General features: G+C 29.1%; 8 protein-coding genes across 11 annotated transcripts; 6 read left to right on the forward strand and 2 right to left on the reverse strand.

The window, feature by feature from the left end:
- Nucleotides 1–11,565: 11,565 nt before the first annotated feature.
- Nucleotides 11,566–14,059, forward strand: LOC101495062 (transcription factor bHLH87-like). 2 transcript variants are annotated; one of them, XM_027336541.2, is made up of 3 exons: nucleotides 11,566–12,002; nucleotides 12,236–12,299; nucleotides 12,553–14,059. In XM_027336541.2, the coding sequence occupies exon 3, from the start codon at nucleotides 12,606–12,608 to the stop codon at nucleotides 13,893–13,895; it is 1,290 nt and encodes a 429-aa protein (XP_027192342.1). In that variant the 5' UTR covers nucleotides 11,566–12,002; nucleotides 12,236–12,299; nucleotides 12,553–12,605; the 3' UTR covers nucleotides 13,896–14,059. The 2 variants fall into 2 exon arrangements, with proteins under 2 accessions (XP_027192342.1, XP_004510332.2); XM_004510275.4 differs by lacking the exon at nucleotides 12,236–12,299.
- A 3,878-nt stretch (nucleotides 14,060–17,937) lies between these two features.
- LOC101494417 (vacuolar protein sorting-associated protein 26B) lies at nucleotides 17,938–26,179 on the forward strand. Of its 2 annotated transcripts, XM_004510273.4 has the most exons (12): nucleotides 17,939–18,184; nucleotides 18,397–18,456; nucleotides 18,583–18,657; nucleotides 21,512–21,586; nucleotides 21,781–21,853; nucleotides 22,466–22,510; nucleotides 22,623–22,734; nucleotides 22,882–22,948; nucleotides 24,245–24,289; nucleotides 24,613–24,668; nucleotides 25,013–25,188; nucleotides 25,505–26,179. In XM_004510273.4, exons 2-12 carry the CDS (start codon nucleotides 18,454–18,456, stop codon nucleotides 25,681–25,683), a joined length of 906 nt encoding a protein of 301 aa, XP_004510330.1. In that variant the 5' UTR covers nucleotides 17,939–18,184; nucleotides 18,397–18,453; the 3' UTR covers nucleotides 25,684–26,179. The 2 variants fall into 2 exon arrangements, with proteins under 2 accessions (XP_027192509.1, XP_004510330.1); XM_027336708.2 differs by lacking the exon at nucleotides 24,245–24,289 and having other exon boundaries at nucleotides 17,938–18,184.
- A 1,252-nt stretch (nucleotides 26,180–27,431) lies between these two features.
- Nucleotides 27,432–33,069, forward strand: LOC101494735 (glucose-6-phosphate 1-dehydrogenase, chloroplastic). Its single transcript, XM_004510274.4, has 10 exons — nucleotides 27,432–27,743; nucleotides 28,541–28,731; nucleotides 28,859–28,953; nucleotides 29,234–29,348; nucleotides 30,882–31,087; nucleotides 31,186–31,335; nucleotides 31,435–31,555; nucleotides 31,869–32,098; nucleotides 32,206–32,406; nucleotides 32,594–33,069. The coding sequence occupies exons 1-10, from the start codon at nucleotides 27,545–27,547 to the stop codon at nucleotides 32,841–32,843; spliced, it is 1,758 nt and encodes a 585-aa protein (XP_004510331.1). The 5' UTR covers nucleotides 27,432–27,544; the 3' UTR covers nucleotides 32,844–33,069.
- Nucleotides 33,070–33,248: 179 nt separating this feature from the next.
- On the reverse strand, nucleotides 33,249–34,918 carry LOC101493587 (uncharacterized). The gene has a single exon (XM_004510270.4). The coding sequence runs from the start codon at nucleotides 34,916–34,918 to the stop codon at nucleotides 33,371–33,373; it is 1,548 nt and encodes a 515-aa protein (XP_004510327.1). The 3' UTR covers nucleotides 33,249–33,370.
- A 209-nt stretch (nucleotides 34,919–35,127) lies between these two features.
- On the forward strand, nucleotides 35,128–37,742 carry LOC101493904 (mediator of RNA polymerase II transcription subunit 6). Of its 2 annotated transcripts, none has more exons than XM_004510271.4 (5): nucleotides 35,128–35,357; nucleotides 35,445–35,619; nucleotides 36,179–36,248; nucleotides 36,895–37,016; nucleotides 37,298–37,742. In XM_004510271.4, exons 1-5 carry the CDS (start codon nucleotides 35,128–35,130, stop codon nucleotides 37,457–37,459), a joined length of 759 nt encoding a protein of 252 aa, XP_004510328.1. In that variant the 3' UTR covers nucleotides 37,460–37,742. The 2 variants fall into 2 exon arrangements, with proteins under 2 accessions (XP_004510328.1, XP_004510329.1); XM_004510272.4 differs by having other exon boundaries at nucleotides 36,904–37,016.
- Nucleotides 37,743–44,326: 6,584 nt separating this feature from the next.
- Nucleotides 44,327–48,585, forward strand: LOC101493267 (inositol oxygenase 1-like). The gene is made up of 11 exons (XM_004510269.4): nucleotides 44,327–44,594; nucleotides 45,199–45,301; nucleotides 46,014–46,095; nucleotides 46,289–46,493; nucleotides 46,693–46,752; nucleotides 47,239–47,291; nucleotides 47,389–47,511; nucleotides 47,611–47,680; nucleotides 47,794–47,872; nucleotides 47,982–48,063; nucleotides 48,379–48,585. The coding sequence occupies exons 1-11, from the start codon at nucleotides 44,561–44,563 to the stop codon at nucleotides 48,403–48,405; spliced, it is 918 nt and encodes a 305-aa protein (XP_004510326.1). The 5' UTR covers nucleotides 44,327–44,560; the 3' UTR covers nucleotides 48,406–48,585.
- Nucleotides 48,586–58,338: 9,753 nt separating this feature from the next.
- Nucleotides 58,339–61,813, forward strand: LOC101492933 (GDSL esterase/lipase APG). The gene is made up of 5 exons (XM_004510268.3): nucleotides 58,339–58,896; nucleotides 59,496–59,626; nucleotides 59,747–59,980; nucleotides 60,722–60,977; nucleotides 61,416–61,813. Exons 1-5 carry the CDS (start codon nucleotides 58,644–58,646, stop codon nucleotides 61,610–61,612), a joined length of 1,071 nt encoding a protein of 356 aa, XP_004510325.1. The 5' UTR covers nucleotides 58,339–58,643; the 3' UTR covers nucleotides 61,613–61,813.
- A 744-nt stretch (nucleotides 61,814–62,557) lies between these two features.
- LOC101492384 (uncharacterized) lies at nucleotides 62,558–65,902 on the reverse strand. Its single transcript, XM_027336548.2, has 4 exons — nucleotides 65,582–65,902; nucleotides 65,228–65,298; nucleotides 63,856–64,632; nucleotides 62,558–63,561 (listed from the first exon to the last, which is right to left on the reverse strand). The coding sequence occupies exons 1-4, from the start codon at nucleotides 65,763–65,765 to the stop codon at nucleotides 62,683–62,685; spliced, it is 1,911 nt and encodes a 636-aa protein (XP_027192349.1). The 5' UTR covers nucleotides 65,766–65,902; the 3' UTR covers nucleotides 62,558–62,682.
- Between the last annotated feature and the right edge of the window lie 5,578 nt (nucleotides 65,903–71,480).

Here is a 71,480-nt window from a genome sequence, read left to right on the forward strand (position 1 = left end):
ATACTTTATACTCCTACTCCACAACTTAATCAAACTATCAAACTACCATTTTATCTTACTCATAAAAAGTTAAAAAAGAAAAGAAAAAAATATATTGAAATCTTTGTTTTCAACCAATTTTTTACGGAACACATCATGGGAAAAAAATCGCAATTTATAGAATTTTTGCAAAATAGATTTCTTGAACAGAAAATATATTTCTAAATTGCAATAATTTCAAATTGAATTTATTTTTTACCATGAATCAACAAAAAAGATTTAGAGAAAATATAAATTTCTTAAAATAGAACTAAAATTAAAATCATAGTATTTTTTGTTGTTAATACAAAAAAATTTAGATAGAACTGTCAAAACGGATTATCTAATCTAACTAGGGTTGATTCTAATAGACTCCATACTTTATGAGACACATATTTTCGAGTTAGCCTACTATATAATTATTTTTTATTTAAATTTTGAATTATTAAATATTTTAATTTTAATTTTAATTTTTAAAATTATGTAACTTTTTATATCATATAAACACATTAACATTTTTTTTATTTCTTATTGGGTTGTTGTTACTAGACATATTACATATTTTCTTTCAAAATAATATTTTTTTTTGTGAATTTCAAAATAGTGTGTGTGGTGTGCAGGTAGCCCTAAGCTTGACCGAACTAGTCAGTACGAGTACAAACTTTTTAGGGACGAACTAAAAAGCCTATTGAAATTTGGGTTTAAAATTTAGAACTCAATCTCTATGTTTTATCTGACATGTTGAGCTATTACTTACGATTAGTCTATTTTAAGGACTCTATTTCAAATTATTTCTTACCAAAATTTTTGTGTAACTTCATTTTGATTTGAAATTAATTGAATTTCAAAATTTTTATTTTTAAAATTCCAATTACTTATTGAAATTTCAAAAATTATTTTGACTTATTTAATTTTGACTTTGAAATTAAAAGAGTTTCAAAATTATAATTTTTGAAATTTTAGGTACATATTTTATATTTCAATAATTATTTTTGATATTTTGTGGAGGTGAGAAAGTTTACTAAATTGCAAAAAAAAAATAGATTTTTAAAAGTAACATGAGTGAAATTTGGTTTAAGTATGATGGCAACACACTTGGTCGGTTTAGATTTTAAAAGACTTAATCTGACTTATTTTTAAAATATTAGATTTAAATATAATCTATTATTTATCAGAGACTATTTTTTAGATATGACTTAATTATTTTCTTGTACATCTAAATGTTATTCTACACTCTAAAATAGATAGAGATAGAAAAGAAGTGGTGAATGTGATAGGCACATCATGGAGAGAGACAGAGAAAATGAGTTTAGATGAATCTTGATCCTCTCCATCAAATTCATTTCTAAGTCATTTTTAAGTCTTAGATACAGAAAATGAGTTTACGCTTAAAAATTTATAGTTAATTTTTTATTTATTAAAAATTTTAAATTTTTTTGGTTAAGTTTTATAGTATTTTAAACATATTAGTAAAAGAATTATTTAAAACTTTGAATTATACACAATAATTATATTAAAATAAAAAATTATAAATAAAAAAGAATAAATTTTAAGAGATTAAAACTTAACAAAAGTTTTAAAAAAAAAAAAAAAAAAAAAAAAATTAAAAAAATACGGAGTTTAGATGAATCTTGATCCTCTCCATCAAATTCATTTCTAAGTCATTTTTAAGTCTTAGATACAGAAAATGAGTTTACGCTTAAAAATTTATAGTTAATTTTTTATTTATTAAAAATTTTAAATTTTTTTGGTTAAGTTTTATAGTATTTTAAACATATTAGTAAAAGAATTATTTAAAACTTTGAATTATACACAATAATTATATTAAAATAAAAAATTATAAATAAAAAAGAATAAATTTTAAGAGATTAAAACTTAACAAAAGTTTTAAAAAAAAAAAAAAAAAAAATAGAATTGAATAAATACGGTACCTCGATATGAGAGGAATGACAACTTGATTATTTTTTTATTATATGAAATAGAAATATCGTATATATATGTATAGCTTGGCATGTGGTATGTCCATCATGTGTAGATATTCTTAAACTTAGTTAGATATAATTTAGGGTTATTAGAAATTAGTTGTTATTAAATAGAACGTAGTTATGTAAATTATTTTAGGGACATTATATAAAGATGTATTTATATTAATTTTATTTTAATTTTTTATACAATTGTTTAAAGTTTTATATTTATTTTTAATTATTATCTTCTTTTTTAGGTTAAATCATGATTCATCATATTTTTTTTGAAAAAAATTTCAATAACCTCTTCTACATCTTGCACAATGTCAAAAGAGAAATCTTCTTATTCATGGAAGTAGTGATGTTTTTCATTATTACAATATTTGAAGATCAAGTTTAGAAAAGAATTTAAATAGTTTGTTGTGTCACTTTTAAGATTTGAGATTTTTTGTGGCAATTAGTTAAATCTCATTTGATTACTCACTAGATGTTTATGTTTTGTATTTGGTTGACATTGAAGATTTTTATCCTTCGGTATATTATTAGTATAGTGTTTAAGAACACGAGTTATTTTCAAATGGCGTAAGATATCACATATTATTTAAAATTATGCACCCAAAATTTGATAGTATGTTTTTTGATTTTTAGTCATTATTACCTTTCTTATATGTGTCTACCATAAAGAACTCAAAATATTTTATCTTTCTCTATAGGTTTACTTAACCATTTTTAATTCTTTGTACTTCTACCTATGATAATAAAGTAATGATACTATCTTTGATCTTCTATCATAAGGTAGTTATACACTTCTCTTAGTGTTTCCATCTTAAGTGGTTAAGCTTGTTAGCTAAATTTGATATTTTAAGATAAAATATTATGATTCTTGAGTTTATATTAGAATGAGTGACGCGAAGACATCGAAAGATTTTTAAGTTAGTTAAAGTAAACAAAATATTTGGACAAAAGTTATGCACATCAACTACTACCACTTTTTAGGTCAATTTTCTTGTTTAGCACATATGATTACGCTTTATACCTTTTTCTCTTGTAATTTTCTTTCATTAGTTACAATGCATTTTCTTTTTTCCTTTTCAATTTGCATGACTCATTATTAGATTTAGTTAGATATCATTTAATGTAGTTACAATTGAATAGAAAATAATTATGTAAACTACCTTATGAACACTTTATAAAGGTATATTGTACTAAATGTATCCCAATTAGTCACACTATAATTTTAAGTTTTATATTTGTCTTTCTTTGGTTTAATCAAGATTTTCAACATCATTAATGTAATAAAGTTTTTGTAGATAAATTTTGACACAAAATTCGATAATAACATTATTTTTAATTATATTTTTCATCGAAAGTTTTTTCTTTCACATCGAGTTCAACATCCTTATCTATTGGTTTACCGTATTGAAAAGAACATAGATGATTATGTGGGCCTCGTGTCGTGTGCACGTGGGGGTCAACATCATTCACGTTCCCTTGAGTTTTGGTGATGGGCAAAGGTGTAAAACCATGCTTCTTTGTATTTTCTTTTTGAAAATTTATCAATAAACACTCATGCACATCATTTATATCTATGAGATATAGAAATAGAAAAAGCGGTGTTTTATATTAGTAATGTGATAGAAAAAAATAGATAAAAAAAATGAATTGTTAAATAAATGTAAAAAAAATTAAAAGTGTACAAATGTAATTACTCTTTCTTTTTTGAAAATGTGATTATAGAGACTTAATTGGCTTTCCAAGATTATTTTGTTTAGCTGATGACCCAAAACCATTGAATATGGCGAACCTATACATTCATTCATATAAACAAAAGAAATAAAAAACACACATTTATTTAAAATTGGATAATTACTAATCATAGTTAATGCAAATGTTTTGTCAATCATATTAATGATTATTGGTCACACTCGTAACCAATTTGAATTTGAGTTAATTAGATGAAAAAGTAGATTTTGAATAAAATTATTTATAAATACAATATTTTAAAATTTTGAATGAAAATGTAATGTTCAAATTATTGTTTTTGTTGCTTTCACTCCTATATATTATTAGGAGTTAGTTATAAGTAGTTATTGGTTACAACTGACTATAAATTAACTAAAATTAATTAGTTTGATTATGATCATTATATACAAAGTGTAATATATATTCAATATAATTAACTTTTCTCATTAATCCAATGCTAGATAATTTAATTTTTTATTTACTTTTTGTTTTGTCGAATTTTCTCAATATCATATCAGAGCCATAACATTTACCATGTAGAGCGAGTCCAAATCTAAAGAAAGTGAGACGAAAGTTATTGGCCTCATTTTTATTGACCTCTAAAGTTGACCTCCAAATTATGTTTAACGAAATATTTTAGTTTCAAATAAATTGGCCAAATTCCACTATTATCTATACACAACAAAAATTTACATTAACTATAAAAGTTATATTTTTAAAATATTAAATATTAATATTTTAATAAAATTATTAATATTATTCAACATCTACTGATATATTTGATTTTAAATTAATAATAAAATAAAATTAAAAAATAAATTAAAAAGTTTCTTTCATTTATATAATTATAATAACTATATTATTTATTAAGAATGTCTGCAAAATAAAATTTAATTTTTTTTATAATATTGAATATTAAGTATTTTTACAATTAAATATCAAAACTTAATATAATATTTATAAACAACATATTTTTTTTATAAAATATTCTAAAAATATATAAACAACAACAAATAATTATTTGATTCTACTATTATCTAAAGTGGCACTAAATTTGGCCATTATGGATATATGATGAGATTACATGGCATGGTCGAGGATATGCTACTCAAATAAGTTTGTATGTCAGTGTGTAGTTATTTAAAAATTTAGTTTTTGATGAGTTCATCGTTGTAGTTGTGTCAAACTATCATCACAGTAATCTCAAAAAAAGGAACGATACTTTCATAATTTAATAATAATAAAATTATAATTGTTACCTTTTTTTATTAATAATAATAAATTTATGATATGTTGGTGGATCCTATTTAATGAATTTCATATTGAATTCACCATCGGAGATGCTATAATAATTCATAGTCGCAACTGCGCACATGTGTTCTCTTATTTGTTCTTTGTTATTATCCCTTCCTTGTTAGAAACAACTTTTAAACATATTTTATAAAAGAAAGAATAGAAAAGAAAAAAAAATACATGATATTAGATAATGGAAAATTTTACAATATATCTTATATTTATATTTCTATATTTTAACAAAAATTTAATTTTACTTTAAAAAAAAATAAACTTTATGTTATGAGATATTTTTGTGTTTTGAAAATTTAAAAAAGAAAAATCGGAATACAAATGAATTTTAAAAATTTTAAAAATATTTTTCAAAATACAAAGTTTGAGTTTTCTAAAAAAATTTGTGGTTCAAAAAATTTGAATATAATTTTTCTGTACATAAAATTAATTCAAATTTTTCTAAAACACATTTATATTCCACAAACTTTTTTAAAAGTTTTTCAAAATATAAATGTATTCTAGAAAACTTTAAAAAAAAAGTTGGGGTACACAAAATTCAAAATCTTTAATAAGTATTCATGTTTCATAAACATTTCTTTTCAATTTTTTAGAATTCAAGTTGACTTTAGTAGAGTAAAAAAGATTATTTTTAAAATTATTTTAATAAAAAAATTAGATAATTAGCATAAAATATAGAATAAGAGTATAACCATAAAATATAGGGTATAATATCTCAAATATTTTTAAATTCTACAATCTAAATTACAATATTACCCTTATTTGAATATTTAGTGACTTTAGAGTTTAGACAAGTATCACTAACACCGAATTCCATTTTCTTTTTCCAATTTATTCCCGGGTTAGCAGCCTCCACCTAAATTAGAATTCTCCACCAAATTATCACTATTTTTTTTTGTTACAAAAATATCACCAATTAATTAATTTAAATAATTGGATGAGTGAGATTATAAACTTAAACTGAGTACATAAGTAATCCGTTAGGTCATGCATATACGTCAAATCAATAGTATATATAAATATATATTCAATCAATGCTTTGAATTTTTAGTCATTCAATCATTGAGATAGTTTTTCACAAAAATTAACACGATATTATAATTTATAGTTGATATATATGATTCACACATGATCTTAACACACTTATATTATCTCATGATGATATCATTTCTTATGTGCATGATTACATATATAAAATGATATATCCATCGCCAAATAAGTTTGATTTTTCTTACAAGACATATAAGTTGATGACAACCAACAATAGAGATATAACACGTTTATTAGTAATCAATTAGTATAAGTTGAAAGATATAACACGTTTATTAGTAATCAATTAGTGTCAACAAAATTAGTAATCAATTAGTATTCCCTGATTTATATATATCAATTTATTTTAACTAATTTTTATTTATATTTTAGAATATAGAGAAAATAATTTTATAGATGAATAATGTAATGTATAGAAATATATCTTTGCACAAAATCAATAACGGAGCCATGCACATCTCTACGGTGATCTTGTAGATTAGTTATAAGACTCTAATTTACACTTACTAAAAATGACTATATGATTTGTTAATGAAAATGCTAGAGAAAAAATGACTTTAATTTAGAAAAAACAAGCATCATTATAGAATAACGAACTTATTTAAATTGAAATGCAATAGCTTAAAAGTTTCAATTAGTAATAACCACATTTTAAATGTCTATCCATTTTTAAGAATTACTTTTTAAACTACAATTATATTCGGTTATGAACAATGAGAATATAATTTTTAAGTATATTATTTAACTATTTTGGCCCTCTCAAAAAAAGCTAACTAGGTTTGTTGTGGCGCATTTCCTCTTGAAGTTAATTTGTATTTAGGAGATGTGTTTGTGAGGAATCCTCTTGACACTTATTTAGAGTGTTAGATATTTGGGGTGTGTAGCTTGGTCTTGCAATAGTTTGGCATTCCTATTACATTACCAAATCAAGTTCAACAATATGCTTTGTTCTATTTTGGATTATTATGGGAGGAAAGATGGTGTGTGAGAGGTTTTTGGTTGTTTGGATGTTGTGTGTATGGTTAATTTGGCAAACTAGAATTTTCTTAATTTTTAAATAGCACGATTTTGACTTCAGCTTAGTGGTTGACCATATCAAACTCTTATTTAGGTGGTGGTTAAAAGTTAATGTCAAATGATTTAGTGTTGAGTTAAATCAATAATGGAGTTGTTTGAATTTTATTGTGCAAGGGTTTAGGTACTGTAAGAATCACGTTGAGTTGGAATACATGGTAATTCAATTATATAATACAGTTTTTTACTATGTATTCAAACTTAAAATATGATTCTTATGATAGTACTATGGGCAAACTTAAACTAACATCAATTATACATTAGATATTTTATTGGCTAAATTGCATTTGCGATCTCTTAAATTAATTTCAATTAACCGTTTTAGTTATTTATCTTTTTTTTTTTTTTTTCTGAGTTAGTCCTTTATTTTAATTTTAAGTGACAATTTGATATTTTATGTTTAAAATGTCAACAATGTTGTCCTATTTTTTTTACAAAAATTCAAAAAAAAAAATCATCAAATTTTTTAAACAAAACCCATAAAATTCATTACCATCTTCAATAAAATATAAATTCAATCAAATTCATAATTTAAATCTTTAAATAAACTCATATTTTCATTCTTTATTTGATGTTGTTGGAGATGAAAATATAAATTTATTTGAATATTTGAGTTATGCATTTGATGAAATTTGCATTATATTGAAGATGATTATTAATTTTATGGGTTTTATTTGAAAATTTTGTAAAAAAAGGATAATATTGTTGACATTTTAAAACATAAAATATCAAATTGTCACTTAAAATTAAAATAAATGACCAATTCAGAAAGAAAAAAAAAGATAAATGACTAAAATGTTAACTAAAATTAAGTTAAAGGATCAGATGTACAATTTAGTCTATTTTATTTGTAATATTCTATTTATTACAAATATAATATGACTAATAATAAGGGACGAAGGTGAATAAGAGTCGAATTGGAAAGTGTTGTATATAACTCTAATTTGTTCATATATTTTGATCAAATCAACTCTTTAGACTCTAATTAACTCATCCCTAGACCCAAAGAAATTAGGTGATTTGCAAGTTAAATGAGATGTAGACAAGACCGTTAGAAAGACATATATAGAGAAAATATGAAATACAATTAAATATAATAATATAATGTGAAAATTCTAAAACTGAAGAAGAAAATACCATAATCGTTGTTTAATGGCAATTAGAAAATAGTACTATGTCGAAATTTTTACAACATATATTTTTTTCAAGCACCCCACATCTCTCAGTGTACATGCACTCTTCAGAGCAAATATTTGAACTATGTATCACAACACTCTAAGACAAAAATATAAGAGAGAACAAAAAAAGAAAATTAGATACAAATTTTAAAGCGTTTATGACCGACGCATCTTGTAACGAATAACTACAACCCATATATATATAGTCTTAATCTCCCTCTTCCTCTATGATACTAGGCAACATAAGACTTTTTCAAGATCCTTCAATTTCAACCAACTTCAACGATCTGCACTTCGATTGAAATTGATACATCTCATATTTTAATTGTCTATACCAACAATCATATATTATTCAAAAGAACTATCATATTCTACCATAAAAAATAAATTTAACTTAAAAATTAAACTAATACAATAATTTTTACTTGAGATTGACTTTTTTTGTGTTATCCTTTTCTTTATCTTTCAATTATCCCTTTTTTTATTCACAATTATATCTTTTTTCAATTATACCTTAACTGTAGAAAAAACGAGAAAGTTACAATGCAATTAATAACATAAGTATTTAGGAATTACATAAAAATATTTCAATTCAATTATATTTAAATTTTGATATATTGTTAGTTTTTTAATTTGGTTGCACAAACCTTAAACTCGTGAGTTAAGAAATAAAGAGGCCATTGAAGTATGCGTATTGTAATTTCTTTGAAAAATCAGTTCTTAAAAGAAGAAAAATGTTTGATATATACTTTATGAGGTGTATATATCTTGAGAAAGATAAAATAAAAAATATTAATATTAATATAAAAAGAGAGAGATAAAAAATAAAATGAAACATTAAATAAACGTTGAAGAATATTAATATAAAATGCAAGTATATATCATTGTTGTTAAAAGATAGTGAATCAAAAGGGACAAGATTGTTGATGAACCTAATCTTGATTCACATTCAAGAATGGATGAGCATATGAGATGGTCCATGTTATGTAATGTATTGATTTTTCTGTCACGTGGGAAAAGCCTATCTCACTATGGTTATATCCAATGAATGGTCTCCACGTATTAATAGGAGTGTTCACTTCACGTGTGAGTCGTTTATGAGTGGACCAGGTGAGCCGAGCCGATAGAGTCATTTTAAGCCGACAGCTCACGTTTTGTTTGTCAGAAGAATGCGGCTTTATAGCTAAGCATTAATTGAGAATTTGACATTCATATCGCAGACGAAATACTAGTAGGCCCAATTTTAGGGCCCATTTAAATAGCCTAATAAAATAACTATGGAGGTTTCAAGATTCATACATACATACATTTATTTATTTATTTACACCGCATTTCAGGAAGAAAAAAAAAATTATTTAAAAAAAAAAATGTATTAGGTAAATGACATTTTTTTTTGGAGGTAAATGATTGCTTGGATACAATTTTCAACTAAACTTTAAAATATTGGATTGTTCTATTTGAAAATTATATTTACATTTTCATTCATTACAATCCTTTAAAACATTCCTTCCAATAGCTATCTCTAGGTCAATCATAAAATTGATACTTCCTCTATTTTAAAATATAAGTAATTTTATATTAAAAAAATTGATATATGTATTTTAGAATTTAAATTAAATATATTCATTTTTTTTTATATTTTGGGACAAATTCATAATTTATTGCAAATTTTGGCTTAAAATATTATGTTAAAGTATATCTAGTAAAATAATATAAGTTACTTCAAATTCCATCAAAGAAATGTATATAGTCACTAAATGAATTTTACAAACACAAAGAAATCCATATTTTTTCTAAAAGTTATTTTAAACACACAAATTTTATTTAGTAATAAATTAAGCTAATTTATAGTCAAAAAGCTGAGTTGTCCGTTATACTTTAAATAACTATTACCAAAAAAGTTATGATTAAATAACTAATTAATAGCGTACTTTGAAAAAAAAAGTTGTAACTAATAACTTATAACCAAAAAATCAGCTCATCAAATGAAAGTGTTTGATTAATTGACAAATTTATCGAACAACTTTGTTTTTGACTCAATTTTATCAAAGAAGTTGAATAGTGCTAAAATGTGTGTGTCTAACATATTTGACTAAGACATATGGAAACATTATTAGTGGGTGTGAAAAGCCAGAACGTAAACAAGAATATTGCTAAGAAGTTTATATCATGTTTGACTAACAGAAAACAATTTTCTTTTTAAGATAAGTCTAGGAACATTTATTGTTGAGTTGAATAGGAAAAAAATACTAGATTTCTACGTGTTAGAGAGTGACAGATTTTATCATTTGGATGTGCTTAATCTTTTATCATTCGTATCAATCCAAAATACAGTATTGCAGATTATATTATTTTTATAGTATTTTATTTTTTTATAATATTTAAAAAGAAAATAAAGTTTCAAATAACGTTTTAGTTTAAATAGTTTATTTTAAAATATTATTTTATCTATTTTTACAATTTTTTTTATAAAATGAATTTTTGAAAAATAATTAAAATAAAAAGTTATTTTCGTATAGTTATATTTGAAAGATACCTTTAAAAAAAATAATTTTGTTCGTATTAAAATCTTTAGTAATAAATATTTAAATTATTAAATATTAAAATTATTATTTTTTGATTAATAATAAATAAATCTAAAAATAAATTCTATTATTTTTAATTAAATTATAATAAAAATCATTTTAAAAATATATAATCAAAATTACATTTTAAAAATCTTAAACAAACTTGTTCAATATTTCATACTTTTGAAAAATTATGTAGAAATATTATACTGTTTTTTGATACATGTTTGAAATGACATAAAATTGACTGTCTACAGCTTAAATTTGAAAATTTGTTAATTACATATATTTAATAATGTAACAAAAGGAGTGTGATTCCTTACACTGTGATGGTAGATTTGTCTCGTTCTTAACAAAATCCATTTTCTGAAATGATTTCATTGAAGAAAATAGTAGTTGACAATTCACAAGCGTGACTACATTGATCCATGTTGAACAATTTTAACTATGTATATTAATAACAAGTAGTGTGGTAGAAAGTGAAAACATAACATAACATAACAGGCTATGATTAAAATCATGATTAACAGAAAAGTTTTGTTGTAAAGATGAGATTACAGAGCAGTTTTCACTAAGCAACTAAAAAGAGGTAACAGCTTTCTCAACTTAAAAAGAATACAAAAATCAGAAGATAAAATATCCAATCAGTTGAGAATTTTAGAATATACATATATGCTCTGCAAAAATAGCTTTACAGACCCACCAAGCTAGCTGATCAAAAAGCTTTATCCTTTTTCAAAAACCACTATACTGCTATCTAAACTATTAAAGAATATTTTAATAGTCTCTCATTTTTTTTTTTACTTAGACTTAAATTATTGACTATGTTAAATTTAAAATTTAAAATAAAATTAATGAATTGGTTGGTTTTAATTGATAGTTTGAAAGGAAACCAATAGAATTTACATTGTTATATAAGTATATATATTGATGTTCACAAGTGCTTATTTATTATACAATTTAATGATGTAATTGCACAAGTACCAATGTTTGTTTTTATTATAAAAGCATGTACCTTTTGTTCTTCCTAACAATACAAAGGTTCATCACATCAAACACACACGGCATCTGTATAACTAGTCAGTCTTCAATGGCAGCTCAAGGTACAACCTTATTCTCTCTCTCTCTATAGTTTGTTTGTTACATGTATTATTATGTATTCAATAAAGTATACACAAAATTCAGTTGCCTAATTTGACATATTTAATTAAACTAATTTGGTTCTTTTCTTTCACTTCTTCACACTTTTCACCATACTCAATAAACAAGTTAGTTAATGCTAAGAATCTTGTTATAAAGTTGCATTCACACCTTTGTTCTGTTGTTTACATTGAAGACTCAAACAAGGTTTCTCATCCTTTTGCCTCTTGGAATTGTGTTCTAGTAGTACAAAAATACTGGTGAGATCTTTAGGTTTATTTTTATACTTAATATCATAGTTTTAAATTGCGTCCGCAACTGTAATTACAGTCGCAATATAAAAGTTTTTGATGTCTATGCAACGGCGTCTCAACTGCATCGACCATATTTTTCTAAAATTTTGACGATTATAAGTTTTGCAGCATAACTCCAACAACTACCGAAATTTAAATGATGCTAGATATAGTTGTGCTATTTATTTGATTTGATATATTATTGTGTTTAACATGATAGGTAACATTTACAAGGATCAAAGTTTCATTTCATCACAAAAATTACAATCATCTATGGAAGGTCTAAATTGGAATGGTTCAGAAATTTTAGAGAGCACACCAATCTTGTGGAGTACTCATCATCAAGAACAAAACATGGAAGGAGACTACTCCTCCATATCAAAATCTCATATTCATCAAATACAAGAGATGGATCAGAAAGTTCAAACAAGTCACACAGTGATGATGCCAAACACAAATTTTTCACAGCATGCAGCAGCAGCAGCATTAACAACCATGACAGTGAAATCAGGTGAAGCTGCTGTATCCAGCTGGAAAAAAGAACCTTTAATACTTCAATCATTTCAGTCATCTTCAGTCAATAAACCTTACAACAGTAGTACTATTACTACTACTAGTACCAACTACATGCCAGATTTCAACATGGCCCACCAACAACAAAAACAACTCATCAAAAGTGGTTGTTCTTTTGATTGTTTAATTTCAGCTAGTACTAATAGCAACACAGACACTACTTCTATTGAAGATGATGATGGAATTTCAAACATATTTTCTGACTGCAGAAGAAGAAATTTATGGAACTTTAGTTATGCCACTACTGCTTCTAATTCATCTGCTGAAACTGATCATAGTAATGTTTCAAATGGTACTAATTACAAAAACAAAGACATGCAGTGTAATAAACTCAATGAACTTGATGAAACAATGTCTCAAACTTCATCAGATCAATTACAGTCCAAGGCAAGTGATCATCATTTTTTCAGTACTGTACAAAATTCTGTTTCTGTTGAAAATGGTTTTGGAATTTTCTCTGATAAACCACCAAAATGTAAGAAACCAAGATGGGAAAAGGGTCCATTTTCATCAAATATAAATTTCCAACAACCAAAATCATCAACAACATGTTGTTCTTCTTCATCAAATGAAGAGACTGATCCAGAAGCAGTAGCAGCAATGAAGGAAATGATGTATAGAGCAGCAGCATTTAGGCCAGTGAATTTTGGAATGGAAAATGATGTGATTGAAAAGCCTAAAAGAAAAAATGTTAAGATATCAAATGATCCACAAACAGTGGCTGCAAGGCATAGAAGGGAGAGAATAAGTGAGAAGATTAGAGTTTTGCAAAAGATTGTTCCTGGTGGAAGTAAAATGGACACTGCTTCAATGCTTGATGAGGCTGCAAATTATCTTAAGTTTCTTAGATCACAAGTTAAGGCACTTGAAAGTTTAGGGAACAAAGTTAATGCAATGGATTGTCCTTCAACTAGTATTGCATTCTCTTTTAACCCTTCTTTTCACATGCAAATTCATCCTAGTGATCATAACAATCATGATTATTATTAATATTATTATCATATAGACAATGATTAACATGTCTGATCTTCATTTTCTAGCCAATTATGCAGGAAAATGGTACTGTAATTGTTGCAACTTTATTTCTCAGTATAATCATCAGTACTGACTTTGTTTAAAATTATGATTAATGATGATGTTTCTTGGTCTTGTCATATGATTTATCAGGTGCATACCAGAACCATCATGTATGATTAAAATAGTTTTATTATTTTGGGGACAGTGATATTCGTTGTCATTTGCATTTTTTACTTGAGAGTTAAAAGTCATTTGTAGAAATATAAAATTGCTTTTGTCTTTAAAGTTAATTTTAATTAGGACCGGTTTAATATAAACGGACATCTAAAATGAATTTTAATATAAAGTTTAAAACAAATTTTTAAAATTTTAATATAATATTACTAAATAAATATAATTAATGTTATGTAATATTTCTTTTTTAATTTATTAATATTATTGAGATAATATTAAATTTAAAAATTATTTATAAGTTTTAATATTAAAATATGATATATTTTTATTAAGTAAATTTTTTTTCAGACTTTTTGATTTGATAAAGTAAAATTTTTATTTTTCATAAAAGCTTAAAACGATTGTTTTCCTGACTTTACACTTGGACCGACATTGTTTTAACTTAAAATTAAGTTTAATGCTTCGATATTTATAACACATGTGTATAAAATAAATGTATGTACAAAATTAGTTATATTTTTTAGCTGAGAGTATCTTGGCCAACAAACTTAAATAAACATCTCAAATTCAATTTTAATATTATCAATCTTATAACTGACAATAAATATAATTCAAAATGATACATTTAAGAAAGGTTTATCATATGATGCCAAGTTGTCATTGATTATGACAAACTAGTGAAAATAATGGAAATGGGGGATTAAACAACAGAAAGGCCTAGCAATTAAAACAAAGGGATAGAAAGTGTTTGTCACTTTAAAAATATTATAATTTTAAGTTGCATTTTTGTTGGAGAAGCTTAATTAACGAGTTAATTTTTTAATTACTAGTAATATGATTTGTTAGGTAACCAATGCTAGAGACATTCTCTTTAAGATTAGTGAGCAGGGTCAGTGGTTCTGTCTCCTTAATTCAATCCAACGCGTGCCATTGAAAATCACTCCTTAACACATTGCTAGGCACGTGCTTGCATATTCTTCTTTTTTGGCACGAGCAACGTTGTAGTACTATATAAAATCTCCTTGTGTCTTGTCTAAATGTATCGAATTTCTCAAATATTAATGTAACTAATCATATTGTTAATCATAACGACGGCTACAACAAAACATCATTAATTTTATTTTAATATCGTTATTATGCATGTCTATGTGCTATATTAGTATATTTTACTATATTAGTAAATATTTGAATGTGACATTTTCGATTTAAAATAAAGTTTCACTCTATCCTTTCCTCTTTACGGTAGTGTCTAAAGTTTTGAAGCTTTATATTATAGAAATTGATTCTTAATTTGTAAGTTCTTAAATATAGGCATCTCTTTATTAAATTACGGAAATTAAAAAAATTGATAGGAGTAAAATGCTTATGAATAATTTCTCAAGTCAATTTGTGTACTATTAATCTATTATATGGGTCTTGCTTCTACTTGGACCGGTGATTGGTTGTTTTGTTCTTCAATTTGTAATTGAAGGTTGAGACTTTGGGAAAATATTAATCAAAATTGGCTATAAAGAGGCCACAGTATGCTAGTTGTGTTCCTTGCTAAATTTAGAAAGTCTGTTATATGAAGAAATCGACCAGATCTTTTGTTTGGTTTGTCTCCTTTGATTTCTTAATATTTTTGTAAGCTCATTCTTTTTGTAAGCTAGTTTGTTTGGCTTGGCTTTGTTTAACTCACAGTTGTCTAAAAGAATAATCCTTGTTCTAAATAGTATCAGTTGAAAGTAAAATAAATTTAGCTAAAAGATATGTAAAAGAATTTGTCGTCCTTTTCAAATGAAGAGTGATTAGATTATATTGATCAAATATTTAGACGTTGCTATATTATTTTTAAATATTAATCAAACAACAATAAAGTCAATATGTTTTGAAGAATTCATGGAACTTACATAGAATTCCAGATAATTTGCAAATTGAATGAAAAATTGAAAGTGAAAAAGAATAAAGAAATATTTAAAAAGTGTAATTAAAATTTTCATAAAAATTGTGGGGTTATAGGAAGAAACCTGTCTTTGTACTTTCTCATGTGCATGTACTTGGTGTCTTTGATTTGGTTCATTGCTGTTTAATGAGTTGGCCCAATTTGTGGCCTTAGTTTGTAAGTATTGTTGGGCCTATGATTTTATTAACAAGTTAGACAAAAATAAGTCTTCCTTAATTCGCGTCGTAAATTCTTAATCTACTCAAAATTTGATCTTATATACTCAAAAGTCAAACTCAAATCTTTTTTCGACCCAATTTCTTTAGTTTTTAATATTAAAAAGAAAAAGACAAAATAAACTTCATCATTAAACAAAAACTCTCAATAGGATCTTCGAACAAAATTAAAAATCACGAATGACCAACATTAATTAGAAGTTTATGATATATATATTCCACGGACATACACTAATTTTGAAAAGCATATAATAATAGCATGAAGATGAAATTGAAGATCCCCTTCGATCCTAATAAATTTTCAATTTATTTTCATAATCCATCAAAAGATTGAGAGCATTTTCTATAATCTTATCACATAATCTATTTCTTTTACCAATATTCCAAACATATATCCACCGATTTTGATTATAACCAACAAAAAATAATTGATGGTTATTAATAATAGTAGATAATTTCATTTAACTTTCTTGATGTAATACAGAAAATTAAATTGCATCATCCAAAATTTAAAACTTGTTTTATAGAAATAAAATATGTTATTAAAAAAATTAAATTCTTAAATGATATTTTAGTAATAATATTATTAAATAAAGTATAACTAATTAAGGATTATTTGTTTTTATATCATGAATTTTGAAATTGTTAGTTGCTTATATTAAAAAATAAATAAAATACTTTCATGTTTAGTAATGCTAATTTTTAATTTTTAATATTAGGTTGTTTTATTATATAATATAAAATAGGTGGGTTAATTTACATCAACATATATTTTATGAAGGTGTACGTTAGCAATCAACACCTTTTAACTTTGAATAAAAAGATTGTTTTTACTATTTTGACTAAGTAAAATGAAAAATAGTTTTATAATTTTTTTTAATTATTATTAATTAAAAAATGTGTAGGTTAGTAGTCTAAGTCTTCTAATTATAATTTTTTAGGTGTAGATGAACTATCTAAACCTTTTTAATTAACAATTTTTTAATATAAAACTTAAAATTTATTTCTCTCTTGATAATCAATGTTTTCCCCTCGTTAAAAATATTAGAAAAAGATTATTAGATGTAATACTACTTTATGTGTTAAATTAAAGTACTTCATAAAAAAATTTATTTAGTGAATGTTACGTACTGTAATTGATTTTAAAAATAGAAATATTAATTGTGAGAAAATTAAGAGAAAAACAAATATTAATTGCTAAAAGATAATAATAATTTAGAAAATCTGTTGAGAAGAAAAAACACTAAATTAGAAAATCTAATTTATAAAATGTAAATTACATAAATATCTACTTTATTAAGCAGATTTTTGAAAAAAAATGATTTTATTTATAATCTAAAACTAGAATGTGTAAACTATTAACTTACACCTTCATAAAACTAAGTGTAATTTTATTTTATTGGTGATTATATATAATTTTATAAGTAAAAATTGAACTACCCAATTCAATTTAAATAATATATGTAATCACAACATAATCTTGTAAGTAAGAAATCAATTGAAAAAAGTAACAAAACAATACAAACAAAATACAAAATCAATTAAATAAGAAAAACAAAATTCGAACAATAGTTAAGTACTAATAAATTGAGTAATTCAGTAAGTTTTTTGTTTCTAATTTAATTTTTTTTTTTTATTTCCTAAAAAAAAAAGTAAGTAATTTAGTTAGTAAGAAAAGCACTCCACACATCCGTTAAACGACAAGGCGTTTAAGCATTGGAAATTCAGGAGAAAGAGAAGAAGCGACAGCTACTCCTTCTTCCTCCGACGTGTTACTGAGTTGTTAGGGCTAACTGAGCTTTAGATTCATTTCAAATTATGCGTTTCATCCATCCATTTTTCATCACATCAAACGAGGTCGCTAAACATCTCAATCCCTCTACTCTTTCCTTTCATTGATCACCATTATCGGCGTGATCGCGCGTCACACGGTATCGCTCTCATTTCGTTTCGATTTTTTCTTTCTAGGGTTTGGGAGGGGATAATCATTATCTTTTATAGTTTAGAGAAATTAGGATATTAGAAGTGATCTTGATTTGTATATTTTGGGATTCAACTGTTTAAGATCTGTGGATTTAGGATTTTTAGTATGATATTAGAAACCTGAATGCTATTTATATTGAGAAATTTGTGTCTTCAACAGGTGATTGCGTGTGTTCTGAGGTAGATAGTAGAATTAGAAGACTGAATTGTAAACAGCATGGTGAGTTTTGTTTAATTGAGTTTTCTTGGTTTGGTTCTGTACTTTTTTGTCATCGATTTTAACCTTGATTCACTTGATTTGGTTGTGGTTCTGACATTTTACCTTTTTTGGGAACCGAAAACATAGAATTATCTTCTTGGAGCTTTCAAGCCTGCATGTAATGTTCTGATCACATTTAACGATGGAAAAAACCGTAAGCAGGTGAGTCACCTTTTATTTTTGTTTCAATCATGAAATTGTAGTGTAGATCAAATTGTGGCAATTGAGTTTTGTATTGTTGTTGAGGTTGATGTCAGTGAGAGTTTACGGAGTATTGGAAATGGCATATAATATATTAATGTCCGTGTTCCACTTTTGAAGCAGAATTGGAATTCATCGTATCATTGATTTCATTACATATTCAGATTCATTTATCTTTGTAAATTACAATTGCTATAATTTCTCTTTCTAAATTGTACTCATTTTGTATTTTGTATAAATTATAAAATATCTGCTGTGTTCTTTACTCTAGCAACATGGGTTTGATCCCGCTCTCGTTTGAAGCTTCCATTGCATAATACAGTCTTTGTTGAACTTAGTTCTGAATTTTGTTTTGTCACGGTAAGTCTTGTCTCTCCGGCTGCAATCAGTTCTTTTTACGGTCACAGTCTGCCGCTGACAAGTATTTTATTTTATTTTTGTTCGAAAAGCCCTATCAAGTGCGCCTCTCCTTCTCCAGCTGTTTCCCAAAGTTTCGTGACTAGAGATCTTGCCTGCGCCTCTACATGTCAATTGTTTTCTGTCTAAACCTGCTTGTGAAAGCCACACGCTGCCCTCCCAATGTCAGAATATTCATCAATATCTCGTGTGCCTAATTTTGGTCTCGTATCAAATTTTCTCCCTAGTTTGAGCAATCAGTCTAAGTGCCTAGACTCCACTGTAGTTTGCTCTTAAAAGTATACTGTTTCAGTCTTCATTTCTACTTTACGGCATCATTTGAAAGATCTGATAAGAATCAGAAAGGTCCCATTTCATTTGCCTTTTCAGTGACTCCATCTATTACCTCTGAAAAATTTAATGACAAAAATTACCTTCACTGGTGCTTTCCTGTTGAAATATGGTTTCGTGATCAGGGGCATTATGATCATTTAACAACCAAAGTTGAGAGAGTAGATGATTAATTAAAGGATGAATGGGAAAATACTGATTGTCAATTAGCATCCTTGCTTCGGCAATCAATTGACCCATCGCTTCTAGTTCACTTTCACTCCTATATGTCTTGTTATGAGATTTGAAAGAAGGTTAAGAGTGTTTATGTTAATGACATTCAGAATCTCTATGATTGTGTCCACAATTTGGCAACTCTTGGAATGGGAGATCATGATTTAATTTCCTATTTGAACAAAGCTGAGTCAACTATTCCACAAATGAAGATGATTCTAATGGATAGTGATCCTCAAAAGGTGATAGATTAGATAGATCAAATGTACATGGTTTTTGTTCTTCATAGTCTATATCAGAAATTTGAAAACCTCAGAAATGAAGTTCTAACCAATCTCAACATTCCTACTACGGAGGAACTAATTAACCATTTACTTTGAATTTCTTGGACTGATGAACCTCCCAAGTCTAATTCTGAAGTAGACTCCACTACTTCCTTAACAAAATTTTGTCATCAAGAAAGGAGACATGGAACGGGTGGTCATGGTACTTCTTGCAGGGTTTTCCAAGAAAGTATTCATACATGTCATAACTTTCTTTGTTGGCTTCTTAAGATGTACTTGGATTTACTAATGAAAGATTGGTTTGAATTGTTGGATTTTTTGTTTTGAATTTATACCGAGAAATTGTTACTCAATTTGGTTGCTCAATTAACATTTTAAGAAGTAATAATGCCAAGGAGTATTTTCTTGCCTTATTCAAGTCTTTTATGGTCTCCAAAGGGATGATTCATCAGTCTTGTTGTCCATACACACAACAATAGAATGATATTGTACAAAGCAAACATTACCATCTTAATTCTATCCATATCTTAAGGTATGTTTAGTTTCAAAAAAACTTTCTGTTTTGATGGAATCTGATGGAAAGCGTAGTAAATAGTAGGAGTTACTACTTTTTGGTAATTATGGTTAGGAAATAATTAGTGACAGTGGCATTTGTTAGGAAGTGACAATTATGAGGTAGTCAGGATAAGAAAATAACTTTTGCAGTTATTTATTAATATAAGGAAAAATTTCTCCGGCAGTCCTTTAAGTTATTTTACTATGCCGGAATAATCCTTTATGTTTTTTTCAAGTTGGTCATTTAACTTTCATAGCATACAATCCGATGACCTTTAAATTAAAAAAAAAACAGTTTAACAAAACAAGGTAATCAATCAACTTTGTTACTTCCTAAATTTTTGAAAACGAATAATAGTTTCAAAACACAGTAATCAAACAAGTCCTAATAATCTTTGGGACAACAACTGTGTTACTGTGTTACTGTATTTTCTGTAATTTGGTGTGATTTAATCTTATTTTCTTCTATTTAAGTTTTATGTTCTATCATTATTCAAACCTGTTTCCTTCTATTTTGATCAGTGTTCTATCATGTTCTCGTTTTCTATTTTTTCTTTAATTAAAAAACTGTTTGTTTTAATTGTTTTCTGTACAAATATTTGATACTTGGAAACAGAGTGTAAACAAGGGTAAAATATTGTATTAAATGTGAAGATAAGAAATAAAAACATAAAATGTTTTCTCAGACCAAACAGGCCCTTATTATTTCAAGCTAATGTCACTTAGAGATTGGTTGCACCTTTAGAAAATTATGACTACTGCAATTTCTCTTCTTGTTACATTGTATTCATCTTGTATATAAAATATAAATATCATATTGCTTACAATCTTCTTCACTTAATATTGTTGAATTTCTTTTTTCATTTTGTCCTCGCTTTTAACTCGCAAGTGAGGGAAATTTTAACATAGTTTGCTATTTATCTTTGCACTATTAATATTTGGAATCTTTCACTAGCAATAATTTTAGTGACATGTATATGACCGTTTTGGTTGACATCCTTTTTGTCGTTTTCAAGGTTCCATTCAAAAAAGAAAATGGTCAAACAGTTACAGTCCCACTTTTTCACAGTCAAGAAAACATTGCTGGAAAGGTATTTAGTTGTCTAATATTTTATTGAGTTTATCTTGGTGCATGTTTGGATTAGGGGTTAGTTTGGCAAAATCACGGTGCCACCGATATTTTGTCAAACTCACCGTGATTCCAAACATACGCTTAAACTCATTTGATATATGGTCTAGTGAGCCTTCCTGCGCTGACTATTTTTGTATTTGCTGCCATCTTTAGATTACAATAGAACCAATGCAAGGGAAGAAGATTGATCACAATGGCATAAAAGTTGAGCTCCTTGGACAGATAGGTTTGTACTTGAGTAATCCTTCCACTTTTCAATTTGTTCTGTGTCTTTGCATTGAGTGTAAATGCTGCTTCAAGCTATTTATTCATAGTTCTTTTTTTTTTTTTTTTTTTAAATTATATTTAGGCAAGATATTCCAACTTGATTCTCTACTTTTATATATTTGTCAAGTGTGATGGTGATGGTCAGCTGGATTATTGCTTTTCTGCTTAGTTCATTTGACTCAGGATAAAACATAAAATGATCCACATCTCTGGAAAACATCATCAAATTAGTATTCTAAAAGCTTGCAGTCCTAATTACGAATTACTTTGTATGGATACGAGAAAGATAGTTCCCTACTGTGACTTCCATTTCAGTTTTGTCAAAACAGTATAAGAAAATGTTTTCTTTGACTCCCCCACCCCCTCTCTTCCTTGATGATCTGTATCTGAATTGTTAAATTATTCCTTTTGGTAACAACCCTGAAAGTAAATAGATTTTCCATTCATCACTTGTATTAAATATGCAGTTGTCATCCCACTTTTGCTTTGAATTTTTCTTGTTCATGATTTTCGTCACTTCTTACTGTATTACTGATATATAGTTCATTTTGAATTTCGTTTCACTGTGCAGAGATGTATTTTGACAGAGGGAATTTTTACGACTTTACTTCCCTTGGTAATTGAGTATTCTGTCACTTCCATATTCTACACAGTTGTAGTTAGCCTTTCATTTAATGGTGAATTACTTACAGCTGAGAGCTACGCTATCATTTTGCTGTCTTTTGCAGTAAGAGAACTAGATGTTCCTGGAGAAATCTATGAAAGGAAAACATATCCATTTGAATTCTCTACTGTTGAAATGCCATATGAGACATACAATGGGGTGAATGTGAGGCTTAGGTATCAAATCTTGGAAGAAGCATGTGTCTCAGTTAAAGTTTCTTCATGTGCTTTTGTAGTCTTCATTTATTATTTGTTGTGCAAATAATAGGATGAGGAACTTGAATATGATATAATGTAATGTTTCTGTGCATTTGCAATTTCCAGGTATGTCTTGAAAGTGACCATTAATCGTGGTTATGCAGGAAGCATAGTGGAGTACCAGGATTTTGTGGTATGTTCTTTATCAGTCAAGTAAAATTTGTGATTTATGGTCTGAGATATCAAGTGGAACGTTATTTTTATCTAATTATTGCATTTTGGGGATAATGTTATGTTGATGTAGCTGTGAAAATTGAAGAATACTTTTACATGAGTGTTGTGTCCCGGTACATACACCCAAAAAGTGTATATGGTCATGTTACACCTATAATATTTTTCCAATTGATACTCCTATACTTTCACCCATGATTGTTAAACTGTCTAGTTAACTCGAGGACCGATACAAGTTTATAAATCAAAATTGAGTTAACTCACTTACAATGTCATTCCTGTGTAAACTCAGGTAGACTCGTATAGAGTTGAGTTTGTAGTCAGTTGAATGTGTCTCGAACATAATGGGTATTTCCACAAAACATATTGATAAGAGGAGGGCTAGCAACACACTCGTTAACACACTTTCTAACGCACTCTATTTGATTGGTTAAAATTTATATAGGTCTGACTAAAACATACGGGTCCCACATAAATTTAGTGGAATCCATGTGTATTTTAACCAATCAAAGAGAGTGTTAAAAAGTGTGTGTTGTTAGCATTATTCTTTTGATAATGACAATAATTTGGTGTATTAAAAAAAAAACTCTAAATGCATCAGCTCATTGATACAGGCTTAATAGTGCACAAAGCCTTAACTTCCAGGGCACAAACCATAGATGCATCTAATCTCCCAACGTGAACCCATCATCTGCAATGGAGCTGAAGGATACAAGATCGGGTCTCAATCCCATAGCTCCCAACATAATTGAATTCACAAACTCTCACAAGTCTCAAGTTTACAACAAACCCAACAGGCCAACGAAATAATTGAACCCGACTTTATAAGCTGAAACCTATCTCAATCTAGCTTAATCCAGCTCCAAAGCGTGTAGCCCAGCCCATCATCCTTTTGAACTTTGTGATTTGTTAATTTTTCCATCGATTTTGAACTTGTTATGTTCTTTGTGGTCCGATCTAGTCATCTAACTACATACTATTAAATTATGTGTCATGTCATTCATTCATCTTAGTACACATGATTAAGTCATGTTTTATCCATCTCAACACGTGGTATTAAATTATGTATCGTTCATCTTACTACGTACATGGTTATTAAGTTATGTGTAGATTAGTACTAAATAAACTCTTATGAGTGTACAAGTAAACTCTGGCGGGTCTGAGTCTACGAAAATACTTGTATATATTAATTACATGATAGGGTTTTTTATTCTATTTCATCACTTAGATATAAATTTTATTTTTATCCGTTGGTCAGGTTCGCAACTATTCTCCACTTCCGCAGATTAATAACAGCATTAAGGTGAGCTTAATAACAAGTTAATGGAGTTTCAATGCTGTGTAGCAAAAATTCATTTCCATCATGCCATGATAGTAATAACGATACGTGCTACTAATTTCCATCAATTAAAAACACGATAATGGCCCTGGAGCAATGAAATGGTAAAATTGTGTCATCAACCATTTCCTGTCAATTACTCATTGAAAAAGCATCTACAGGCACATGTTATTTTCCTTGTGCTTTTCTTCATATCTTTGTTTTCTTTTTTACGAATTCATATCTTTGTTATTAGCTGCTTTTAATTCTTCATTTATGTATTTAGCAATATGTTATACCATTCACAGATGGAGGTTGGAATAGAAGATTGTCTGCACATTGAATTTGAATACAACAAAAGCAAGTAAGTTGAACATTGACCATTTTTGACTGGAGTTTTGTCTTCTTTTTATTCTCTTTTATTATTACTATCAACTTGATCTTATGGTATTTCTGTTTACAGCTTGAAATATGACATTTACTTATTGCTTTATCTTGTTTAGTTATATTGGCCTGTAACTTAACTATAACCAAGTAATGATCCTAGGTAATAATTAGGCAGGTATGTGCACCAAATATATTTTTGTCAAACTCTAATGCTGTACAGGCCTTATATTTGAAGAGAATATTGTTCCTCATCAACTTATTTATTTATATGTGAAAGGACAGGAGACTTGTAAATACTTATCGGGAATTTCAACTTTTTAGGTATCATCTGAAAGATGTTATCATTGGCAAGATATACTTTTTACTTGTCAGAATCAAGATAAAAAACATGGATCTTGAGATTAGACGCCGAGAGTCAACAGGATCAGGGACCAACACCCATGTTGAGACGGAAACATTGGCTAAATTTGAGTTGATGGATGGTGCTCCAGTCAGAGGTAGGTTAACCTTGAAATCAGATGAGTAAACAAAGTAAGATGAAAAGTTGTGTAACAACTCAAGTTTGCAAATAACAAAGCAAAATTAGTCAAGGCTAAAATTATTTGCCACATATAGTTGGTCCCAGGCTAGATAAAAAAGGAAGGTAGTTTTGGGTGATTGGTAGATAACTAAAAAATTTGGTCAAATTTTTTATTACATGGATCAAACATAAAATATGTTCTGCATATATTGTTTTGCAATTAGCAAACCAATTTCTCAAAGACAACATTTGTGCCCATAAATTCAATGAGTAATGCGTGATTGCTTTTACAGGTGAGTCAATCCCAATCAGACTGTTCCTCAGCCCTTATGAGCTGACACCGACTCATCACAACATTAATAACAAATTCAGTGTGAAGTACTTTTTGAATCTTGTGTTGGTCGATGAAGAGGATAGGCGATATTTCAAGCAGCAGGAAATCACAATGTACAGGCTGCAAGAATCTTCGTGAAAAATTATCATACAGAGAATGAGTATTAGGTTTGTTGATGATAGTAATAAAGAAGATTCTGATGAACATGGAAGAGCTCTCAAGTCCGGGAATCAGTCAGTGAATCCTGTTTTTTCATGGGGTAAAATGGTTTGGCATTCTAACATGCTTGAAATTCAACATATGCAATGATGTACATTGACTGATCTGTTATACGATATTGAAGAAAGCACCTCTTATCTGTGCTGGATTGTTGATATCCATGAGAATGTGTTATATGTGGTTGAATATTTGTTGTGATATCTTTAAGACTCTGGTTTTCCTGTTATCTACATTGCACTACCTCATGAAACAATGATGTCCGTTTTTCAATTATTTTGTACAAACAGAATCTGTTGTTGGATACCAATTTGTTTTGTTTGTTTCTGCATTGACACATTTTTCTTTTCTTCTTTTTGATATTGGATTTGTGTAATGAAGATTAAAGTTCGGAATTAATTTATTTTGTCAATGGTTATCCAAGCTGAAACTAATGAGATATACGCAAAAGCAATAATTATGAATCGATGAACCATTGTCGTAACAAATCTAATATCAAATACTCTTGTTAGGGTCAGTTCTGCCATGACGCTGATTTTGTGTCTGTGTAACTGAATTGTGGAAATACAATTGCATTGACAATAATTTGCTTAGTAAATAAAGCTTTGTCAAAAGATGAACACATGTGGAAAACTACAGAAGTTCAATTCAATGTTATAAGGTAAAAAAGATAATTGCGAATCAAAGTTTATGCTTTATATGAAGCAAAAACTTCAATTAACAATTTCTTCATGGTTCAGAATTTGCTCGCTAGTTGGATTTTCACCACTTTCTGTCTTTGGTAGTTCCTGCTAAATGAAAATAAAAGAAACAAAGATATTGAGTAGTGCAACAAAATACTTCACACTCTGTTGCACCAAAAGAGAGTAAGAAAATTATAAGAGGAGTTAATATTCGAGAAACTAGTGCATCAAATCTACAAAGTGCAGGCAAGAATTGAAGATGCAATAAAGGCTCTTTCTGACTTTCATAACAGTTTGAATTCTCTATTCTATTCTTTCTATAACTAAAAGAAAAATATTATTGTCATCCATCCAGTTTGATTAATAGTTATTTTTAACTTTGATTAATTTTCACCGGACTGGAATCGTGATAAATTTTAAACTTGATAATTTTTTAAAAACTTTTCTATGATCACTTGCAATTGCCATTCTTATCTTTCACCTTGAAGTCATAACTATTACATTGATTAGAACTTGCATTTTTTATTTTATTTTGGGTTTTTAGAAAATGCCCCCGCCAAGTCAGCAAAAAATCATATTTGTGGAAATCCACAACCATCTTGAAGTAATATATAGTAGGGATTTATTGTTACTGGTAAATCAAGTTATAAAAATGATTGTCTTAATGTCTTAATTTTACTCAATGAATAATGGTGAATTCTAAATAAGAGTCATACATACCTCATATCAAATTATGACTGATTAGAGTCAACTCTATTATTTTTTACACTTTTTGTCAAAAAAGAAAATGCAGAAGAAATATATCAAAGAAAAAACACGGGCCTCTCATTCAAGATAATTTGTCATGTGTTTTCAAATTACAAATTAACCCCTTCGTTTGTTTTCATTTGATTTGAACGTTTATCTAACTCAAAGGGCAATTTTGGTATAGTGTCACCTTCATAAAAACATTTATCCATTTTTTATAAATATTTTTTTCAATGATTAACTATATAAACTAAATTCCTAAACTGTTGTTTCTGGTCTTAGATTTTTAGTACTTTGTTGTTCCTCAATCAAGTTCACATGGTTCTGTTGTGAATTCTTCAGACAGAATTTGCATGGCAAGTGTTCTAGGTTCTTATTCAACCATTGTCACATCCTATGCATTTAAGAATGAACCACAACTTTGCACTAAATTCACTTGCTCCACTTTATGGCTTTCTTGCATTAGTCACCATGGAAACAAGGGTAGAAGAAAACATTTTCAGCTCAAATCCTCAAATGGGCATCCCCTAAATGCTGTTTCTTCTGATGATGGTGTGTCTTCTATTTCTCTATACATTATATTATATATTTCTTTATATGATTTTCTCTCTTTTTTTTTTCTTTTGTATGTTGTTGTTGATATTGTGAAGGTTAAATTTATCTTGATTAAAATGATTGTGTTGTGTGCATACCTTGTTACTTGATGTGGCAATGGATGCTCCCCTATTGCCCTTGATTTACTCTTTTCAATGCATTGGCTTTGTGGTGAGTGTGATCTTAGCTTTTATTATTATATATATGCCTTCAACAGTCAACTTGTCTGGGACTATGGTTTTAAATTGCGGTTCTGATCGTGTTGCAATTGTAGTTGCGATGTGGTAATAGAGATCTCAACAACCTTTATGTTGTGAGTGAAAGGGGATCATGAGCTTGTGATCTTAGGTTTGATCTCAGATTCATCACATATTAAAAGAATTAATATTGGAGGAGATCTTGGATTTGGATGCTTGATAGTACCCAAAAAAATGTTGTGGCAATTTGGTTGCAACTTGTTAGTAGAGTTAGAATTAGTGGCTTCTTAGGGTTCTTTTATCTTTGTCAATTAGCCACTTTAAATGGTAGATCATATTCACCTTGTATAAAAAACTAACAACGTTATGTTTCTAGTTGATATCACATTGTCCCTATAGTGTCAGTTAAGTGGTAAGAGTTTGACATTATAACCTCAGGAGATGAAGTTCAAATCACGTACTAGACAGTTGTAAAATGGTCTGAAATTGTGTAGTTTCAGCAAAACAATAAAATGTTTAGCTAAAGTCATATATCATATAACTCACATATTTATGCAGGTTTTGCTGGAAGTTCATTGGCCAAAGAAGATGGCCAACCTCAACAAGTTGAAGGATCATTTTCCTTGTCAGATCCTGAATGCAAAGGATCCAACCTTAGTATAACTGTTGTTGGAGCTTCTGGAGACCTTGCCAAAAAAAAGATTTTTCCAGCACTCTTTGCTCTTTTTTATGAAGATTGGTTACCTGAGGTCTGTATTAATTTAGTATATAGTTTTTCATTCAGAAGCTTGAACATTAGCTAAATGAGTTGTTTGTAGATGATTTAAATGTTTGGAACATTATGTTTGAGGTTCTATAGTTGTTATCTTTATGCAGAATTTTATTGTGTTTGGATATGCTCGGAGCAAAATGACCGATGAAGAGTTAAGGAACATGATTAGCCGGACTTTAACATGCAGAATTGACAAGAGGTAAATTTTATAGTAGCAATGATATTTGGTATGCAAGTATTTGTACAAAACTTGCTAAAAATGTCTTATAACTATTCATGGTTGTAGAGAGAAAAAAGTATGAGGTTTGAAAAATAAATAGGTAACTGGCAAATATTTAAGAAACTTCTTTCACCTTTTTCTTAAGTCATCACTAAGACTCATTGGTATCAATTTTCATTTTTCATGTTATTGTGACAGCATAATGTAAAACCTTCTTACTTACTTTTCCCTTATACCGATGAGTTTTTTTGAATTGTAGGGCAAACTGTGAAGATAAAATGGATCAATTCTTGAAAAGATGCTTTTACCATTCTGGTCTGTACAATTCTGAGGACAACTTTCGAGATTTGGATTGCAAGCTGAAAGAGAAAGAGGTAATGGTAGAAAAAAACCATATCTGATCTTATACGCTATTTATTTCACAAATTTGACACTAAACAATAATTGCTTTCTCAGAGTAGTCCCTGGATTTAATATTCCTTCAAAAAGTGCTGGAATATGTAGATCTTTCAGAATAAGGTGAAAAGCCTGTAGAACATGTAAGTACAGAAGTGCCCTAAGAGTGAGGGTGTTTAGAAATTTTCTTGTTTTTAGAGATTTAGTGTTTGATTTTTCTGATTTAAGATAGTGTATGGAAAAGATAAATGGCAGAAAAATAAAGAACACAGATATTATCCTGGTTCCCCTTATCACCAAGGGTACATCCAGTCCTCTTGCACACCACAAGAGATTTTCCACTATTGTTAGAATAAGTACAAGTCCCACCCTAGGACCTTTCTTACAAACTCCTAACAATCACCCTAAGATAGCACACCACTATCTTAGTTTACAAAACTTGAAGAAGAACACCACTTTCCTCAATTTACAACACTTGAAGAAAGTACACCACTTTCTTCAATTTACAATACTTGAATGGTTTAGCAATATGGATTTTGACTTAGATCAATATGATATAATAGGTGATGTACAATGATAACAATCCAATATAATTTCAAGTACACTAGAGAACTTTTCCCAATGATATGAAAATGTAAAATCTGTACTTGAAATATAAAAGTGAAACTTTGAAAAACTCAAATCATTTTAGAAAGTTTGTTCAAGGTTTGGTTGTAGGATTGATTGATGTTTGATCTGAAGTTGTGGAGTATTTATACTCCATAAACATCTCTTTAGATTCGTGGCCATTGATCCAAGAGGTTTGATGAAAGAATACAATGATTTGGAGCCATTCCAGATCTGAAAAATTGTATTGCTTCCAGTTGTATTCGAATACAGGATGTGTGTATTCGAATGCACCTCTTTGTAACGTTCAAAAATATTCAAAAATTACACCTTGTATTCGAATACACATGTGTGTAGTCGAATACAGATTAGTGAAAATTTGCCACTGACTTTTATTCGACTACACATAGTCGTAGTCGAATACAACTTTGAGATTTTTGCTTCTGACTTGCTTTGTATTCGAATACAGGATGTTGTATTCGAATACATTTATGTATTTTGCCAAAAATATTATTTTCAAACATTATTTATATATTTTTACTTTTTGAAAATCCTTTTGATGCATATGCTAAAATGAAAGGTTCTCATGTGCATTTGAAATATACGAATATTAGATTGCATCATGTACCTTTACATTATAAAACTTCTAGCATATTTGACCATAGTTGTCTTTGATGTTTGACTTCTTTTTGAGCTTGCAACTTGATCACTTTCCTTGGTCTTTGTCTTCATCAAAAACATGTATTTTACAGAACAAATGATAATATGTAAATCAAAACTTGCTGTTACAAAAAAGGGTTCTATAATCAACCAAAGAAAGGCATTTTTTTTAATCATGGCAGGTGTATTCCTTAGCATTGATCTTGATACATATTTTGTTACATTTTGGTAATGGTCTCTTCTAGGGTGGAAGACTTTCAAACAGGTTGTTTTATTTGTCAATACCTCCAAACATATTTGTGGATGTGGTGAGATGTGCTAGCCTCAAAGCTTCTTCAAAAAATGGCTGGACAAGAGTTATTGTCGAAAAGCCATTCGGCCGTGATTCGGAATCATCTAGTGAGCTAACAAGATGTTTGAAGCAGTACCTCACTGAAGAACAAATATTCAGGTTCATTTATTTGTTTTTTTTTCTTTTTTTCATTTTGTTTTCTTCATTACAAACTAAAGAAGAAAGTTTGGAATTACTGAAATTTGATTACTATCTAGGATTGACCATTACTTAGGTAAGGAGCTTGTGGAGAATCTCTCTGTGCTTCGTTTTTCGAATCTGCTTTTTGAACCTCTATGGTCCCGGAATCACATTCGCAATGTGCAACTAATATTTTCTGAAGATTTTGGAACAGAAGGAAGAGGAGGGTGAGTCATGTTGTCATATATGTTTCATGATGTTGTTTCAGTGAAATCAGAAATGGTAACTCACAAACTAATCAGGCAGTAATCTTGCTTTTCTTATAGCTATTTTGATAACTATGGAATCATTCGTGATATAATGCAAAATCACCTTCTTCAAATACTAGCACTGTTTGCAATGGAACCGCCAGTCAGCTTGGATGCAGAGGACATCAGAAATGAAAAGGTATATCTCTTCTGGCAATCTTTAGTGTTTCGATCAGTATTATTGGGCCACCCGTATTTAACCACACTTTAGATGCCCAATCTTAGACATGATGGGGCACGTTGAGATCTCATATCACCTAGAGTAATGACCAAGTTAGTCCTTGTTCTGACCAATCCTCAATCTTGGAGCTCGCTTGTTTCTGTGGTTGAGTTAGATCTGACCCAAATTCGAAAATATAGTACACCTTACCTATAATATTTTATTTTCAATCAGTTACCCTAAATATCCTATAATCTTAATGAAAGGTTTCAGCCATCATCTTTATGTTCAGGTAAAGGTTCTGAGATCAATGAGACCGATACAGCTTGAAGATGTTGTAGTTGGTCAATATAAGGGTCACAGCAAGGGTGGTAAATCATATTCTGCTTATACAGATGATCCAACTGTTCCAAAGGGTAGTCTTACTCCGACATTTGCTGCAGCAGCTCTTTTTATCAACAACGCCAGATGGGACGGGGTTCCTTTTCTCATGAAAGCTGGCAAGGCTCTTCATACTAAACGGTATGAAATATTTCATCTTTCTTTAGGAAATCTGAGACTTCTTGTATTAGATTTGCATTCTTTGGAATCATGATTACAAAATACTCCATGCATAAAAAATGTATCAGTGCAGAAATCCGAGTACAATTCAGACACGTCCCGGGTAACTTGTACAAGCGAAACTTTGGAACTGATCTGGACAAAGCGACAAACGAGCTTGTGCTTCGTGTACAACCTGATGAAGCTATATATTTGAAGATCAACAACAAAGTTCCTGGTCTGGGAATGAGATTAGACAGAAGTGACCTGAATTTGCTTTACCGAGCAAGGTATAAAATCTTCTAGATATGTTCTTCATGGAGTTTGGCTGAATTGAATTCAACAGTAAAAGTTTTCAATCGAACATTATTGCTAAATTAATCTAAATTTAATTGTGAAGGTTAACTCGGTAATCTAGTTAATTCAGTGGAAGCATGAGGGTGTTAAATAATTTTTTGACTTGCAATTTGTGTGAAGGTATCCAAGAGAAATACCAGATGCATATGAGAGGTTACTCTTAGATGCTATTGAAGGCGAACGAAGGCTGTTCATCAGAAGCGATGAACTTGATGCAGCTTGGGCACTATTCACTCCATTGCTAAAAGAAATTGAAAACAAGAAGATTGCTCCAGAGCTCTATCCTTATGGTAGCAGAGGACCAGTTGGAGCACACTACCTTGCTGCAAGGCACAATGTAAGATGGGGAGATCTTGGTAGCGAAGACTGATAAATGGCAGAACCCTCTTATGATTAAACAATAAACATACACACATTATCAGTTTCTATTTTAATCTTACAGGATCGTTTTGTGCTTTCCTCTCAATTGGTTGGAAAAAGAAAATTTCAATGTAAAATAATAGCAAACTATTTTGTACTATATAGCTCGCGCTTGCCACCCTTTGAGTTGGAGGACTGTCAGTTGATTTAGTGTATTTGTTTTTCCTTTTGCATCACACCAACCACATGTCAATGGCAAATCTACATTTTGTAGCTTTCGACAATTTTTCAGTAGAAATACATCAGGACGTGATAAATTCTGCCGCAATTTCAAACGAACACTTAATATATAACTTATAACTATATCATGATAATGAAAAATGGAGTAGCATGTAACATATACAACAGCTCAATCTCAAAGTATATATATCTTTTGTGGTTGATTTATTTAATGAAACATTCTTTACAATGAAGCATGTAATTGACAGCTTCAAAAATCCTACAACACATAGGCAAAAATCAACCTAACTAACAAATTCAATTACTTGTCTCATTATCTATACTATTGATGACTATTTTTTCTTTGTCAAAACCTTGTGGCAATAAACGCTTGGCTTCAATTTCACTACACAGCATCAATGCCAACTGTTTTCTCCCACACCTACAAAGTCCACTACAAACCTCAGACAAAATACAAGAATCAAGAGCCATGAATCTGTCCAACATGTCCCTCAAGACTTCCACAGCTCCATCAAAGTCTTCATTCTTACAGAAAGCAGATACCAACACCCTAAAAGTATTCTCATCTGGACTATAACCACTCCTCACCATGGTTCTATAAACAAGAAAAGCACGTTCCGAATTGTTTCTCACACACTGACCTAAAATAAGAGCTGAAAAAGTTGATGCATTTGGTACCAAATTTTGCTTATCAAGCTCCTTAACCAAATAAGCAGCTTTCTTAGTCTTCCCTTCTTTACAAAATCCCAAAATCAATCCATTATAAGTCAAAATATCAGCCTTCACTTTATTCCTCTCCATCTCCTCAAAAATCCTAATCCCCATTTCACTATTACCAACTTGACCAAACCCATTAATCAAAGTATTATAAGTAACAACATTAGGAGCCACATTAGCCAACTTCATCTCACTAAAAACCCTATTAGCTTCATGCATTTTCCCCTCTTTACAAAACCCATTAATAAGAGTGTTAAAAGTAACAACATTTGGACACACCCCATTATTCCCCATCGTCGAAGTTTTAACCTTTAAAGCCAAACCAAGCAAACCCTTTTCACAATACCCAGAAATCAAAGCATTAAAAGTAACAACATTAGGACACAAACCCATATCCTTCATCTTCTCCAAAACCTCATAAGCTTTATTCAATTCACCTAACTTACAATAAGCAGAAATAACCATGTTGAGAGTGTAAACATTAGGTGAAATACAATCACAAACCATTTGCTTATAGAATGATAAAACCAATTCAGGTCTTTTAAGGTAAAGCATTGAACTAAGAAAAGCATTGCAAGACTCAACAGATGGAAAAAAACCATATTCCTTCATTTTAACAAAAGTATCAGTTGCATTTCTTAGCTTGTTTTTATGAGCAAAAGTCTTGAAAAGGGTATCAAAAACAAGGGGTGAAGAATTGCATAAACGGTAGGAATGAAGCAATGCTTCAAAGAGATTTGAATCAGTGATGATTTTACTGAATATTGATTGTGATGTTCTAAAGTTTCGATTTTTGGTGAGAATGTGGAGGATGAATGAATGGGTTTGAAGGGTGTGAGAATTAGGGTTATGAGTATTAACCCAATTGAAGAATTTAAGAGATAAAACGTGGTCGTTTTGGAGTTTTAAGAGAATGTGTTTGATTCTGAATGGGGTTAGTGAGTTTGATAAAGGATTGAGTTTTTCCCATTGAGAGTGGATGATATTACTGTGAAAAACGTTTATGAAATCTAGGTCTTGTCCTTTTGGTTGAGGAATTGTTTGGTGAGGAATTGGGAGATAGTGTTTTTTTGGGAATGTTTGGATTGATATTGTTGAAAATTGATGAAACCTAATGATTCTTTTCATTCTTTAGGCATTGACGTTGAACACTGTTTTTGGTTCTTTGATACGAAGAGGAAGAGAATGAGTTCAAAATTATTGGGCCATAGTTGGGTTCGGGTACCATTTTATCCGGCCCAATTTTCAATTTTCTCATAACAAAAAAAAAAAAGAAAATTGATCAAAATTGACAATGTTGAAGATGAATTTGCATATTGAATAGTACAAAATTAAAGATGGCGGCACCGGGCGCCGGAATGATGGAAGGAGGAGTACCAACGGCACAACCACCGGGAACCGACATGACCGGTATATGCTTCAGAGATCAATTATGGCTAAACAGTTACCCACTCGATCGTAACCTCGTTTTCGATTACTTCGCTTTATCACCTTTCTACGATTGGACTTCAAACAACGAACAACTCCGAATGCGATCTCTTCACCCTCTCGATCTCTCTCAACTCTCGTAACTCCTTTTAAACTATTATTGTTGTTATTCTTCACTATTAATCTCAATTTTCATTCTCTAACTATGATTAGGGTTTTTGTTTAGGAAAATGACGGGAACAGAGTATGTGTTGAGTGAAGTTATGGAACCTCACCTTTTCATTATGAGGAAGCAGAAAAGGGATAGTCCTGATAAAGTTACGCCAATGCTTGCTTATTACATTTTGGATGGTTCAATTTATCAAGCTCCACAGTTATCCAATGTTTTTGCTGCTAGAATTGTATGTTCTATTTCTCTATTACTATTCCTTTTTCAAATTTTATCGTTTTGTAATGAACACTTGTTTTGTGAGACTATGTTTGGATAATCAACTTAATTTAGCACTTATATTAGCATAAATACTTACCGTATAAGTGCTTATGTGTAATCTATTTCTATATAATAAAGTCAAATTATTTTCATATAAGCTGTGAGATATTTTCATAAGTTATCCTTGAGGAGCTTATGAAAGTAAGCTGAAAACATGCTATCAATTGGTCATAAGTTGTTTTCATCTTATTCCGATAAACTCTCCCGAGATAGCTGATGAAAATAGTTTGACTTTCTTTTATCTTTTGTTATAGAAATAGTTTATAGATAAGTATTTAAATGATAAGTGTTTATGTTAGCTATAAGTACTTAATGATGTCCAAAAAAAAAGTTATACATACTTAATTAAGTTGTTTATCCACACAGGAGTTTCGTGTGATTCACTAGTTCTGCTTTAAGTAATTTGTTTATTTCTAATTCAATTTTTGGTGTGGTTTTGTTCAATATTGTTTGTCCCATTGATCTTGTAGGGAAGAGCACTTTATTATATACAAAAGGCTTTTACTACAGCTGCATCTAAGCTGGAGAAGATAGGATATGGTTAGCTCAATTTTTTTTCTTGCTGTTTTGGAAAAATAAGATGTTTGTTATAGAAACAAGGTTTTAAATTGCGACCGCGTTGCGATTCTTGATACGGTTGAGAATCACGGTTAAATGCAATTTTAATTGTGTTTGTGTTGCAATTGTGGAGACATCAAAAACTTTGATATCGCAGCCTAGGTTGCGGCGGTGTAACCTTTTTTAAACCCTGCATAGAAATGTGATAGAAATTAGACAGGGTTTGAAAGTTCGTATTTTTTACTAAAATATGCATAGCTATAGAAATGTAGTCTTTTTGTGGTGAGCCATTATGCATTTATACAGTTAAATACTAGTGTTTGTGGCTTACCTCCTTTTGCTCATTGAAGAGGGTTAGCTGGATAGGCTTAAATTTTTGTTCAGGAGTTACTAGAAAACCTTTGTTGAGGTCAGATGTTTCATTTAAGCCATATGTAATGTCTGTGAGCATACAGAGAAATGCTACTACTGCTAGTGTAGTATTACTTTGCCGTCTGATTTTCCATGTGTTTAATTCTTATTATGTCTTATGTTCCGCCTGCCTGTAAGCCATGTTCTTGTCCAAATTTTTAACCAATTTTGTTTTTTATTGATTTTGTGCACATTATCTGAATTGTGATTCTTCTAGCTGGGTCAGTTGATTCTGAAAACGATACTACATTGCCGGAACCAAAGGCGGCTAGTAAAGAGACAGTTGACATAAAAGAACTTAAGCGGGTGGATCATATTCTTGCATCCTTGCAACACAAGGTGAGTTGATATACAAGTTTCCGTTGTTTCCTTTTCAAAAAATCACGTAGCACATTATTAGAAGCTTATTAAAACATGTGCCTTGAGTAACAAGGAATGAGAGGTATTGCCCAACATGCCTAGTCCTAAATATAGAAATTTAAACAAGTAGCTGTAATTGTGAGTTTGTTGATAAATGTAAACTAAGGTTAAACCTAAATATTGTTCCAATTAGAGTTTTACAACATTTAAGACTCTAAACAAATAGTTGATTGTAAGTGAATATTTACTTGCCTCTGTAGCTTCCGCCAGCTCCACCTCCACCACCATTTCCAGAAGGGTATGTTCCACCTTCAACAGCAGAAACTGAGAAAGGCCCTGAAACTCAGGAAGCAACTGAGTCGCAAGCACCTTCTGTTGATCCCATAATTGATCAAGGACCTGCAAAAAGAATGAAATTTTGATATAGAAAAAGATAAACAGAAATAGCTATCAATATTCAGGTACAGGAGAATTTGATTAATGTTTATTCCTTCAGATGGTTAACTTTGTGTTGTTCTTTGGTCTACAAATGTTACTCTACTCTTGTCTTCACTATGAATGAATGTGTATATATATATTCTGTTAGGTTCTCTGTGAGATGGTATCTAATTTTGAATTTTCATTCTAGTCAATATATGGACTGATGGTGTAATCGAAAATGATCTCAATTTTCATTTGAAATTTACTATACACTGAACTTTGGTACATGAACTTTCATCCTAGTTTCTCTGAAAAGCACAGGAAATGATGCTTGCGTTCTTGTTAAATTGAGTAATGTAACTAATGATATGATTGCACAAGGGCATGAATAGAATTGCATATGATTCTTGATGTATTAATAAGCAGCAGGGGGAATTGCGGCATATCGTTTACTGTTTGAATTGCATAATCAAGCAAAGCTTAATTTGGTTCCAAAATGGAGAAGATGGAATGAAAGCAATAGAATAAGGGCATTAAATATTTGTTCAGCCAACTGTTTTGGGGAGTTCAATCAAGTGTTTAAGTGTGTGTGTGTGTTTTTTTTTTTTTTGTTGGTGAAAGTGTTTATTGAAACAAATTCAAAGTAGTTTATGCGCATATTATAAATTACTTTTTATAAATGTGTTTAAATATTATTGATATAAATATATTATGTTCATATATAAAGTTAATAATATTATGTTAATGAAGAAAATGGATTGTATTTGGTGGATTTTGGGAAAAGAATATTGGGAGTATATTCATTTTTAAAGTTTGCAGGTATAACTTTCTTTAGGGTCAAGTATGTTGGTATAACTTAATTTAACTTTGTAAATTAAGGGACATATATTCATATAAAATTTTAACAATGTTATCCTTTTTTATACAAAAATTTAAAAAAAATCATTAAAATTTTCAACCAAAATCTATAAATTTAATAATTATCTTCAATATAATGTAAATTTTATTAAATTCATAACTCAAATATTTAAATACACTCATATTTTCATCTTCAACAACATCAAATAAAGAATAAAAATATGAGTTTATTTTAAGATTTAAGTTATGAATTCGATTAAATTTGTATTTTATTGAAGATGTTAATAAATTTTATGAGTTTTGTTTGAAAAATTTGATGATTTTTTGAATTTTTGTAAAAAAAATAACAGCATTATTAACATTTTAAAACATAAAATATTAAATTGTTATTTAAAATTAAAATAAAAGACATACTCGAGAAAAAAAAAATATAAAGAATTAAAACATTACCTGAAATTAAATTAAGAGACTGCCAATGTTATTTAACTTTAAAAGATAAATATTTTATTTTTAAATCTTAACATAAGAAAAGACAAGCATTGGATGAACCTTTAATCGATTTTATCAAGGCAAAAATAATAAGAAAAGTCTTTGTAGTAGTTGTTGTTGTTTTTTACTTTTATTAGTAAATTAGATATAATGTAAAGTAATATCTTCAACAGTTTAATGATATTGTTGAATTTTAAAATATTGGTTTCATGCCGATCGAGGGACAGCTAGTCTTATAAAGAAAGCAGAGATTTTTTGTGGTCTACCAACGTATATATGGAAATTTTATTATCTCTATCTTTTGATGGTTATAAAGTTTTGTAAATCACAGAACAGTCACAGTCACAGCTTGCTCTGAAAGTGACTGCACATTTGCATATCTTGTCCCCATATATATATATATAAATGACTACTTCCGTAATGTGCTAAAAATGCACAATATATTATATATACATTATTTTGTTGCCGACTACGATTTCATTATCTTGCATACTTTTCGTGATATGTAAATATTACTACTATACTATAATCTATACGACTTCCCTATTCCTTAATTTGGTGAAACAAATATTTTCTATATACTATCTCCATCTCATGCATATTATTATGATTATTGTATGCAACTTTATTAATTTGTTATTATGCGGAAAAATGTCACATGTGATACGACACGCACTGATGCATGATAATATTTTCCCTCTTCAGCTAGTTATATAATTGAAAATAAAATTTTAACTAACGTGTATAGTATAATTATATATAAATTTACCTGTGGGTATCACTTATTAATTAATTTGTAAGTATCATTTTTAAATTTACTTATATTAAATTGTAGGTACTATTTACAAATTTCTCATGAGTCAATTTTTATTGGTTAATTAATAAATTACCATAACTCTTCAAAAGTAGCATAATTAGATCTATGTAGGTATAGGCTAAATTTTTGTTATAGATAATATATATCAATTAAACCATTAAATAAAAGGTCATTCTTATAGTTTAAAACATAAAATGTCATTCCTTAAAGCAAATATAAAAACTAATTAAGGTGGGGTGGTTTGCTAATTATATAACACTTAATTAAAAAAAAAAATTGTTTGTAGTAGAGGCATCAGTTAGTTGGAAATGACTTACGTTGATTTTTTTCAAGACATAAGTGTGACAGATCTTTTAGACTTAAGATATTACAATAAAAGTTGATTTTTTTCAAGACATAAGTGTGACAGATCTTTTAGACTTAAGATTATAAAAATTTAAATTTAAGATATTAAATATTATGTATTTTTATGAACATGTGTCTAAATCTTATATTTAAATTCATGTGACACTTAAAGTATTTTTCCAACTTTAAATAACTTCAAATTTTTCTTTCATAAAAACTTAAAATATTTTTTAGTTTAATTTATGCATGGCCAATATAAAAAATTTTATATTATTTTCTCTATTTCTTTTCTTTCATTGATGATATATTTAGAGAGATAGACACAAAAATATTTTAAAAAATCAACAATTTAATAACAATAGGACCTATTTAGTTGTGAAATTTATTAACTAAATTTGTTTTATCTTTCTCCAAATACACCGTAAGTAGAGGGGGGAAATTCACACCATTGTCATTTTTTTTTAATCACTTGAATGACCGTCTAACTTAATTTATTTTCATTGATATATATATTTTGTAGATTTGTTGACTCGATGAACTCTCGAAAGAATTATTCTATTTAATAATTTAATTTAAAAGATAAATTATGTTTATCCAATCAATAATTGTTGATATAATATATTAATAATCAAGTATACAAAATTTTATATAAATTTAAAATTCGTAATTATATTATTTAGCAATCAATATTTATTTATAATTTTTTAAAAATTTATTATACATTCATTTAAAATTATTTAATAAAATTTCAAATTAAATTTGCTATATATGAATTTCCTTGTGAGTACCACTTGCAAATTAAATCAAATTATAGATACCACTTATAAATTTACTTATGTTAAATTAAGAATACTACTTACAAATTTCTCATAGGTCAATTTTTATTGATTTGTGAATAAATTACCATAATAATTAGATCTATGTATGTATATGGGCTAATTTTTTTGTTACAAGATAATATATAATTAAATCATTAAAAAAAAGGTCATTCTTATAGTTTAAAACATAAAATGTCATTCCTGCAAGCAAACATAATAACTAATTCAGGTGGGCATGTTTGTTAATTCTATACCTTTTTAATTCGAAAAAATAAATAAAAAATTTGTCGTGGAGGCATTAGGTAGTTGGAAATAAATTACGTTGATTTTTTTCAAGACATAAGTGTGACAAATTTTTTCAACTTAATATATTACTAAAATTTAATATGATAATAAAATTAAAATTTTAAATTTAAGATATTAAATGATAAGTTTAATTATATTTTTAGTCATTCTATTTTTATCAATTTCACAAATATGTTATTTTAAAATCTCACAGTTTTGGTTACTCACTTTGATGGTGATATAATATGTTTTAAATAAGATAGCATATGATTATATAAAATAATTATCATTTGTGAAAATCACAATAATACCATATAAAAACTTAACTTTAAATTTTATTTTTTTTTTATTTTGTAATTTAATTAATGCATCTAAATGAGTTCTATATCATAAATTAGTATGTTATATTATTTAAAATATATTAAATCGTCATTTTTTTAGTTTATAAATCTAAAGGAGAGACCAAAGCTATCAACTTTTAAAATCGAGAGACCAATTTCGTAAATTAGTTAAGATCGAGGGTCCAAAACTACCATCAAATATAAATAATATGTATATGAGTCTAAATGTTATATCCAAATTCATGCTTCCCAACTTTAAATAATTAACTTTCAAATTATTTGTCTCATAAAAACTTAAAATATTTTTATGAGTTTAATTTATGTATTGTTAGTTTAAAATATTTTATATTATCTTCTTCATTTTCCTCCTTCATTTATGAGGATTTTTTATTCAAATATCCTTTTTTTTATTACACAATTGTCAACTTTTAAAATATTTTTATGAGTTTAATTTATATATATATATATATATTTAATTTGTTGACTTAATGGATAATTATATGATAAGTTATTCCATCAACTATTTTGAATATAAATGATAAATTTTATTCATCCAATAGTTGATTGTGGGCATAATATATGAATGATCAAACATATAAAATTTTATATAAATCTAAAATTTGTAGTTATTTTAGCTAGCAATTAATATTTACTTTCATTTTTTAAAACTTATTATACATTCATTTAAAATTATTTAATAAAGTATTAAATAATTTTAAAATTTCATAAAATTTTGTAAAACTGATATACTTAATAAATTTTTTTGATTTGATGGTTGGATTATCGAAATCCATTGTTTACATTGAATTATTAAACTAAGTAACTCATCTCATAATTACTTTTTAAATCAACAGACCATTATATATATATATAAATAAATTAAAAATAATTTAAAGAAATAGTTTATTAATAAATAATTTATATAATTTAAAATACTTTTAATGAAGAGTATTTTAAAGTAAATAATTTAAAATGATTTATTTATTGTTATTTAAATATATAAACTAGCTAAATAAAAAATATATATTAGCTTAATAAATAATTTATTTAGTCTAAATTTAAATTATTTAATATATAATATAAAATTTAAAATAATTAATATTTTAAAATATATAATTTATTTATTATAATTTAAAATAAATAAATAAACAAAAAATATAAGATTTAATGAACTTACACTATTATAAAAATTATATGGATAACATGTCACATTCTAATATAAACTAAAATATACATTTTAACAATGATACATCCTCATAATAAGTTCCAATATACATTTTAACAATAATTATACTCATTGCATAATCTAGATAACATTTCAAAAGGAAGTCCATTGGAATAATTATTAAAAAAATTGTTTTATTTTCTTCATTTTTCTTATTTAGATTAGTCTACGAGATGTTTTATCTTTCAACAATAAATTAATAATGAATTTTTAAAATCTAAAATTCTTTTATGGCATCCACAAAACATAGATCAATTTATAAATCAACTATATCAAATAAATAAATTCTTAAAATAGATTAAAATAGAAGAATGAGAACACAATATTATAACAGTTAAATATTATAATATTTGTACCATATTCGATACAGCCTGTGCACTGTTTTGGTCGCATAAATAGTGAATATGCACAAACTAACCTTTTATACGTGGAAGGATTCAATGCTTTGAAGAGGGAGGTGTTTGAATGCAAGTACCGATACGTGTTGTATTTGTGGCAAGAAAATGGACGGTGGTAAAACAGAACATACAGCGACAAAATAACCACTTATTTGATTCAATCTTGTCGCATCTGCAATTGAATTCTTTATATTATCTAGAGAGAGCTGTAATTGAATTTAATTCTTTATATTATCTAAAGAGAGCTGTAATTGAATTTTTTATCATCTAAATAGAGTTGTTTATAATATAAGATATAAATTCATATTTAACTTTAATAATTTGTAACTATATATACTTAAACTTGTAACTACCCTCGCGTCACTATAAACAATAATATTAAAATAAGTTGTCTTATATAACATAAGATATCTTTGACTAAAAAATAATAAAGAATAAAATTTTAAATTAATATAATTAATTATATAATAAAATAGTGAATCTAAATAATCGAACTAACCCAAAGAAGAGCACATAAGAATTGTTGTATATAAAATCAATTAAAATCACGTTTGCATTGGAAACGGAAAGAAAAAAATGTTTTGACTGGACGCCACGTCACTGGACCCCACCTACCACAGATATTATCAGATCCAACTCATAGCTGACTCAGTATCATAAAAAAATCAGCCAATGTAGGTCCCACACATCAGGTTACGTATGTCATTTGTCTTTATTATAAGAAATCAACATATTGATTATAAGTAAAAATAATTTATTAATTTAATCAAAAAAATTATTAAAAATTTAGTTTTTTTATTCAAATTAATAAAATTTATTCCAGTATATTTTAAAAGTGTTCTCTTTAGAAATATTTTCAATAAAAATAAAAGAATTTATTAAAAATATGGAGAGATATTTTATAATGTTCTTTGAGTCTAATCATGTTATAATATTGAAAGATTACTTAACGTAATTAAGTGTGATGATACTAAAATTAAGTTGTTTTAGCAACCTATACATTCTGGGGTTATTATTTTTACTTTATTTAGCCTGATCAATCATATTGATTATTAATTTATTAAAGTAATAATCATCACAGTATTTTAGGTGTATTAACATATATTAAGATTTATATTTACATATTAGAATATAATTATATATAATCAAAAGTTAACCACATTTGTTCTTATCGGACTCTGTTGTCTTGTTTGAGATTATCAACTTGTTTGTAACTTTATTTCTGAATATAATTTTTTTAAATGGGGTTGGTTGGATTCTTCTTTAGTAAGAAATATTAATAGTTATTTATCTATAGAAAAAAATTAAAGGGTGATAAACATGGTTGTACCAAAGATGAAAAGAAGGAAAGAAAATGTAATGTTAGGATTTTCAGAGAAGGACTTATGAAGTTCCAATTCTCAGGGAAGGACTCTCCGGCCAGTTATAAATAGCAACGCTTCAACACAACACTTCAAATTCATCTTTTTCTCTTTTCTTTCTTATTCTCTTTCATTTTTTCTCAATACTCTCTCTCACACCCTCAACATGACTATCCTCATTGATCAACCTGATTATTTTGGTAATTTTTTTTAACTTTTCTTTATTTTTAGCAAACTTTATTAATTTTTCCCTTTTGATAGAAAATTCCATTTTTTGTCAAAAAAATCCATTTTTTATTTTCAAAAACAGTTTTATTCCTATTTTTTTTAAGTGTAAATTTTTTTGACTAAATTTAAACGGTGCTGATAAAATGAATTATACACTGATTTCCTTTGATAGTAATATATTGTCCTTTTCCGTATCGAATGGATTTCTTTCGGACCAGATTTTTAGTTCTTGGGTCAGATAATCTAAACCGTTCAATTAAGATCATATTTAAATTTATATTTTTAATATTCATGATTAATTAAAAAAACAAAAACTGAGATTCTTCTCCCAGATTACTATGATTCTTCAATCTCATGGAACCTGAATCAACAAAGTGTTTGGATCCACCATAAAATTTGGTGGTAAATCACCCTAATTTTGTATAGTTTTTACAATTTCAACTCAATTTTATGGATCTCAATTGATTTAATCAATCAATACTGTAAAATTAAATATATACAAAATTTCTTAATCTTAATTTAAAAATATACACAACATTGAATATGTATACTTATTTGTATAAAAAATAATTACAGGATCTGATGTAGAGGCAAAGACGGTGGCAGTTAATGAGAGAGAACTTGTGTTGGATGGTGAATTTGTTATACCTCATGCCAACTCATTTGGACACACTTTTAGGTTCACCTCTTCACTGTTTGTTTCTGCTGCCACACACCAATTTCATGCTTTTTCTTTTATTAAATTCTTTTGTTAACCTTTTCCTTTTGGATGCAAAAATATTTTCATTTTATGAATTGGTTCACCCTTTGTTTTTTTGTGTCAAAATATTTGTCGTCTACAAAAAAGAGAGCTCCTACTTTGAATTTTTGTTTCGGCCCATAAATTTTAAATATTTGTGGATTATTTTATCAATCCGGCCCATTTTTCTTACCCCTTCTCTGTTCTTTATGTCAGGCCCATCAAGCTTTTGGCCCATATTTTGTAAAAAATATCAATCAACATAATATACTATAATGATGAAGACAAAAATTATTATTTTTTAGTTTAATTTAGCTTATGTTTGTTTGAGCCACGTCATCTTGCTTTTCTATTTTGGCAATGAATTTTCAATAGATGAATGTCAAACCAAAAATATGCCTAGACTTCACTAGTATTGTACCGAGTCTCATTCCAAAAATAATATACCATGCTTAACCATCTTATAATTATTTTTTACTATACATTACAACTATTATGAATTATTAATAACAAAGTTGCAATAATTTTTAAAATTGGTACAACTTATTTAGCTATGTTGGTGTTATTAGTCTCAAAATATATTTTACATATCTACCATAAAAAAAAATTACATATAAAATCTTATTTGGTTCTCCCAATTGTTAATTATCAGGGATTATGATGCTGAAAGTGAAAGGCGAGAAGGAGTGGAGAACTTCTACAGAAAAAACCACATTTATCAATCCTTTGATTTTGTAAGCATACACAAATTTAATTTATGTCTAATTCGGCAGTGTAATTTATTCTTAAACGTTATTACTTTTAAATAATTGAACACAATAAATTGTAAATGACATAAAAAATAAATTAATTAACATACTATTAAAATTATAAAGGGATGAGTAATGATATTAATATGATGATGATGATTATATATATGATAAACAGGTGAAGAAAATGAGAGAGGAATATGGAAAATTGAATAGAGTAGAAATGAGTATATGGGAATGTTGTGAACTTCTTAATGAAGTGGTGGATGAGAGTGACCCTGATTTGGATGAACCACAAATTGAACACTTGCTACAAACAGCTGAAGCTATAAGAAAGGAGTACCCAAATGAAGATTGGTTGCACTTAACTGGTCTTATCCATGGTAGTTTCTATACTTTTTAATCACCCTTTTAAATTGCATTGCTACTTATGACTTATTATATTAAAGATTTATCTTTTAATGTGCTAGAAGTTTACCATGCTAATTATTTTTGTGGTTTTACATGAAAATTTTGAAATAAGAAGATAGGATATATTAACTAAAATTTATACTAATATTTAACCAATTTGATTCAATATAGATCTTGGTAAAGTGCTTCTCCTTCCTAGTTTTGGAGGACTTCCTCAATGGGCTGTTGTAGGTAAGTGTGAAGTTTCATTTGCATTTTTATATATTGCGAGTTGTACGTTGAATGAGATAAGACATGAACATGTGTTTATAAGTAGGGCTGATCTTTATCTTACAAATCCAATCCAAATTCTAATATGGTATCAGAATCTATCATAGATCCGTTGGGCCGCCACTATTGGGCCACTCGAGTTACGATCCAGATGTTCAGTTTTGGGCGTGAGGGGAGTGTTAAAGAATTCCACATTGGATAAGATAAGACATGAACAATATTTATACGTAAGAGCAATCATCACCTTACAATCCGATTTTGTAGAGGTTGAAACTTTAGACCTCTTGATTAGTAGTACTACTTCAACTTTCCTCAGCTCACCAAGTAAACATATTGCTTGGGACATTGATACTTTGGTTTTGAAAGGCTATACATAACTTGCAATTTTTGTTGTTGTCAATTTCTAGTTGAAATTCAGCTCTCTAATACTTTTCTATATTTGTATAGGTGACACATACCCAGTTGGTTGTAGATTTGATGAATCCATTGTTCACAACAAGGTAATTTTTTTGACTTAATTTCTATTTGGACAGAGAGTAAAAAAAAACAAATTATGAAAATTAAACATCTAATATATGTTACATTTTTCCACTTCAGTATTTTAAGGAAAATCCAGACTATTACAACTCTGCATACAATACCAGATATGGAATTTACTCTGAGAAATGTGGACTTAACAATGTGATGATGTCATGGGGACATGATGATTACATGTATCTAGTAAGTCCTTTGAAAATCCAAGTTATTTTTTTTCCTAATGTTGGATATTAATGGTATTAATTTTTAAATAAAGCTCTAAAATTTTGGTATTGTATTAAGGTGGCAAAGGAGAACAATACTACTCTGCCTTCAGCTGCTTTGTTCATTATAAGATACCATTCATTCTATGGTAAGTTCAACTTAGTAGTAAAAATTACATTGATAGAAAATTAACACTAAAAGTTCATAACCAATCAAATGGTGTATTTGTAATCTTATTTTGTTCAATAATTTGTTTTGCAGCCTTACATAGAGAAGGAGCCTATAAACACTTGATGAATGATGAGGATGTTGAGAATCTAAAATGGCTCCATGTTTTCAAGTAACATTACATGATGATGATTTTTTATTTTTTATAAAGTCTTCAAAGAAAAGATTGGTTAATATTATTTTTCTAACTTTATTTTTCCTCTACATTCAATCATTTGCAGCAAATTTGATCTTTACAGCAAGAGCAAAGTTAGAGTTGATGTTGAAGAGGTGAAACCATACTATCTCTCCCTCATTGAAAAGGTCAGCACCTCTAGAAAGTTTTGATTTTCTTTTCTTCCCATCAGTGTTGTCAATAGCATATCGCGAAAAAATTAACATTTTATTCAAATTTTGCTATGCGATAGTGCTATTGCTATAGCGTTTGTACAACTATTATTTCACAATATTTTATATTCAATAATATGTCGCAGAATAATAACATTTTATTCAAATTTTGTTATATAATAGCGCTAATATAACCACTTTTTAACAATAATGCTTCCAATTAAAAAATAAAAATGAAGGATGATTTTTCTAGTTTAAAGTTTGTACCAATGCATCTTTCTTTGCTTGCAGTACTTCCCTGCAAAGCTGAAGTGGTGAGATATTGGAGCCTTGAAGTTGACAAATATATAGTAAGATAATTAGTTTAGTATATGAAGTAGAGGGAATAAGTTATTATGTTGCAAGTATCTTGGATAAGATTTATATGCTTTGATGGTTGAGGATTCTTGTATGAATTAATATTTTCAGTATCAAATAGTAGTTATTATTTTTAGTAAATCACCGAAATGGTACAAGTTCATACCTTCAACACATCAACAAAATCAATGGTAACATCACTGAATTATCTCTCTTTTTTTCAAGGTTCCATCGTATAATTATTGCTCTCAAAGTTCTTAGTACCTAACCACATTTGTCTCTTTCTCCTACACACTTTATCCCAATTCACCCAATGTAGTTTCCTTGTCTCTTTAGTCATAGTTTTTTTTTTAAAGATATTCTATAAGATGAATTATATCTGATGGAGCTTTGAAAATTGAGAACTAATATACAAGACTAATTTGTGACTAATTGAGAACTAATATACTATACTAGTGATAGATTTATGTTTTTCCAAGAGGACAATCTTCTTCTTATTGTTGTAACCAATGGTCCCCATTGTAACCTCTTCTTGGATTTACACCTTTCGGTAATCTTAAATATATGAATGAAAGTCACTCTTCTTGGATTTATACCTTTCGGTAATCTCAAATATATGAATGAAAGTCATACGTTACACTTTAGACAAAATACATCATGCAGTTTTTTAAGTTATACAAAAATAACAGAGTAGTTATTTATCTTTTTTTTAACAAATTAATTATTTATCTTTCTTTTGGTGTCAAGTTCGCCATTTATGTTTGTAAATGATTACATCAATGATCTTTCAAATAAGCAAAATTAAAATCTAAATTTCTCTCAATTTTTTCAATAAATTCACGTAATTCTTAAAAGATTTTAATTACAATAATCATAAGAACATAAATCCCCAATAAATTTTAAAAAAAAAATAATTAAACAAGAGAGAATTTAAATAATATATATTTTAGGGGTTTTTGAAATTAAATGTGAATTCACTTAATCTATATAATAAAATCACATGAAATTTATTATGTTCTTTAATATGATATGATAACAAAACTTATAGTTTAGTTTTAAAAATCTCTAACTAAAAATGATTGAAATGAAGATAGGATTAAAAAAAATAAATTATATTGTAGCTTTTATAAACAAAAATAACTAATTTAATACCCAAAAAAAATAAAACTAAAGGATCAATAAGATATTTTCATATAACTTAAATGAGTAAAGATAGAAAATGTATTTTGTCTACAATTTTAATATTGTAGCCGCATTGATTCATATTAACCCCTACTATCATACTCTTGTGGAAGTTCACCTTTTGCCCTAAGACCATTTCAAATTCTTAAATTTAGAAGGAATAATATTCTTTCTTATATTATTATGAGGTCACTAGACCTATATATATACATCAGCCTGCAGCTTATTTTAGGAAATATGGACAACTAATCTAAGGAAACAGATCCCTGTGATTATGAGATTGATCCTAAATACATAAACCTAATAATAGCAAGATACAACTGTTACAGAAATACAGCAAATATAAAACTTCCTAAAATACATAAGGAGAATCACGGTTTTGACACTCCCCCTCAAGCTGGTGAATAGGTGTTTTCCATTCCCAGCTTGGATATAATTCATTCAAAGTTAATGCAGTTCAGCCCCTTGGTGAGTATGTCTGCAAGTTGATTCTGAGTGGACACATATAGTGTGCAAATCATGCCACTGTCTAGTTTTTCCTTGATAAAGTGTCTGTCAACCTCTATATGTTTAGTTCTATCGTGCTGCACCAGATTGTGGGCTATACTAATTGCAGATTTATTGTCACAATATAACCTCATAGGTTCATCCCACCTTATCTTCAAGTCTTCCAATATAATCTTCAGCCATAGAAGTTCACATATTTCGTGGGCCATTGCTCGAAATTCTGCTTCAGCACTCGATCTAGCTACTACACTCTATTTTTTGCTCTTCCAAGTCACTAGATTTCCACCAAGGAAGGTGCAGTATCCAGTAGTTGATCTCCTATCTAGCACTAACCTTACGTAGTCCGCATCCATATATGCTTCAAGACTTACACTCTTGTTTCGTTTGAACAAAATCCCTCTTCCTGGGGTCCCTTTCAAATACTGGACAATTCTAAGAGCAACTTGTAAATGTGCTTCCTTTGGTTGGTGCATAAACTGACTGACTAGACTTACAGCAAAAGCAATGTCTGGTCTAGTATGAGATAAGTAAATAAGCCTGGCCACAAGTCTTTGATACATTTCCTTGTCCACGGCAATATCCTCATCCGCACTTCCCAACTTTATATTTGGGTCAACTGGAGTACTTGCTGGTCTGCAGGCTGTCTTCCCTGTTTCTTTAAGCAAGTCAGTAATATATTTTTGTTGAGATATGAAGATTCCTTTCTTGGAATGGGCAACTTCAATTCCCAGAAAATATTTAAGTCTCCCTAATGTCTTGATCTCGAATTCCGTGGCAAGGCATTTACTTAGCACTTGTTGCTCCTTTTTGTCATCCCCACTAACTATAATATCATCTACATACACCAATAAAATTGTTACTCCCCCTGAAACTGAATGTTTGATAAATAATGTGTGATCCCCTTGGCTTTGTTTGTAGCTTAGACCTGTCATAACTTTGGTGAATCTTCCAAACCATGCTATTGGGGATTGTTTCAGCCCATATAGAGCCTTTCTTAGCTTGCAAATAGTTCTAGCAGCAACCTGTCCATTGTAACAAGGGGGCAACTCCATGTATATTTCTTCTTCAAGGTCTCCATGTAAAAATGCATTCTTCACATCAAACTGCTGCAGGTCCCAATCATGATTTGCTACTAATGACAATATTACTCTGACTGTGTTTATCTTAGCAACCGGGGCAAATGTCTCCAAGTAATCAACTCCATAGGTTTAAGTGAAGCCTTTGGCCACTAATCTTGCCTTGTAACGTTCAATGGTCCCATCAGCCATGTATTTAACTATATATACCCACTTGCATCCTACTGGTTTTTTTCCAGTGGGTAGGGTGACAAGTTTCCAGGTCCTATTCTTGTTTAACGCCTCCATTTCCACATCCATGGCTTGTTTCCATTTCCTGTCAGATAATGCTTCAGATATAGAGGAAGGTGTGTGTGTGTGGAGTTGAGGTTTGTGAGAAAGGTTTTATGAGTAGGTGAGAATTTTTCAAAGGATAAGAAATTTGATAGTGGGTAAAGTGGTTGTTGGGTGCATGTTCTAGTTCTCTTTCTAAGGGCAATGGGTAGGTCTAGATTTTGGTCCACCTGTGCTTCTAGATTTGCAGAAACAAACTCGTTAGAATCATTGGAGTTTATAGGATTCGAAGGTGTTACCTCATGCAGTGATGATGGGTTGGATTCTTGGACATTGCCAGATTCTAGAATGGCATTTTCTCTCCTTGAATATGCCAGATTTTTCCCAAATTTTCCACCATTAGGTGCAGGTTCAGGTGCAGACCTTGCTGTTAGTTCAGATGCAAGTTCAGGTGCAGGTGCAGGTGTAGGTCATGTTGTTGATTCAGGTGCAGGTCCTGCTGTTGGTTCAGGTGCAGGTGTAGGTGTAGGTCCTGCTATTGGTTCAGGTGCAGGTTTTGTTCTTCTCTCAATTTCAGGGACAACAATGCCATTTGTCCCAATTTCAGGTCCAAATGTCATATTTGGAAGCATGAGAGTCTCATCTTCCTCTCTTACATTCTCTCCCTGAAGATGAGGCTACTTGAAGTAGCTCGATTGTTTGTTGAATGTGACATCTCTTGACACATAGAATCTTTTTGATATGGGGTGAAAACACTTGTATCCCTTTTGTGTGGTAGAGTACACTAAGAATACACATTTGACAGCCTTAGGGTCCAATTTTCCCCTTTCATTACTATGAACATGCACAAAGGATACACACCCAAATATTCTAGGTTGGAGTTTATTTGTAGGATCCAAGTGTGGGTAGAATGAGGATATGACTTCCATGGGACTTTTTGAGTCTAAGATTTTAGTGGGTAACCTATTGATTAGGTAGGTGGCAGTAAGAAGAGCTTCCCCCCAAAATCTCTTAGGAACATGGTTTTGAAAAAGTAGAGCTCTAGTTTGATTTAATAGGTGCCCATTTTTCCTTTCTGCAATCCCATTCTATTGGGGTGTGTTCACACATGAGGACTCATGAATTATCCCTTCCTTTTGGCAAAAAGAGTTTAGTACAAGGTTAAAATAGTCCTTGGCATTATCAGACCTAATTCTTTTGATACCGACCCCAAATTGATTTTTAATCATTGAGACAAACTGAAAAAACACGAAGCTAACTTCAGATTTTTGTTTCAATTGAAAAACCCAAGTCACTCGGGTACAATCATCTATGAAGGTTAAAAACCATTTAGCACCTGAGATATTAGGAACATAAGCAGGACCCCATACATCAGTGTGAACAAGAAAGAAAGGGAAATGACTCATCTTATTGCTAATGGGAAAATGTACATGCTTGTGTTTAGCAAGCTCACACACCTCACAATGGAGACTTTCGACATTTAAATTTTTAAACAAGGAAGGGAAAAACACTTTTACAACTTGAAATGAAGGGTGTCCTAGCCGGCAATGGTATAGTTGAGCTTTCTCTTTATTGGTCATGGTAGATTCAGATATGAGAGAGCGGCTCTTGGTAGGCAGATTAGGATCGTCCATGTAGTATAGGCTATTCCATTCTCTAGCATGTCCAATCGTCCTCCCCGAGTTCTTGTCCTGCAATATACAAGAGTTGCTATGAAAAATAGCATTACATGAGAGATCTTTGGTGAATTTTTGTATAGAAATCAGATTGGTCGACAGTTTAGGGACATGAAGGATATTTTTTAATGTTATGGATGGGCTTATTTGGACCTCTCCTTGTCCTGCTGCAGTTATAAGGGTTCCATCTGCTGTAGAAATTTTCTTGTTGCTAGGACATATGGAATATGTGGAGAAGTATTTGGGTAGAGGGGTCATATGGTCAGTGGCTCCAGAGTCTAATATCCAGTAATGTGTAAATGGTGTATCTGAAACATTAAGCCCAAAAGAAAGTGGAAACTTACCAGAATATGTTAAGGAGCATGTACCCGTGGGCTTCTCCAATTTACTAAGGAAGGATCTTACCCGTTCTATCTCTTCATGATTCAGCTGGACATATTCTTCCCTTTGTCCATTAGCAATGTGTGTTTGCCCTTCTTTTTTAGGAGGGCCTCCTTTCGGCCCCCATTCTCGGCTTGGGGGTTTTCCATGTAATTTCCAGCACTTCTCTCTTGTGTGGCGCGACTTGTTATAGTGGGTACACCAGACCTCCTCGTGTTTTTTCTCCATATTTGGAACTCCACTTTTCCTCTGGTTAGCAACCACGATTGTTCCTCCTTCAACTATCATTGCGGAGCTTTCAGTGGTTGAGGTCTCCAGCATCAGTCCTCTCTTGCTTTCTTCACTCCGGATAATGGCTACCACTTCATTAAGCCCGATGACTTTCTCTTTTCCCAGGATTTGGATTCGGACCTGGTCATATTCAGGATTTAGGCCTACCAAAAATCATAGACTCTATCTTGTTCAATATACTCCTTAAGGATTGTTGAGTCTTCTGAACACTTTGCTTTTATAACTTGATAGTGGTCCAATTCCATCCATAGAGACTTGAGTTGATTGGCATATTTTGTAACTGATTTGTTTCCCTGTTTGGCAGCCACGGTTTTTACCTTTACATCATAAATTTGAGCAGCATCCTTGGCCTTAGAATAAGTTTGTTCTACTGCATCCCAAATTTCCTTTGCTGATTTAAGGAACATGCAGGTATCACTGATTTCTGGGACCATTGAATTCCATAGCCACGTCATGATCATGGAGTCTTCTTCGTCCCATGATTTGAACTTGGGATCTGTTTCATCAGGTGCATTATCAGTCAGGTGACTGACCTTTCCTTTTCCTTTCAAGATGGTCCTAATGAGTTGAGACCATTTGAGATAATTATTCCCATTTAACCGATACGCAGAATGAACATTCTGCAATTCTCCAGCAGTCTGGGGTCTGTCCCCAGTTTCCAGAATAGGATTCATGACCTCAGCCATGACCAGGTGCGATCAAGGTAGAGAGGGTTGGCTGCAATGAAGGCTGCAACAATGCTTAAAGGTAGCGCAGCAATGAAGACTGCAACTTAGGGTTTACAGACACGGTCAGAGGCTCCCAAGGATTAGGAGCTCTGATACCATCTTAAATTTAGAAGGAATAATATTCTTTCTTATATTATTATGAGGTCACTGGACCTATATACATACATGAGCCTGCAGCTTATTTTAAGAAATATGGACAGCTAATTCTAAGGAAACAGATCCCTGTGATTATGGGATTGATCCTAAATACATAAACCTAATAATAGCAAGATACAACTGTTACATAAATACAACAAATATAAAACTTCCTAAAATACATAAGGAGAATCACGATTTTAACACAAATTAGTGAAGATTTGTCTTGACGACCCTCACATTTGTCTAGTTTTTGCTTTCCAAAGTTAATGATATCACATAGCAAAATAAACAATTTTATTGCATGTAAGTGTAAAAGAGATTTATAGTGACACTATATGTCAATTGCACTTTAATGACAATAAAATCATGGCCAATAATTCAATCGCTAAACCAAAGTATTTGCGACTAATAAGGTTTATATATGCAAGAAGAAAAAAAAGGTGAAGATGAATGTGAGGGATGAAAGGATTCAACAATGGCGATGTCTATTTGTTTAATATTGATGTTATTAATAAAATATTAATGTTAACTCATTCTTAATCATATCTAGTGACACTTGTACAAAGGAAGGACCTCGTTTTATATGAGAATTTGGATATTATGTTAACTATTTTATTAAATATTTTATTAAATATTTTATTCGATAATAGATGAATTTCTCAAAATTTTAGCATTTGATAATTTTTATATATGGGTTAAATCTTAAGTGGGACTCACTAGTTACTACTATTATTATTATAAAAAAGATTAAGATTAATGGGCTTGGCCCATGTGGAGTCAAAACAAGGGAATTAAATTTAAATCCCTATTTGCTTAAAGGCAACACCATAGCCAGCCATAAAACATGTACGAGCTAGCCATATAATTTGTTGTTGAAATAAGTTTGTTCTCTTTTGTCTTTTTTCTGCAATTTTAATAACTTGTTTTTATCATTTAGTTTGATTTATCTATTTAATTTAAATTTAAATAGTTCGATATGTAATTTTGGTTTTTATATTATTATTTTCTGCAATTTTGATTTCTATTTTCTAAAATTTAAACATTGGATTATTCCCTTCTAAATTTTGCTGAAGTGGCAATTAATAAGGTGATTAGTAGCATGTCATATTAAATTTGTATTTTTAATTATTTTATGTATTTATAATTAAATAACATTTACTTAATCTAGATTTTAAAAATAAAACAAATTAAAAAAATAAAAACTAAAATTTTAGTTTAAACCAAAATTAAAAATGCATACTCAAAGAAAGAAAGGGCTTCATGATGAGAAAGGTTTTTTATTGAAAGGAGTTTAAAGGAGTTTGAGTTTGCAATGGAGTGCATTTTGTAGTATCTGGAAGAGAATAATAATGTGGACATAAGATTCACAGCCTCATAGTTATTCAGTTCTTCAATTGTTCTTTTGGAATTTCTAAGTCTGATTTTTCAATTTTTAATTTTAATTTTTAATTTTTTTTATTTTAAAAATCTAAATTAAATAAATCTAGTTTTATTATAAATATATAAAATAATTAAAATGTAAATTTAATATGATATGTTGCCATATCATCTTATTAAGTTGTCATTTCAGCAAAATTGAGAGAATAATCAAACGTGTGAATTTTAAGAAATAAAGAAATCAAAATTATGAAGAAAAAACACATGAAGACCACAATTATTAATTAAGACATTTAAACTTATAGTTTATTAATAGTTTTATATTATCTTTGAGTAAGTTTGATATATCTACTTTTGTTGAGATGTTTTGATATTGTTTGATTTCATCCTTAAGAAGGTTGTTTGATTATTGTTGCACTAGTGTTGCTACCAAGAAGTATGTTAAAGTTAGAAATGATTCTTTTATAAGATCTTTCCGTATACTATGCAAGTAAGAAAATGGTGAAGCAAGAAACAATTAAATAGAGTTTATTTAGAAATTATCTCTAAAGATAAGAGTAAATAAACAAAATTAATGAGAGACAATATGATTTATAATTGTCCAATGATGTTGAAAGATATTCAACATCAATCTAAGATGGAAAAAGTAGATAAAGATTGATGATTTAATTAATATTTTTTAGAATGTAATTATTGACTTATATTTGAAATTAAAATACAATTTGTTGAATTATTGTTCGGATAAAATTTTGTCTTAGTTAAAATGTTTTGGGTTTTTATTTTAAAATAATGATTCAATTTCTAAAGATAAATTAGATTTAATATAAAAATTTAATATGATGCAAGAGTGTATAAATTTGTATCACCTATTATTTATATCAACGACGTGTGTGTTAGTGTTATAGTTCTTCCTTACAAGTAAGAGAGACTATTGAGTTGTGCAAACACCTCAATAGTACAATCCCTCCAATTAGGTGAGAGTATAAAATTGATTAAATATATTTTTAATTCTTACAAAATTACGACTTTTCAAGTTTAGTTTTTAATTTTTTTTTTATTCACTTCTAATCTCTATTTTAATTTTATACACATTCTTTTAAGGGTTATATCAATTTTAAGGACTAAAAAGTTGAGAATTGTTTTATAGAGACTAATTTTTTTTTAAGTATTAAAATTGCGCTTTTTTTTATTAGGAGTCCAATTTTTAAGATTAGAATATTGTCACTAAAATATTTAAGACAACCACGATTACAAAATATATCAATCAAACACTTTAAATTTGTATTAAATTCTTTTCTTTTCCTAATTACAAGGTATATCCGTCAGAAGCATTTTAAATTTATATTAGATTCTTTTCTTTTCTCTTGTACTATGGTGTTATACTCTTGCTATATGTAGTTCAAGTATTTGTTTTGGTGACTATAAATGTACCAGAGGTCATAATGTGTTTTCGTATAAATATACATATAGTAAAAAAAAAAATTGCATAGTGTAATTATTTGGTTGTCATTAGACAACGACCTTATTTTTCTCCAGCTATGGAGTTTTCTATGTTATATTAAAGTTGTGATTGTGTTATTTAAATTTTCGTATGTCGGTCCAAACATCTAGTATCAGAACTTTGGTTTGATCTATAAATATTGAACCTTTAATAGTTGGAGAGGATGGATATACCGAAGACATACAATATTTGAGAGAAGTCTAACTATCTTCTATATAAAAATTGCATCAATATTATTCTCTAAATTTCATTAGACAACAATCATTTGTGTTTCTTTTCAATTTTAAAATTTTAAGTTATATTCTTATGTCATGATCGTATTATTTAAATATCTTCATATATATTTTTATCTAAAAACGGTGTATTAGAAAATATATAAATCTCACATAACTCAATAGAAGTTCTGTATGCAACAACCGCAATAACTCATGCACATGCTCTTCATTATTCTTATACCAAACTACTAATTGCTAAGCCATGCTACCTCCTTCACACAATTTCAACTACCTAGCTCCACTTTACTAAATGAAACCAAATAAAGTCATAATCTATACTCTTGGTTTGTCGATTATTGATTCATTCAACTTTCTAATTAGGAGGATTACAAAGTAGTTGTATTATGTCCATTCTTTTCATATTGCTAATTTGGATTTTTTTTTTTTTTTTAATGTTGTTATTTGGACAGTAGTATTCAAATATAAGTTGTATATTATAATAGAAATACATGTACTACAAATTGTTCATCGGTCAGAAACATAAATACAATTAACTAACATATTCTAGCACTTTTGACTAAGAGTTAGAATATCTCTGTTACATATGTTGTTTCTAACAAAAAAGCAAAGTTAACTGCATGATTTTGGCAAAGGATGCAAATGAAAAAAAAAAAAAGAGAGAGAGAGAGAAATACCAAAAGTATATATGGAGTGTTAAGCACATGTAACCACTCTACACGTTGTCATTTAATGTCCATGCCTAACTTAAGCAACTTCCATCCTCCTATAATAAGTGTCATTTTCAGTTACAATATATACTCATCATTCACAGAAGAAACTCATAAGCCTCCAAAATGATCATGAATAGCAAAGAAACACATGTTTTACTTTTTCTATCTTTGTTCCTAACTTGTGGTAGCTATGCACAAGACAGTACCCTCCTTGTACCAGCAATCATAACATTTGGGGACTCTGCTGTTGATGTAGGGAATAATGATTATCTTCCTACTCTTTTCAAGGCTAATTACCCTCCTTATGGTAGAGACTTTGTTAATAAACAACCTACTGGCAGGTTTTGCAATGGAAAATTAGCTACTGATATTACAGGTAAATGCATTTAACATAGATTAGATGTAGTTTTGTCTTTATGACCCCTCTAACCTCCCAATGTTGGACTAAACTAACTGTCCACATATCAACGCTCTCGACTATTAGATTAATCCAACGATTGAGATTTGGCTGAAGGAGATAGAGAGATCCAAACCCTCAAGCCTCAGGACCGATCCAACACATAAGAAGTCCTATAGCGGTTATTATAACGGGGTCTTTTATACCTCGTAATAGTATTTTTAGTTAAGTTATTAAAATTTCATCAAAAATCATTTTGCAAGATGTTTTAGAATATAAAATTATTTATTAAATTGATGTAATGGATTTCGTGTAATACTTATTTTTCTATTGATAATAAAATCAATCGATTTAATATTTATTGAAATGGTGTTAGTTTTAGATAAGATTTTATTAATTTCAGTTTTAAAAATAGTGGAGTAATAGACATTTTTATTAATTAAAAACTTTATTTGTTTTGGAGGTATTATTACTTTAGTGGCCTTACCTTTGAGTCCAACCAATCATGTGGAGTAGATGTTTCACATATACTCATGCATTTAAGTTTCATTCATGTCTGAATTTTTTTTCTTTTGTAGCTGAAACACTTGGTTTTACGAGTTTTGCACCTGCATATCTTAGTCCACAAGCTTCAGGGAAGAACCTCCTTATTGGAGCAAACTTTGCTTCTGCTGCATCTGGTTATGATGAAAAAGCTGCTATTTTGAATGTAAGTTTGGATCAAAATTACATCGGTGTAACACTTGAATAATTACACTGTTAAATAACTTTTTACTGGACTTTGCTTCTGCTGCATATTGAACTTGTTTTTCTTTTTTCCTATTTGCAGCATGCACTTCCATTGTCACAGCAGTTAGAGTATTACAAGGAGTATCAAAGCAAGTTGGCCAAAGTTGCTGGGAGTAAAAAAGCTGCATCAATAATCAAGGATGCATTGTATTTATTGAGTGCTGGCAGCAGTGACTTTGTACAAAATTATTATGTCAATCCTTGGATCAACAAAGTACTCACTGTTGATCAGTATTCATCTTACCTACTAGATTCTTTCTCAAGCTTTGTTAAGGTATTCTGTTATTGCTATTGTGTAAAACTCTTCTTGTTATTTACTGAGTTAGTCACTCATTAGAATATGTTTATTATCTGGTTTGGATAAACAACTTAATTAACTTAATTAAATGTTTATGACATAAACACTTAGTATATTAAGCTATGTTAGTTTGACTTATTTTGACATTAAAAGCTATTCTGAAATTAAAGTTTAAAACAAGCTTTAGGAATAAAGTTGAAGTTGTTTGTTTGGTAATTATTGTTTTTGTTTAACTTAAAAGAATTTTTTTTAATAGAATGATAGGATTTATATTTAAATAATAAAAATATAGATAAAATTATCAAAAGTCTCCTACTTGATTTGAAAAGCTCTTATGAACTACTTTTTGAAAAATTCTTTATATCTAGTTTTTATACATAAAAGATTAAATTCTTCATTTAATTGAGATCTTTTTAAACATACTGTTTGACCTGACTTCTTCTTTTAATGAGAAGAGAAGTAAAATATAACTCAGGCCAAATGGAGTCTCAAGTATTTATATTTAAGATATTTTTGAAACAAAACTTAAAATAAAGTTAAATTGTTTTAATACAAGTTATAAGGTGTTTTATCTTAGATAATTTATAGAAATAAATTAAAAACAGTTTATGATATGTGATAAACTCTCTTAGTCTCACACAAGTGCTTGTATCAATAAATCCGTTGAAATAAGTCAATTCAAGCAAACGCTAATATTGATTCTTTGTTGGCACACAGGACTTGTATGGATTGGGAGCTAGGAAAATTGGAGTGACTTCACTTCCACCATTGGGTTGCCTACCTGCTGCAAGGACTTTATTTGGTTTCAATGAAAATGGTTGTGTCTCAAGAATCAACACTGATGCTCAAGGATTTAACAAGAAAGTCAACTCAGCTGCATCAAATCTTCAAAAGCAACTTCCTGGTCTTAAGATTGTGATTTTTGATATTTACAAACCTCTCTATGACCTTGTTCAAAACCCTTCAAATTCTGGTACACAACACCTTTTTTTCACTTAAGTATATCATTCAACATAAGACTAATGCTACAGTAGACCAATTTTATAAGTGATTTATCGTAGATCGGTGCTTAAAAGTCATCCAAATTTTAGTGATGATCAATAATACTTCTTAGAAGTATAAGTTAATTTAATTGTCCTTCTGGTATTTATGGCTGAGAAATGACTCGATCGGTCTCAGTTGAATAAAATAATAGAAATCGGAAGTATCCCTCAAAACTGAACTCGTCGAACTGATACTAATCAGGTCATCGTGTCAATCGTAAAGACGAGTACAACTATTAATTTATACTTCTGAAGAGTGTCGTTGATCGTGGTTACATATTGGGTGACTTTTAAGCACTAGTATTTTCCTCAATAGAATGACAAGATCATGATGTTCTTTAATTTTTTCTAACCTTTCTTATGTATAGGTTTTGCTGAGGCAGGAAGAGGTTGTTGTGGAACAGGAACTGTTGAAACAACATCCTTGTTGTGCAATCCAAAATCAATAGGAACTTGTTCTAATGCAACTCAGTATGTGTTTTGGGACAGTGTTCATCCTTCACAAGCTGCAAACCAAGTTCTGGCTGATTCTTTACTTCTACAAGGCATAGCTCTTATTGCATAAGGAATTGGACTCGTGATTATTTATCTATTGCTAAATGTTGTTATGTACAAGTACAACTACACATTACACAAGTTTATTATTTTAAAGGATGGTGCTAAAAGAATATTATTCTATATTTTATGTATTTATCTATATATATATTGTGAGATAAAATTATCTATTTACAAAAGAATATATATACTATGAGAAATTTCAGATCAACTTGTTTGTAAAATATTTATAATACAAAAGTTACTGTTGATTATTTATAAATCTATTGTTCTACTTTTGGTAGTTAGTTTTGGACTACCACATATGAAATGCAATCTTGGAGAAGTCAAATGGCTTATAATTATTAGATAATCACCATAGCTGGAAGTAAAACAGATGACAGAGGATCTTTAATCAAATCCACAAGGGTATGATTATTTCCTTACAAGTATATATACAATAAAAGTAACATGGAATTTCTAGAATAACACTAAAATAAATATGGAAGTTTGTACTTGGAATTGTAGAGTTGTATCAACCTAGTCCCTTACATTATCAATATTTTAAAATGATATATGGAATTGTAAATGTTAATTAAGCATGCGCCTCTTGAGATCTGTTATCAAATGTATTTTGACATTATTCACTTAATTTCAAGTTCAATCCTAATATTACCAACTTAATGTTATTCTAGACCCTGCAAATACCAACATAGGACAAATTTGATTAAAATTTTGAAAGCCTTTTTTTGAGGCAATTTTTTTGGAATTCTAGAGACATAAAAGAGTTATGATGAAATTGTAGTTGGTTTCATCTTCCAATATGTCTCACCAGATTGAGTGGTCTAGTGACAAAACAAAAATTTGAACATTTTGCAAAGAATCTGGTCCAAGGGTAGCTAGACAGATAAAAAGTTGTAAACAATATTATACAATAAAATTAATCTTAAAAAACTACCAATAGTAGAGAAGCAAGTATTGCAAAACTCTGAACTGAATTATTATTTATGAATGCTAACAAACTGATTTCAAATGCATCCTTATTTATTACACTTGCTGATGAATCAAGTTTGGCTACTACTGTTCTATATAGCTATTAAATTAAAAAGAACTATATGATGCTGCTCTTCTATGTACAGTATGTTTGGGAGTTCCACTAGATTCTTTTAAAGCTTCGGCGTATTTGATCAAATTAGCTTTCTCTGCACTATAAGAATCTGAGAAAGAATGAGCAGTGATTTTCAAATCTCCTGAACCACTTTTGCTTGGACTGAAATTCTTTGAGCTTCCAACATCTGAGTTTCTTCTACTCTCTTCCTTCAAACTCAAGGTTCCGTTGAAATCAAGAGAAGTTCTAGACGCATCGGTCGGAGTTTCATACTCACTCCTAAGACCCTCAGCTCCAGAATCATGTCGAGCCGACATACTCAAGCTAAAATGTGATGAATTGCTAATACTATCTTCTCTTGAACCAAATTTTTCTAAAGATCTAGCTCTACTATTTTGTTGATTACTACTACTGTCTTTGCCTCTCATAAGCTTCATAAGTTTTCCAAAGATCTTAGACTTGTTTGTCGTATTAACTCGTACGTCTCGCGCGTCTCGTGTGTTCGAGGGATTACCAAGAGGAGAATACTCATCACAATCTGTTATATAAGAAGCTTGTGAAGAGGACCATTGATCAGAATCAAAATCAGAAATGCTAGTTCTCCCTTCACCATTATTTGCATATTCAAGTATAAGCTGTTTAGCTTTTTTCTCAGAAGAGGGACTTAAGCTTTTGCTTAAGTCCCTTGCAACTGTTTTACCAGTTGGAGGTTGATAATGTCTTAATTCATGTCTCAAACAAGCATTTATCCACCTTAAATAAACTAGCTCTTCAAGATCTGTGCACCTATCAGCTTGTAGTTGCTCAATTTCTTTCATCAAGCCTTCGTTTTCTCGCCTAAGACTGTTGCTTTCTTCCCTTAGAGCATCTGCCTGCATTCAAAAACAAAGGGTGAATTTGAGTTTCTCTTCATCTGATATTAACTGCCATTTAAGGGAATCATTAAGTGTACTAATTTCTATTATAAAATGAGTTTTATTGTCTAAAATATTCTTATTAAAAGCATTATTTAATGGAGTAGTTAGGCAGATTGATATATGATAAGCAAGGCTATATCTATAATGACAAATATTAATAGAAAAGCATATATTTAAAATGTGACACTTAATATGAGACAAATGAAATATTTAAGTAAGAGAGTAGATTGGTGATTATGATGTTATTACTTCTGGATCTTCAAGAACAGCATTTGCAAGGATTTGAGTAGAATCCAATCTTCTAGCTAAGTCAGAATTATCCTTCTGCAATCTCAAATTAGATTTCCTCCACTGTTCAACCTCAGCTTCAAGATCATTAAGCCTTTTTAGCTTCATTTGAATTTCTTCATCACAAGCAGCAGATTTGGATTCAATTTCCTGCAACTTGGAAACTTTTTGTTTAAGATTCATTATATGCTCCCTATTCTGTTCAGCTTCATACCTGATTTTCCTCTTCAGAAATTTCACTTTTGTTTTTGCAGCCTCAAGTTCAGCCAACACCTTTGCATGACCAGAAACCTGTGCCTCTAATCTCCTATTATCAGACTGTAATGTCGCAACTTTTAGATTGAACATCTTTGCCTCCATACTACTTATCTTCAACCTGTTTTGAAGCTCCATTACAACAGTTTCTTGTTCTCTTAAACCACAGTATTCAAGAAGTTGAACCTCAAGACTTCTTTCCCTCTCTTGAAGCATTCTTATCATGTTCCTAAGTTGCCTTACCTCTTGCTCATAGTCATCTTTTTCAGGACTTGCATATACTGCAGGAGATTCTACTCTTGACCTTGGTGTTTCTACATCTTTTTTACAAGAATTTCCTGCAACAGTACTACTGGCTCCAAACTCTGTTTCATTGAATTCAGGGAGGAGGATGAACTCATCTTTCTCTCCTGTTTGTTTTATTATTGGAGAGACACCAATTGGAGAATTTCTACCAACCGCCTTGTTGATGCATGTTTCTTCCTGGTATACAAGAATCGTTAGAAAACAAACCTCAGTTCAAAAGAAAATAGATAAAAAAAATGCAAACAAAAAACATGAAATTTGATCACAAAGTTCGGCTAATTGAATCTACGTCTTCGACTGTAGAGCGACTGCAATACCCTCTGTAGCACCCACACCTCTAATCAAAGGCATGTTCCAGCGTTCAACACAACAGTGGCACCTTTATTAATTAATTTTCTCAAATTATTATCGGGGTTGACGTGTCAGTATTTGTCCTTCATAGGCCGTACCTATCTATTATGATTCAAGCTTAAGGTTACATATTACAACTTGTGTTTAAATGGTCCAATTTACAAGATTAGCTCTGAGCCATATTCAGGGGGCTTAGCTCCGCACCCCAATCGCAGCCCAACTAATATTTGAGCTGAGTTACCTTTCTACTTATCACTAACTATGAGTCATACCCAATAATAACATTTTGTTACAATTTATCAAACAATATTACAAGATGATAATTAAATCAATAGTATCTACTCTTTGGAATTCTAGACAATAAAAAAAAATGACATTTAAAAAAACAATAAAAAATATACTATCTTCTCATGTAACTTACAGAATCCAAATTATATCCTTCTGAAAGATTGTTGCAAGAACTTGATGCTGTTCTTATACCTCCTGAATTAACTTCATCATACATACAAAATATCACAAAAGATTCATCATTCAAAAGGATAAAATAACGAAAACTAAAACCAGATAAATCTTGATATGATAAAGAAATTAACTCTGTAGCACCAACACGACACCTCTTATCGAAGGCTTGTCCCGTGTCTGACATATGTTGGTGTCACACTGACACGAAACGAACACCTTAATTACATTCAATTAAATTATTTTATCAAATTATTACTAGTGTCGATGTGCCGTGTCACTATCCGTGTGCTTCAAAGGAAATTAAGAAACAAACCTGAATGGTGCCCTATGGAGGAATTAGCAGGTGAAGGCTTGATCCTTCTAGTTCTAAAGTGAGAGTAGAGAAAACCAGCAAATGTAAGAGCCAAAGCCAAACCGCATTTGAGTAGAATAGGCTTCATACCTTTCTCTTCTCTCACCATCACATTAAGAAACCTTCTAACTATTCTTTTCTCCATTAATATTATTATATAATGAAAGATTACTCATCAAATCCTTTTCATTCTCCTGAAGAAATCACAAGACCAATTTCTGGTCCATGCCCTATAAATTCATCAGAAAAAATCCAAAAAATCAGAAACAATCAAATTTACATACATGCACCATGTTAGATTAAATCATACAAACCTACCATGTTAAATTTTTTTATAAGAAAAAGAGTATACAACAAACAAACAAATAAAAAGATCACGATCCACCACTAAGAGCATCTACAACGGTGAACTCAATATGGGTTCTTTAGATGGGGTCCACTGTGCCACATCATGTTGAAGTAGTTCACTCATTTTCTATTCCAACGGTGAACTCAACCTGATTCAAGTTCTACTATGCCACGTCACGCTAAATCAACTCATTTATTTTTTACGGTTTAACTTTTAAAAAATCATATTATATTCCACTACTTTAATTTATACATTAATATTTAATTTTATGATAACTTAAAATGTTAATTTAAATGAAAAAATAAATAAAAAAGTAGTTAATAAAATTTTTAATAAACTTATGTGAAAAAATTGTGAAGAAAAAGTATGAGTAACAAATTGTTTCTATTAATGAGCTAACAATCGTAATTAAAGGAGAAAAAAAAGGTTAACGGTGGTATATTAACTAAAAAAAAGCTAATGGTTACAAAATTATTATTATTTAATAAATTAAAAAGAAGTTAACGGCTATAAATTAATAAAAAATGATAAATTTATTATTATTAATAAATTAATAAAATGTAGCGGTTATAATTATATTATTATTAAATTATGAAATTAGATAGAAAAAAGAAGAAAAAAAAAAGGTAACCGCTATGAAGCACCGTTCCTTCCTGACAGTACCGTGATGACACCTTGGCACAACTCCAACGGTGAACCCACAAAAAACTGGAAGTTAAGTAATTACACGCTGGCGAACGAACTCATTTTCACTCCCGTTGTAGATGCTCTAACAAAATTATATATAATGAACAGAGGAAATTAACATGCAAAAAAGCAACAAAAAAAAAAAATACAAATTTTCTAGAATTAAAAAAATAATAATATGGAAGTAAAATACCTTATTCAAAATTAAAGTCCAACATAGATGAACATATGTAAAAAAATCTGAATCAAATCAAGCTACCTCTCGAATCTCTATTTGATGATGTTGAATTGAAGAGAGAAAAAAATATTTAAAAAAATATATGAAACTTTACATTTGTAGGGCCATGATCAAATTTGGGTTGTACCTGAATTTAAAAGGAGTGAAAAAGAAGCATAGCGTTATTATTATGATATTGTGTTTTGGTAACAGTTTCAATTGTTGCGTAAATGATTGTCCCTTTCAAAGAACAATTTGGGTATAATTGAAAGTGGATCATGTTAGAAGGTGAAACACAAAGATGAATAATTTGTAAAATTAAATTATCCATTTTAGGTGTTTAATTATGTTATTAGATCAAATATAGTAAATGCCTAATCAAGTGTCTTCTCAATAATCCGATTTGATTCATCAATTATTACATAACATATCAAATGAATTAAATTTAAAGTTAAAAATATGATACATTAAATTATGTCTATAATTGTTATATGATACATTACGATCTATGTATTAGTTTTTTTTAATTAAAAATATACAAAAAAAGAATGTTTATTTTGGGTGGAAGGGACCTCGCAATTGAAGGCCTCCATTGCACTAACCCAAACATGAAAAAATGTAACATCGATTTTTTTTTATCTACTTATATTTAATTGTTATGTAACTAAGTTACTTTAACAATAAATCTTTTTGAGGTGCGTAAAATATTGTACTATTTTATTACTATTTATATTTAAGAAAAAATATATTACAAAACTATCATTGGATTAGTTTAACATCCTAATTATATTGACATACACATACTAAGTCAATCATCTACATTGTTTTTTTATTTATAAACATATTTACATTGTTTTACACAGATAATGAAATATATCTCCTTATAATAGCTGACCTAAGGATTATAAATTCTATTGAGGCTTTGACTAAAAAAATCCTAGTGAGGCTTTAATTTTAGGCCTAAACTCTAAATTATAGACATAATTTAGTAAAAAAAGTATAAATATAATAATTTAATTTTTAATTTTTTTGGTTAGTAAATACAAGTAATTCATTATGAATATGCATTGGACACGATAGCGTATATACAATGCAAATGAATCAAAGGACACAACGTATTGAGTTAGATGAAAGTATTAAATGTCGCATTAAGTGGCTTTCCTTTTATAGTTATACGATGCTTTCATTCCTCCACTTGTTTGAAATGAACTTGTGAACCATAATCAATAGTTTAAACACCGAATCAACATACTTCCTCGGTGCTTTTGAATTTAATTTTCATGATAGTTGAAAAAAATTTAGACAAATAAAATTTCATAATTAATTATATTGATAATTTTATAAATAATTATAATAAAAGTCAAATATTACTAATGAATTAATGATTATTATTGATTGACAATGTAAATATTTTTCACACATATTATATATAAATTAAATTCTTTATTTTTTCTCTCACACTAAATAATGAATTTAATGTATTCATCTTATATAAATATTTTTAAAATACTTTTAATATAAATGGATAGAGTAAAGTTTTGATACGAATATTGATTGAGAGAACAATTGAATAAAGAAACAGTTGAAATAATGGTTGGGAATATTTCATGTTTTTATAGAAAATAATAATTATGACAAAAGTTAAATATTATTAATGAATTAATGATTATTATTGATTGACAATGTAAATATTTTTTACATCTACAATATATATAAATTAAATTCTTTACTTTTCCTCTCACACTAAATAATGAATTTAATGTATTCGTCTTATATATAAATATTTTTAAAATACTTTTAATATAAATGGATAGAGTAAAGTTTTGATACGAATATTGATTGGGAGAACAATTGAATAAAGAAACAGTTGAAATGATGGTTGGGAATATTTCATGTTTTTATAGAAAATATATAAATAGTTTGGTGATCGAAATGAAGAAGAAACAAATTTAGCTCTTTAGTTAATTAATTACAAGTTTTATATAGACTATATTGATGTAGCTAACTATTATTACAAGGAGAGTTGAATAGGAATTTTGTTGTTTAAAAATAATTTTCTCGTGTTTTAAAAACTATCTTATCAGAGAGGATGTAAACTCGAGGATGGTTATTTAAACCTTTAAATTAGAGCTGAACAAAAGAAAGAGAAAATGTAAATAATGACACACACAACTTTTATACTAGTTCATCCAATGAAAGCTACGTTCAGTCCTCACACACTTGTGAGATTTCACTAATGTTCAAACTGATCAACCTCTCACAGAGGATGATTACACTTTGTGTATTATTTAGCTTCACCAAGCTTACAATCAAGTTTCAACTATTTCCAAGTGTAACTTACTTGGAAATTACAGATTGATATGAATATGATTGTTTCTCTTTTCTTAAATATTTTCTAAAAGGATATTTCAAAGATCTAATGTAAGATTTACATAAAGTATGAAGAGATGATGAATATTGCTCTTGATAGTTTTGAGATACTTGATCTTTTTATACAATTGTGTTGTGTGTTTGATGATGAATAGTTTGATGCCTTTTATAGAGGTCTTATGATGATCTTTCCATGTGGCAAACTCTTTATGACCGTTGAAGACTTGATAAAAAAGTCCAAGGTCTTGCATCATATTTACAAGACTATCATCCAGCTGTCCTTGGGTAGACTCAGTCCATCCTCTAGTAGGAGGATCAACTCCTTGGAACTTGATATTGAGTTGTCCTTTTCTTTTCTCATTCTTCAAGATATGTAAGACTATATCTTTGACTTTGTGGGCTGCAACCTTTTTTGAAGCTTGAATGGCTAAGTCATTTTCACCTTTTGAGAGTGATGTTGACAAGAGAGAAAGTCAACCTCAAGCACGTGAGTCAAGGCTCCTTCCTTCAAGACATGTGAAAGATTCTATTTTTGGCTTGTTTGTTGTTGCCTTTTTGTAGCTTGACTTCATATAGCTTTTTCAATCATACAAGAATGATATATAGGTATGCTAATAGCCTTTGCACATGATAGGATGAGTTACTTTCAACATTTAAGAATGACGTGGACTTTATAGAACTGTCCTCCAACCTAGTACTGCCATCCTCTTACATAGTACTGGTTATCCTCATACCTATTCTTTTTGTCTTTTGACTTCTTTTATTTCAAATGCTTTATTTATTCATTCTTTAATACTGTTTTGTCTTTCTTTGATGAATAAAAAACATTTGTTTTGGTGAGGATGAGTAATATGCAGATTTGAAGCTTCATCCTCTTACGAGGTCATCCTCTTGAATTCCAATCCTCCAGATTTGAATAAGATTTTTCTCCTTTTTATCTTAATGATTAATAATCTGTTTTCTTATATGAATTCACTCAAAAACACAGATTAGTCATTAAACACAATCCTAATCTTTTAAACAATTTTGTTATCATTAAAACCATTAGAGATATTTTGTCTCAACAATCTCCCCCTTTTTGATGATGACAAAATTCTTTAGATTATGATTTTAAATATGACAAGTTTATGAGATAAAATGTTTATGCTCTCTCTCAATCATATGTGTAATAATTTTTAAAATTAAAAATAACTACTCCCCTGAACATATGCCAAAGTTTTAAAATAATAAAATTGAACCATAAAAAGATTTCACATAAATGAGATAAATATTACAAAATATGGTTCAAAACGGCATAAACATTAACAAGCATGACATAAGATTGAATTAGTGGTTTCAAAAAGTATTCTCTTAAATTAAAAATTGATATCAGGATGATCATAATCTATGTTCCCCTAAATTTGTCTCAACATATATATGAAGACTTTAATAAATTAGAAAAATTTAATTTAATTGGTAAATGTCAAAATTATTAAGTTGAATATCATGTTCCAATTTTAATATTGCAGTTGTGTGAATTTTTTATTATTATTTTATCTACTGATAAAAAAAAACTTTAATTAATGTTACATAAATTAATAAATGTAGTTAATTTTGTAAAAAAAAAAAACATAAATTATGATTTATTTTACAAAATTACATCATTAAATATTATTAAAAAGATAAATTAAAAGATTTGGAAAAGAGAATAATAAATTATAAGAATATAGTAGAAAAACAATAATAATATTTTATTGACATCGTAAAACCACATATAAAATTTGATAATATTTTATGGTAAAAATGACTTATAGAAGGAAGCAATAAACAGAAGAGAAAATGATGTATTAGAGACTAATTCGGATATATACTTGTAATTTTTTTTTGTTGCGGTGTTTTATAAACTAAATTGAACTAGTTGGTCCATGTAAATAAAATGTAAATATGCATTGTCTTATGATTCAAATGGTTCGAGTGGATCGATAATAGTTTTGTTTCAATTTAAATAGTTTAAAAAAATTTAATGAATTCAGATTCCTTGCAATAAGAAGATGCCTCATTCATGCATTATAACATCGGTGGTGGTCGTATGATTTGGCATAAAAGCTATAAGAAAAAAGTTGTTTAAAAAGAGAGAGATATTTTTGTTAAAAAATGTTAAAAAGAAGTAGGTATTTTAAAAATGCATTTAATCTATAAAAATAGATGTAAAAAATATGAAAATACATAGTTTTAAAAATGAATACATATCTACAAAA

Source organism: Cicer arietinum, chromosome 7 (assembly GCF_000331145.2).
Source record: "Cicer arietinum cultivar CDC Frontier isolate Library 1 chromosome 7, Cicar.CDCFrontier_v2.0, whole genome shotgun sequence".
NCBI classification, from domain to species: Eukaryota; Viridiplantae; Streptophyta; class Magnoliopsida; order Fabales; family Fabaceae; genus Cicer; species Cicer arietinum.

Bases quoted from the DNA above. Each gene is read 5' to 3' on its own strand.
- LOC101494735 (XM_004510274.4), top strand. From the start codon at position 27,545: ATGGCAAGTGTTCTAGGTTCTTATTCAACCATTGTCACATCCTATGCA. The intron at 31,088-31,185 runs GTTCATTTATTT...ATTACTATCTAG, and splicing joins ACTGAAGAACAAATATTCAG to GATTGACCATTACTTAGGTA. The intron at 31,556-31,868 runs GTATATCTCTTC...CTTTATGTTCAG, and splicing joins AGGACATCAGAAATGAAAAG to GTAAAGGTTCTGAGATCAAT.
- LOC101493267 (XM_004510269.4), top strand. From the start codon at position 44,561: ATGACTATCCTCATTGATCAACCTGATTATTTTG. The intron at 46,753-47,238 runs GTAAGTGTGAAG...ATATTTGTATAG, and splicing joins TCCTCAATGGGCTGTTGTAG to GTGACACATACCCAGTTGGT. The intron at 47,873-47,981 runs GTAACATTACAT...AATCATTTGCAG, and splicing joins AAATGGCTCCATGTTTTCAA to CAAATTTGATCTTTACAGCA.
- LOC101494417 (XM_004510273.4), top strand. The intron at 21,854-22,465 runs GTTTGTACTTGA...TTCACTGTGCAG, and splicing joins TGAGCTCCTTGGACAGATAG to AGATGTATTTTGACAGAGGG. The intron at 22,511-22,622 runs GTAATTGAGTAT...TGTCTTTTGCAG, and splicing joins TTACGACTTTACTTCCCTTG to TAAGAGAACTAGATGTTCCT.
- LOC101495062 (XM_004510275.4), top strand. From the start codon at position 11,909: ATGTACCTTTTGTTCTTCCTAACAATACAAAGGTTCATCACATCAAAC. The intron at 12,003-12,552 runs GTACAACCTTAT...TTAACATGATAG, and splicing joins GTCTTCAATGGCAGCTCAAG to GTAACATTTACAAGGATCAA.
- LOC101493587 (XM_004510270.4), bottom strand. From the start codon at position 34,918: ATGAAAAGAATCATTAGGTTTCATCAATTTTCAACAATATCAATCCAA.
- LOC101492933 (XM_004510268.3), top strand. From the start codon at position 58,644: ATGATCATGAATAGCAAAGAAACACATGTTTTACTTTTTCTATCTTTG. The intron at 59,627-59,746 runs GTAAGTTTGGAT...TCCTATTTGCAG, and splicing joins AAAAAGCTGCTATTTTGAAT to CATGCACTTCCATTGTCACA. The intron at 60,978-61,415 runs GTACACAACACC...TCTTATGTATAG, and splicing joins TCAAAACCCTTCAAATTCTG to GTTTTGCTGAGGCAGGAAGA.
- LOC101492384 (XM_027336548.2), bottom strand. From the start codon at position 65,765: ATGGAGAAAAGAATAGTTAGAAGGTTTCTTAATGTGATGGTGAGAGAA. The intron at 65,299-65,581 runs GTTTGTTTCTTA...TGTATGATGAAG, and splicing joins CTCCATAGGGCACCATTCAG to TTAATTCAGGAGGTATAAGA. The intron at 63,562-63,855 runs GTAATAACATCA...TTTTGAATGCAG, and splicing joins CTGTTCTTGAAGATCCAGAA to GCAGATGCTCTAAGGGAAGA.
- LOC101493904 (XM_004510271.4), top strand. From the start codon at position 35,128: ATGGCGGCACCGGGCGCCGGAATGATGGAAGGAGGAGTACCAACGGCA. The intron at 35,358-35,444 runs GTAACTCCTTTT...GTTTTTGTTTAG, and splicing joins CTCGATCTCTCTCAACTCTC to GAAAATGACGGGAACAGAGT. The intron at 36,249-36,894 runs GTTAGCTCAATT...TGATTCTTCTAG, and splicing joins GCTGGAGAAGATAGGATATG to CTGGGTCAGTTGATTCTGAA.